This window comes from Neomonachus schauinslandi, chromosome X (assembly GCF_002201575.2).
Source record: "Neomonachus schauinslandi chromosome X, ASM220157v2, whole genome shotgun sequence".
NCBI lineage: Eukaryota > Metazoa > Chordata > Mammalia > Carnivora > Phocidae > Neomonachus > Neomonachus schauinslandi.
The window spans coordinates 62,925,497-62,997,585 of record NC_058419.1 but is presented as its reverse complement, the minus strand read 5'-3'; positions in this window follow the sequence as shown (position 1 = coordinate 62,997,585).

Here is a 72,089-nt window from a genome sequence, read left to right as displayed (position 1 = left end):
ATCAACAAAACATGGCAAACTATTGAATGGGAGAATATATTTGTAAATGACATATTGGATAAGGGGTTAATATCCAAAATACATAAATAACTGATACAATTCAATGCCCAAAACAACTAATAATCATCTGAAAATTTGGGCAGAGGATCTACACATTTTCCCAAAGAAGACCACAAACAGCCAACAGACACTTGAAAAGATGCACAACATCCCTAATCATCAGGGCAATGCAAATCAAAATCACAATGAGATATCACTTCACACCTGTCAGAAGAGCTTAGTCAAAAGCTCAAGAAACAACAAGTGTTGACAAGGATGTGGAGAAAAAGGAACCCTCATGCACTGTTGGTGGGAATGCAAAGTAGTGCAGAGTATAGTATAGAAAGCAGTGTGGAGGTTTCCCAAAAAAATTAAAAGCAGAATGACCATATGGTCCATTAATTCGACTACTGGGTATTTACCTAAAGTAAATGAAAGCACTAATTCAAAAAGAAATATGCTTCCTGATGTTTATTGCAGCATTATTTACAGAAGCTAATATATGGAAGCAACCCAAATGTCCATCCATATATAAATGGATTAAGAAAATGTGGCCTGTATATATCTATATCTATATCTATATCTATCTATCTATCTATCTATCTATCTATCTATCTATCTATCTATCTATCTATCTACAATACACACACAGTGGAATATTACTCAGCCATAAAAAATGAAATCTTGCCATTTGCAACAACAGAGATGACAGGGATGAACCTAGAAGGTATAATGCTAAACTAAATAAGTTAGCGAAAGACAAATACCATATGATTGCATTCATATGTGGAATTTAAAAACAAAACAAAGAAATAAAAAAAAAGACAAACAAAAACCAGACTCATATACAGAGAACAAACTGGTTGTTGCCAGAGAGGAGGTGGTTGGAGAGAATGGGTGAAATAAATAAAGAAGAGTACACTGATCTAGATGAGTGCTGAGTAATATAAAGAATTATTGAATTATTATATTGTGTACCTGAAACTAACATAACACCATATGTAATTATACTTCTATTTAAAAATAAAATAAAATAACTTTTCTTATGATGAGAACTTTAAAGATTTACTCCCTTAGCAATTTTATTTATTTATTTATTTATTTATTTATTATTGTGTTCAGCTAGCCACCATATAGTACATTATTAGTTTTTGATGTAGTGTTCAGTGATTCATTAGTTTCGTATAACACCCAGTGCTCATCACATGTGCCCTCCTTAATACCCAGCACCTGGCTACCCTATCTCCCCATCCCCCTCCCCTCTGAAACCCTCAGTTTGTTTCCTGGAGTCCAGAGTCTTTCATGGTTTCTCTCCCTCTCTGATTTCCCCTCCTTCAGTTTTCCCTCCCTTCCTCTATGGTCCTCCATGCTATTCTTTATGTTCCACATTTGACCATATGATAATTGTCTTTCTCCATTTGACTTATTTCACTTAGCACAATCCCCTCAAGTTCCATCCATGTCAATGCAAATGATGGATATTCAGCCTTTTTGATGGCTGAGTAATATTCCATTGTATATATGTACCACTTCTTTTTTATCCATTCATCTGTTGAAAAGCATTTCAGCTCCTTCCACAGTTTGGCTATTGTGGATATTGCTGCTATGAACATTGGGTGCATGTGCCCCTTCTTTCTGTATCTTTGGGGTAAATTCCCAGTAGTGCAATTGCTGGGTCATAGGATAAATCTATTTTTAATGTCTTGAGGAACCTCCATAGTGTTTTCCGAAGTGGCTGTTCTATTTTTAATTTTTTGAGGAAACTCCCTCATGTTTCTGTAATGGTTTAACCAATATACATTCACACCAACAGTGCACTGAAGTTCTAATTTCTCTACACCCTTGCCAACAACTGTTACTTCTTATCTTTTTGATAATACCCATTCTAACATTTGTGAGGCAAAATACAAATGATTTGTATTTTCTTGATGATTAGTCAATTTGAACCCCTGTTTTGTACCTGTTGTTCATCTTTATGTCTTCTTTGGAAAAATGTGTAATCAGAACCACTATCATTTTTAAAGTGATTTTATTTTGATGCTGAATCTTATATGTTCTTTATATATTTTGGATATGAACCCCTTATCAGATGTATGATTTGCAAATACTTTGTCTCATTCACTAGATTGCTTTTTTGTTTTGTTGATGATTTCCTTTGCTATACAGAAACTTGTTTTATTTTTATGTAGTCCCACTTATTATTTTTTTACTTTTCTTTCTTTTGCAGTTGGCATCAAACACAAAAAAAATCATTGCCAAGACTGATGACAAAGTGCTTACTGCTTATGTCTTCTTCTATGAATGTTATGGTATCAAGTCTTGCATTCTTCCATCCATTGTGAATAATCTTTTGTGTATATAGTGGTCCAGTTTCATTCTTTTGCGTGTGTTTATCCAGTTTTCACAACACCAATTATTGAAGAGACAGTCTTGTCCCCATGGTATATTCTAGGCTCCTTTGTGTAAATTAATTGACCTTATATGTGTGGGTTTATTTCCGGGTCATCTATTCTGTTGCATTGTACTCTGTCTGTTTTTATGCCAATACCATACTGTTTTAATTACCATAACTCTGTAATATTGTTTGAAATCAGGAAATGTAATTCATCCAGTTTTGTTCTTTCTCAAGATTGCTTTGGATGTTCCTGGTATTTTTTTAGCTTTATAGAAATTTTAAGATTGTTTTATTTCTGTGAAAAATGCCATTAGAATTTGTTAGGAATTGCATTGAATCTGGAGATTGCTTTAAGTAGCATGCACATTTTAACAATATTAATTCTTCCAATCCATCAGCACAGAATATCTGTCTATTTATTTTTGCCTTCTTCAATTTCCCTTATCCATGTTATATAATTTCCAGTGTACAGATTTTTTTGCAGTGTACAGACCTTTTACCTCAATTAAATTTATTCTTATGTATTTTATTTTTTAAGCAATTGTAAATGGGAATGTTTTCTTAATTTCTTTTTATGAAAGTTTATAATTAATGTATAGAAACACAAGGGTTTTGGGTTATGATTTTGTATACTTCAACTTAACTGAAGTCATTGATTAGTTCTAATATTTTTTTTGGTAGTGTATGAGTTTCTATGTATATTTTCATAGCATCTGCAAATAGTCATGGTTTTACATTTTTTTCTAATTGAGATAACTTTTATTTATTTTTTGTGCCTAATTACTCTTAAAAGACCTTCCAATAATATGTTTAATAAAAATGGCAAAAGTGGGAATTATTTTCTAATTCTTTATCTTAGAGGAAAACTTTTCAGTTTTTCACCAAATGTGGTCTTATTATATATTGCCTTTATTCTGTTGAGGTATGTACCCTCTATACTTACTTTGTTGAAAGTTTTTCTTATGAATGAATGTTGAATTTTGTCAGATTGTTCTGCAGATATTTAACTATACTTGCATCTGTGGAATAAATCCCATTTTAACATGGTGTATGATTCTTTTAACATATTGTTGTATTTGGTTAGCTAATATTTTGTTGAGGACTTTTGTATCTATGTACATTGAGGATATGGCCTATAATTTTCTTTTTCTAGTTCCTTGAGATGTAATGGTAGGTTCTTTATTTGACATTTTTCTTGTTTTTTGATGTAAGCATGCATTTTTATGAACTTCCCTGTTAGAACTACTTTTTCTGCATCTTAAAAGTGTGGTACATTGTATTTCTATTTTTATCGATATCAATGTACTTTTTGATTTTTTTTATTTGATCTCAACACATAGGTTGCTCAATAGCATATTGCTTAATCTCCACATATTTGTGATTTTCCACTCTTCCTCTTACTATTGATTTCTAGTTTCATACCATTGGGGTCATAAAAGAAGCTTGATATAATTTCAAACTTCTTAAATTTATTAAGACATGTTTCATAGCTAACATATGCTCTATTCTGAAGAATGTTCCATGTGATCTTGAGTAGAATGTGTATTCTGCTGCTTTTGGATGGAATGTTCTGTATGTATTGGTTAAGTCCATCTGGTCTTAGGTATCATTTAAAGCTGTTGTTTTCTATTGATTTTCTGTCTCAGTGATTTATCCATTGATATAAGTGAAGTATTGAAGATCCCTATTATTGTTTACTGTTTATTTCTCCTCTTAAGTTTGTTAATATTTACTTTATATATTTAGGTTCTCATATGTTTGTTGTATCTAACAATAAGTATTTGTAAATGCTATATCCTCTTGCTCAATTGATGTATTTATTATAATGTAATGCCATTATTTGTGTCTTATTACAGTCTTTGTTTTAAAGTCTATTATGACTGATATAAGTATAGCTACCCCAGGTTTCTTTTTGTTTTCACTTACACAGGATATCTTTTTCTATCCCTTCACTTTCAGTCTATCTGTGCCCTTACATTAAATGAGTCTTTTGAAGGCATCTTATACATTATATACATAGTAATTATTTGTAAGTATTTACCTACTGCCATTTAATTGTTCTCTAGATATTTTGTAGTCCCTCTCTGCTCCTTTCTTTTCTTAGTCTCTTCTATTGTGGTTTAAAGAGTTTCTTAGTGGTTTGCTTAGATTTCTCTATCTTTCTCTCTTGTGTTTGTACAATAAGTGTTTGCTTTGTGGTTACCATCAGACTTATATATGACAACGGATATTTATAACAGTCTATTTTAAGTTGATAATAAGTAGTTTGGATGGCACTGTAGAGCTCTACATTTTACTCCTTCCACATTTTATATTTTTGATGACACATTTTGCATATTTTTATCTTGTGTATCTCTTCACTAATTATCATGGTTATAGTTACTTTTACTACTATTGTCTTTTAACCTTCATAATAGCTATATAAGTTATTCATACACTATCTTTATTATATATTTATCTTTACCAGTGAGACTTATATTTTCATGTTTCCTTATTACTAATTAGTGATCTTTCTTTTCAGCTTAAAGAAGTCCATTTAACTTTCATTACAAGGCTAGTCTAGGGGTAGTTAATTCTTTAGGTTTTGTTTGTATGGAAAAGTTTATCTCTTTTTCTTTTTTTTTTTTAGATTTTATTTATTTATTTGACAGAGAGAGACACAGCGAGAGAGGGAACACAAGCAAGGGGAGTGGGAGAGAGAGAAGCAGGCTTCCCACAGAGCAGGGAGCCCGATGTGGGGCTCGATCCCAGGACCCTGGGATCATGACCTGAGCTGAAGGCAGACGTTTAATGACTGAGCCACCCAGGCACCCAGTTTATCTCTTTTTCAAGTCTAAATGATGACTTTGACTGATAGAGTATTATTGGTTGGCCTTTTTTTTTTTTTTTTTAATTTCAGCACTTTGAATGTATAGTGCCACTTTCTTCTGGCTTCCCAAGTTTCTCCTGAAAAATCAGCTGACAGTATAATGGGAATGCCTTTGTACATAACTGTTTTTCTCTTATTGCTTCTCAGATTCCCTCCTTTTCTTTACCTTTTGACATTTTAATTATGTTTCTTGGTGTGTGTCTGTTTCGATTGAACTTATTTGGAACTCTCTGGGACTCCTAGAACTAGGTGTCTGTTTCTTTCCCCAGCTAAAGAAAGTTTTCAGTTATTATTTCTTCAAGTAATTTTTCTACCCATTTTTCTCTCTTCTCCTGGGATCCATATAATGCAAAAGTTAGTCTGCTTGTTCTTGTCCCATAAGTTCCTTAAACTATCTTCATTTTTTAAATTATTTTTTTTCCTTTTTCCTATTCAGATTGAATGAGTTCCACTATCCTGTCTTCATGTTCACTGATCCTTTGTTCTGTTTCATTTATTCTGCAGTTGACTTTTTTTTTTTTAAGATTTTTTATTTATTTGACAGAGAGAGAGAACACAAGCAGCTGGAGTAACAGATAGAGGGAGACAGAGAAACAGGCTCCCTGCCAAGCAAAGAGCATGATGCGGGGCTCAATTCCAGGAACCTGGGATCATGACCTGAGCCAAAGGCAGTTGCTTAACCAACTGAGCCACCCAGGCACCCCCTGTTGACACTTTCTAAAACTGTACTTTTCAGTTCAGTTGTATTCTTCAGGTCTATAACTTCTGTTTGGTAATTTTTTTTAAACATTTTTTATCTTTGTTGAATTTCTCACTGTTTTCATCCATTCTTGTTCCAAGTTTGGTGAGCATCTTTATGACTTTTACTTTGATCTCTTTATCAGGTAAATTATTTATTTCTGTTTCATTTTTTTCCTGAAGTTTTATATTGCTCTTATATCAGGAATACATTCCTCTTATAGTGTATTTTACTTGACTCTGTTGGTTTCCATGCATTAGATGAAACAGACACCTCTTCCAGTCTTGAAGGAGTGGCTTTGTATAGCAGATAAACTTTATAGTTCAACCTTGCCCTAGCCTTGGATATCTCTCAAACTTGTGATTGTCCAGGCAGCCTATTTTATTTTTAATAACTCCCAATAGTGCAGAGTATGCCAAGAGTTGCCAGCATTGGAAATTTAGGATCTCAGTCAGAAACCAAGTCCTCAGCCAGTGGATTTTATTTTATTTTTTAAAAGATTTCATTTATTCATTTGCTAGAGAGAGAGAGTATAAACAGGGGAGGCAGCAGGCAGAGGGAGAAGCAGGCTCCCTGCTGAGCAAGGAGCCTGATGCGGGGCTCAATCCCAGGACCCTGGGATCATGACCTGAGCTGAAGGCAAATGCTTAACCAACTGAGCCACACAGGCATCCCAACCAGTGGATTTTAAAGGATCCAAATACATACATTATTGTGGGACCACAAAGGTGAGTCTCACTGGCCACCAAAACCAGGCAATCTACAGGTGTTCCTTGGTGGAAATCACAAAAATTGGGTCTCTAGACAAGTGTGAAAGTTTATTTCTGGGAGATTTTGGTGAGCTCTATAGAGGCAAACAGCACAAAGATGGCATCCAACTGGCCTACATTCCCATGGAACTGCTCCACAGGACCCTAGATGTATGCCAAACCTGAAGTCCATCCCTCAGGCTGAAGCTCCTGGACTAGCAAATAGGCTTCTTTCACAAAAACATGAAGTATGCTTTAGTTTACTGTTTATTCAGTGCCCCAGGTGATAATCTGCCCAAAACTGTCTCTCCAATTGTTACAGTCCCATGGGACCCAGTACCACAAACTCCCTTGGTCACCAGCATTGGACAATCAAAGAGTTTACCTGGGGGTTCAGCCACATAAACCAGAGCACCAGATGTGCATAAAAGTTCCCTTATGAATGATGCTAACATTCTGGAATTTGACAGAAGGAGAACACAAAACAGTGATCATCCCTTAGGATCTCTGGAAAGAATTATAGTCAGCCCTAGGATGTGTGTTTAATTAGAAACCTGCTCTGCAGCCTGCAGCTATTAGTATGAGCTACAGGCCCTTCCCCCAGAAGATCAGCAAGAATAGCCAGCCAAGACCAAGTTTACCAATCAATGAGAATGGGAGAACTCCAGCGCTAGGGGAATACAGCACATAGAATTCATGGGCTTTTTTCCCCATGATTCTTTAGTCTTTCAAAGTTAATTTTTTTTAATTTCTTTTTTTCTTTTTCTTTTGAATTTTTCTTTTTCCTTTTTCAACCAACATCTTATCTATCCTTTTTTTTTTAAATTCTTTTTTATTTTTCATTTTTAGAATCATATTCTATCCCTTCATAGTAGTTAACCTTATTTTTGGTATATACGTTGTTCTCTCTTTAAAATTTTGGGATACAGTTTCTTCTAACAGACCAAAATAAACCCTAAATCTCTAGTGTATGGCTTTGTTCTAGTGTACTGCCTGATCACATTCTCTCCTTTCTTTTTTTAAACCCTCTTCTTTCTTTTTTCAACCAACTTCTTATCTTATCAATTCCTTTTATAAAATCTTTTATAATTTTCCTCTTTACAGTCATATTCCATCCCTTCATCATATTTACACTTATTTTTGTACAAATATGAACTTTCCTTTCTTTAAAATTTTGGGAGTTACTTTCTTCTAACAGATCAAATTACACCCAAAATCTAGGGTGTGGCACGGATCTATGCACATGACTGATCATATTTGATCATATTCAGTTTTTTGTTTGTTTATTTGTTTTATATCTTTTTCTTTTTTGTTCTTTTTTCTTTCTTTCCCTTTCTTTTCCCCCAGGTTCAGATCTCTTCTGATTTATTTAGTGTATACTTTTGGGGGGTTGTTGCTACTCTGCTGACATTTTGTTCTCTCATTCATCTATTCTCCTCTGGACAAAATGACAAGATGGAAAAAATCACCTCAGGAAAAAAAAAAAAAAGAACAAGAGGCAGTACTGACTGCCAGGGACCTAATCAATACAGACACTAGTAAGATGTCAGAACCAGAGTTCAGAATGACGATTTTAAGATACTAGCTGGGCTTGAAAAAAGCATGGAAGATAGTAGAGAAACCCTTTCTGGAGAAATAAAAGAATTAAAATCTAACCAAGTCGAAATAAAAAAGGCTATTAATGAGGTGCAATCAAAAATGGAGGCTCTAACTGCTAGGATAAATGAGGCAGAAGAGAGAATTAGTGATCGAGAAGACAAAATAATGGAAAATGAAGAAGCTGAGAAAAAGAGAGATAAACAACTACTGGATCAGGAGGGCAGAATGCGAGAGATAAATGATACCATAAGATGAAACAATATTAGAATAATTGGGACCCCAAAAGAAGAAGAAAGAGAGAGAGGGGCAAAAGGTGTATTGGAGCAAATTATAGCAGAGAACTTCCCTAATTTGGGGAAGGTAACAGGTATCAAAATCCAGGAGGCACAGAGAACCCCCCTCAAAATCATTAAAAATAGATCAACACCCTGACATTTAATAGTAAAACTTACGAGTCTCAGAGACAAAGAGAAAATACTGAAATCAGGACAGGATAAGAGATCTATAAACTACAATGGTAGAAACATTATATTGGCAACGGACTTATCCACAGAGACCTGGCAGGCCAGAAAGGACTGGCAGGATATATTCAGAGCATTAAATGAGAAAAATATGGAGCCAAGAATACTATATCCAGCTAGGCTGTCATTGAAAATAGAAGGAGAGATAAAAAGCTTCCAGGACAAACAAAAACTAAAGGAATTTGCACACACGAAACCAGCCCTACAAGAAATATTGAAAGGGGTCCTCTAAGGAAAGAAAGAGCTTAAAAGTAACATAGACCAGAAAGGAACACAGACAATATACACTAACAATAACCTTACAGGCAATACAATGGCACTAAATTCCTATCTTTCAATAGTTACCCTGAATGTAAATGGGGTAAATGCCCCAATCAAAAGACACAGGGTATAACCAGATAAAACAAACAAACAAACAGACAAACAAACAAACAAAACAAAACCCATCGATATACTGTCTGCAAGAGACTCATTTTAGACACAAAGACACCCCCAGATTGAAAGTGAAGGGGTGGAAAATTATCAACAATGCTAATGGACACCAAAGAAAGCTGGGGTGGCAATCCTTCTATCGGACATATTAGAGTTTAAACCAAAGACTATAATAAGAGTTGAGGAAGGACACTATATCCTACTTAAAGGGTCTATCCAACAAGAAGATCTAACAACTGTAAATATCTATGCCTCTAACATGGGAACAGCCAATTACATAAGCCAATTAATAACAAAAGAAAAGAAACACACCAAAAACAATACAATAATAGTGGGGATTTTAACACCCCACTCACTGAAATGGACAGATCATCTAAGCAAAAGATCAACAAGGGAATAAAGACTTTAAATGACACACTGGACCAAATGGACTTCACAGGTATATTCAGAGCATTCCATCTCAAAGCAACAGAATACACATTTTTCTCTAGTGCCCATGGAACATTCTCCAGAATAGATTACATCCTAGGTCACAAATCAGGTCTCAACCAGTACCAAAAGATTAGGATCATTCCCTGCATATTTTCAGACTACAATGATTTGAAACTAAAACTCAACCACAAGAGGAAAGTCAGAAAGAACTCAAATACATGGAAGCTAAAGAGCATCCTACTAAAGAATGAATGAGTCAACCAGGATATTAAAGAATTAAAAGAATTCATGGAAACAAATGAAAATGAAAACACAACTCTTCAAAATCTTTGGGATGCAGCAAATGCGGTCCTAAGAGGAAAGTATATAGCAATACAAGCCTTTCTCAAGAAACAAAAAAGGTCTCAAATACACAACCTAACCCTACACCTAAAGGAACTGGAGAAAGAACAGCAAATAAAGCCTAAATCCAGCAGGAGAAGAGAAATAATAAAGATCAGAGCAGAAATCAATGAAATAGAAACCAAAAGAACAGTAGAACAGATCAATGAAACTAGGAACTTGTTCTTTGAAAGAATTAATAAGATTGATAAACCCCTGGCCAGACTTATCAAAAAGAAAAGAGAAATGACCCAAATAAATAAAATCATGAGTGAAAGAGGAGAGATAACAACCAACACCAAAGAAATGCAAACAATTATAAGAACATATTATGAGCAACTATATGCCAGCAAATTAGATAATCTGGAAGAAATGGATGCATTCCTAGAGATGTACCAACTACCAAAACTGAACCAGGAAGAAATAGAAAACCTGAACAGACCTATAACCACTAAGGAAACGGAAGCAGTAATAAAAATCTCCCAACAAACAAAAGCCCAGGGCCAGATGGCTTCCCAGGGGAATTCTACCAAAAATTTCAAGAAGAATTAATACCTATTCTTCTGAAACTGTTCCAAAAAATAGAAATGGAAGGAAAACTTCCAAACTTGTTTTATGAGGCCACCATTACCTTGATCTCAAAACCAGACAAAGACCCCATCCAAAAGGAGAATTACAGACCAATATCCTTGATGAACATGGATGCAAAAATTCTCACCAAAATACTAGCCAATAGGATCCAACAGTACATTAAAAAGATTATTCACCACGACCAAGTGGGATTTATCCCTGGGCTGCAAGTTTGGTTCAACATCCACAAATCAATCCGTGTGATAAAATACATTAATAAAAGAAAGAACAAGAACCATATGATCCTCTCACTAGATGCAGAAAAATAATTTGACAAAGTACAGTATTCTTTCTTTATCAAAACCCTTCAGAGTATAGGCATAGAGGGTACATACCTCAATATCATAAAAGCCATGTATGAAAAACCCACAGTGAATATCATTCTCAATGGGGAAAAACTGAGAGCTTTCCCCCTAAGGTCAGGAACATGGCAGGGATGGCCACTCTGACCACTGCTATTCAACATAGTATTAGAAGTCCTAGCCACAGCTATCAGACAACAAAAAGAAATGAAAGGCATCCGAATTGGGAAAGAAGCCAAACTCTCACTCTTTGCAGATGATATGATACTTTACGTGGATAACCCAAAAGACTTCACCCCAAAACTGCTAGAACTCATACAGGAATTCAGTAAAGTGGCAGGATATAAAATCAATGCACAGAAATCAGTGGCCTTCCTATACACCAACAACAAGACAGAAGAAAGAGAAATTAAGGAGTCAATCCCATTTACAATTGCACCCCAAACCATAAGATACCTAGGAATAAATCTAACCAAAGAGGCAAAGAATCTGTACTCAGAAAACTATAAAATACTCATGAAAGAAATTGAGGAAGACACAAAGAAATGGAAAAACGTTCCATGTTCATGAATTGGAAGAACAAATGTTATGAAGATGTCAATGCTACCTAGAGCAATCAACACATTTAATGCAATCCCTATCAAAATACCATCCACTTTTTTCAAAGAAATGGAACAAATAATCTTAAAATTTGTATGGAACCAGAAAAGACCCTGAGTAGCCAGAGGAATGTTGAAAAAGAAAAGCAAAGCTAGTAGCATCCCAATTCCAGACTTCAAGCTCTATTACAAAGCTGTCATCATCAAGACAGTATGGTACTGGCACAAAAACAGACACATAGATCAATGGAACAGAATAGAGAGCCCAGAAATGGACCCTCAACTCTATGGTCAACTAATCTTTGACAAAGCAGGAAAGAATGTCCAATGGAACAAAGACAGTCTCTTCAACAAATGGTGTTGGGAAAATTGGACAGCCTCATGCAGAAGAATGAAACTGGACCATTTCCTTACACCACACACAAAAATAGACTCAAAATAGATGAAAGATCTAAATGTGAGACAGGAATCCATCAAAATCCTAAGGGAGAACACAGGCAGCACCCTCTTCGACCTCAGCCACAGCAACTTCTTCCTAGAAACATCGCCAAGGCAAGGGAAGCAAGGGCAAAAATGAACAATTGGGACTTCATCAAGAGAAAAAGCTTTTGCACAGCAAAGGATACAGTCAACAAAACCAAAAGACAACCGACAGAATGGGAGAAGATATTTGCAAATGATATACCAGAGACAGGGCTAGTATCCAAAATTTGTAAAGAACTTATCAAACTCAACACCCAAAGAACAAATGATCCAATCAAGAAATAGGCAGAAGACATGAATAGACATTTCTGCAAAGAAGACATCCAAATGGCCAACAGACCATGAAAAAGTGCTCAACATTGCTTGGCAACAGGGAAACCCAAATCAAAACCTCAATGAGATACCACCTCACACCAGTCAGAATGGCTAAAATTAACAAGTCAGGAAATGACAGATGTTGGTGGGGATGTGGAGAAAGGGGAACCCTCCTACACTGTTGGTGGGAATGCAAGCTGGTGCAGCGACTCTGGAAAACAGTATGGAGGTTCCTCAAAAAGTTGAAAATAGAGCTACCATATGGCCCAGCAATTGCACTACTGGGTATTTACCCAAAAGATTCAAATGTAGGGATCTGAAGGGTTACATGCACCTTGATGTTTATAGCATCAACTTCCACAATAGCTGAACTATGGAAAGAGCCATGATGTCTATCCACAGATGAATGGATAAAGAAGATGTGGTAATATATATATACACCATGGAATATTATGCAGCCATCAAAACGAATGAAATCTTGCCATTTACAACGACATGGTTGGAACTGGAGGGTGTTATGCTGAGCGAAATAAGTCAATCAGAGATAGACGTATCATATGATCTCACTGATATGAGGAATTCTTTATCTTAGGAAACAAACTGAGGGTTGCTGGAGTGGTGGGGGGTGGGCGGGATGGGGTGGCTGTGTGATAGACATTGGGGAGTGTATGTGCTATGGTGAGCGCTGTGAATTGTGTAAGACTGATAAATCAAAGACCTGTACCTCTGAAACAAATAATACATTATATGTTAAAAAAAAAAAAAAGAAGAAGAAGAAGATAGCAGGAAGGGAAAAATGAAGAGGGGGAAATCAGAGGGATAGATGAACCATGAGAGACTATGGACTCTGAGAAACAAACTGAGGGTTCTAGAGGGGAGGAGGGTGGGGTGATGGGTTAGCCTGGTGATGGGTATTAAAGAGAGCACATACTGAATGTAGCACTGGGTGTTATATGCAAACAATGAATCATGGAACACTACATCAAAAACTAATGATGTATGGTGATTAACATAACATAATAAAAATAAATTAATAAAGGATATATGCACCTCAATGCTTATTTCAGCATTATTTCCAATAGCCAAATTATGAGACAATCTAAGTGTCCATTGATAAATAAATGGATAAAGATGTGATATATATATATAGTTTATCCATGTATATATATATATATAGTTTAGCCATATATATATATGTGTGTATATATATATATATATATATATGTATACATAGTTTATCCATAAAAAATAATGGAAATGTTACCATTTGCAATGACATCGATGGAGCCACAGAGTATCATGGTAAGCGAAAGAGTCAGTTAGAGAAAGACAAATATCATATGTTTTCATTCATATGTGGAACTTAAGAAACAAAACAACAATGAAGAAAAGAAAAGAGAAAGAGAAACCAGAAACAGACACCTAACTATAGATAAGAACTGATGATTACCAGAGGGGAGGTGGGTGGAGGGATAGGTGAAATAAGTGAATGGAATTAAGAGTACATTTATCCTGATGAGCACAGAGGAATGTATAGAAATCACTATATTGCACACCTGAAATCAATATGACACTGTATATTAACTATACTGGAATTAAAATTTATTTAAATAAATAAATAAATAAAAAGTGTTCCTGCTCTTTTCTATTTTTCTGCTCCCACAATGCAAGTATAGTTTTGGGCTTTATTGTCCTAATTATCTCTTACGCGTTCTTCACTATTTTTCTTTTTTCTTTTTCCTCTTTCTCTAATTTCATTTTTTAATCTTTTCCTTAAATTTCCAGTTGGTAACATATAGTGTAATATTAGTTTCAGGTCTACAATTTAGTGATTCAACACTTACATACAACACCTAGTGCTCATAACAAGTGCATTCCTTAATCAGCATCACCTATTTAACATCCCCCCACCTCCTCTTTGATACTCATTGCTTTGTTCTCTATAGTTAAGTCTGTTTCTTGGTTTGCTTCTATCTTTTTCCCCCTATTATCACTCATTTTGTTTCTTAAATTCCACATACAAGTGAAATTATATGATATTTGTATTTCTCTGACTGACTTGTTTTGCTTACCATAATACTCACTAGCTCCATCCATATTGTTGCAAATGGTGAAATTTCACTCTTATATGGCTGAGTAATATTCCTGTGTGTGTGTGTGTGTTTCTGTGTGTGTCTATACCGTATCTTCTTTTCTATTCATCAGTTGATGGACATTTGGGCTCTTTTTATGATTTGGCTATAGTTGATAAAGCTGCTGTAAACATTAAGGTGCATGTATCTCTTCAAATTAGTATTTTTGTATACTTTGGGTAAATACCTAGTGGTGCAATTGATGGGCTGTAGGATAGTTCTATTTTTAATTTTTTCTAAAGATTTTATTTAGTTATTTGAAAGAGAGGAGCAAGCAAGAGAGAGCCTGACTAGGGGGGAAGGAGTAGAGAGAGAGAGAGAAGCAGACTCCCTGCTGAACCTGGAGCCCGTCATGGTGCACAACCCCAGGACCCTGGGACCATGACCTGAGCCAAAGGCAGATGCTTAACTGACTGAGCCACCCAGGTGCCCTGTATTTTTAAATTTTTGAGGAACCTCCATTCGGTTTTCAAGAGTGGGTGCACCAGTTTGCATTCCCACCAACAGTGTAAGAGGGTTTCCCTTTCTCCACTTCCTTGCCAACATTTGTTGTTTCCTGTGTTGTTTGTTTTAGCCATGCTGAAAGATGCGAAATGATATCTCATTGTAGTTTTGATTTGTTTTTCCCTGATGATGAGTGATGTTCAGCAACTTTTCATGTGTCTATTAGCCATCTGTATGCCTTTTTTGGGAAAATGTTTATTCATGTTTTCTGCCCATTTTACACTGGATTATTTGTTTGGGGGGATTTGAGTTTTGTAAGTTCTTTATATATTTTGGATACTAACCCTTTATCAGGGATGTAATTTGCAAATATTCTCTCCCATTTTGTATATTACCTTTTAGTTTTTTTGATTGTTTCCTAAGCTGTGCAAAAGCTTTTCATTTTGATGAAGTCCTAATAGTTTACTTTTGCTTATTTTTCCCCCCTTGCCTCAGGAGACACATCTAGTAAGAAGTTGCTAAAGCCAACGTCAAAGAAGTTAATGCCTGTGTTCTCCTCTAGGATTTTAAGGGTTTCCTGTCTCACATTTGGGTCTTTAATGTATTGGAATTTGTTTGGTGTATGGTGTAAAAATGTGGTCCAATTTCATTCTTCTGCATGTTGCTGTCCAGTTTTCTCAACACCATTGTTGAAGAGACTGTCATTATTCCATTAGATATTTTTTCCTGCTTTGTCAAAAATTAATTGACCATATATTTGTAGGTGATTTTTTAGGTTTTCTATTATGTTACATTGATCTATGAGTCTATTTTTTGCTAGTAACATACTGTTTTGATCACTATAGCTTTGTAATCTAATGTGAAGTCCAGAATTGTGATTCCTCCAGCATTACTTTTCTCTTTCAATGTTGTTTTGGCTATTCTGGGTCTATTATGGTTCCAATCAAAATTTAGGATTGTTTGTTCTAACTCTGTGAAAAATTCTGTCTGTATTTTGATAGATATTGCATTAAATAAGTAGGTTGGTTTGGGTAATATAGACATTTTAACAGTATTCCATGAGCATGGAATATTTTTCCATATCTTCGTGTCATCTTCAGTTTCTTTCATCAATACTTTTCAGAGTTCATATCTTCCACTTCTTTGGTTAGGTTTATTCATAAGTATCTTATGGTTTTTGATGTAGTTTTTAGGGGGATTGATTCCTTAATTTCTCTTTTTACAGCTTCATTATTGGTGTATAGAAATGGAAGATTTGTGTACATTGATTTTGCATCCTGGGACTTTACTGAATTCATTTATCAGTTCTAACAGTTTTTGGTGGAGTCTTTCAGGTTTTCTATATAGAGAACTATGTCATCTGCAAATAGTGAAAGTTTGAATTCTTCCTTGCCAATTTCAATGCCTTCTTTTTCTTTTTGCTGTCTGATTGCTGTGGCTAGGACTACCACCACTATGTTAAATAACAGTGGTGAGAGTCAACATTCCTGTCTTCTTTCTGACCATAGAGGATAAGTTCTCAGTTTTTCCCCATTGAGGATATATTAGCTGTGGGTTTTTCATATATGACCTTTATTATGTTGAGGTATGTTCTTTCTAACCCTACTTTGTTGAGGGTTTTTATCATGAATGGATGTTGTACTCTATCAAATGCTCTTTCTGCATCTATTGAAAGGATCATATGATTCTTATCCTTTCCTTTATTAATGTGGTGTATCACATTGATTGATTTGCAAATATTGAACTACCCTTGCAGTCCATGAATAAATCTCACTTTGTCATGGTGAATGATTCTTTTGATATACTGCTAGATTCAATTTGCTAGTATTTTATTGAGAATTTTTACATCCATATTCATCAGGGATATTGGTCTGTGGTTCTCTTTTTTAGTGAAGTCTTTATCTGGTTTTGGTATTAGGATAATACTGGCCTCATTGAATGTATTTGAAAGTTTTCCTTTCATTTACATTTCCTTAATATTTTGAGCAGAATAATTATTAACTCTTCTCTAAATGTTTCATAGAATTCACCTGTGAAGCCATCTTGCCCTGGACTTTTGTTTTTTGGGAGATTTTGGGAGATGTTAAAAAGGTTTATTTATTTATTTTATATATAGGGAGAGAATGTTTCTGAGCGCATAGTGGGGTGGGGAGAGGCAGAGGGAGAGGGAGAGAAAGTTTAAGCAGACTCCATACTGATCCAGAGTCTGATGCAGGGCTCGAGCTCTGAACCCTGAGCTCACAACCTGAGTAAAACCAAGAGTTGGACGCTTAATGGACTACACCACCCAGGCACCATTTTTAAATACTGATTCAATTTCTTTGCTGGTTATCAGTTTGTTCAAGTTTTCTTTTCTCCTTGCTTCAGTTTTGGTAGGTTATATGTGTCTAGAAATGTATCCGCTTCTTCCAGGTTATCTAATATGCTGGTATATGTTTTTTTCATAATATTTTCTTATAATTATTTATTTTGTGTGGTTTTGGTTATTATATCTCCTCTCTCACTTGTGATTTTACTTATTTGGGTCCTTTCTCTTTTCTTTTTGATAAGATTGTCTAGGGGTTTATCAATTTCATTAATTTTATTAAAGAACCAGCTCCTGGTTTCATTGATGTGTTCTGTTGTTTTTGTTTGTTTGTTTTTTGTTTGTTTGTTTTAGTTTCTATATCATTTATTTCTGCTCTCAACTTTATTATTTCCCTCCTTATGCTGCTTTTAGACTTTGTTGTTCTTTTTCTAGCTCCTTTAAGAGTAAGGTTAGGCTGTGTGTTAGATTTTTCTTTTTTTTTGAGGTAGTCCTCTATTGCTATGTACTTCCATTTTAGGACCCCTTCTGCTGCATCCCAAAGGTTTTGGACCATTGTATATTCATTTTCATTTGTTTCCCTCTATTTTGTTTTTCTTTGATTTCCAGGGGATCCATTCATTGTTTAGTAGCATGTTGTTTAACTTCCATGCATTTGTGGTTTTTCAAATTTTTTCTTATGGTTGACTTGAAGTTTCAGAGCATTGTGGTCAGAAGAGATGCATGGTATGATCTCAATATTTTTATACTTATTGAGGCCTTATTTGTGACTTAATAAGTGACTTATTCTGGAGAGTGTCCCATGTGCACTTGAAAGAATGTGTATTTTGCTTTTTTAGGATGGAATGTTTGGAATGTATCTGTTAAGTCTGTCTAGTCCAGTGTGTCATTCAAGTCTATTTTTCCCTTATTGGTTTTCTGTTTATATCATCTGTCCATTGATGTAAATAGATGGTTAAAGTCCCGTACTATTATTGTTTTATTATCGATGAGTTCCTTTATGTTTGTAATTAATTGTTTTATATGTTTGGGTGCTCCCATGTTTGGTGCATAAATATTTACGATTGTTATATCTTCTTCTTGAATTGTCCCTTTATTATGATATAGTGAGTGCCTTTCATCTCTTGTTATACTCTTTGGTTTAAAATATAGTTTATCTAATGCAAATGCTGCTATTCCAGGTTTCTTTTCATGTCTATTTGCATAATAAATGGTTTTCTATCCCCTCACTTCCAATCTGCAGGTGTCTTTATGTCTAAAGTGAGCGTCTCTTGGGGCACCTGTGTGGCTCACTTTGTTAAGGGTGTGCCTTCAGCTCAGGTCATGATCCCAGGGTCCTGGGATTGAGACCCACATTGGGCTCCCTGACCAGTGGGGAGCCTGCTTCTCCCTCTGCCTCTGCCCCTCCCCCCATTCATGCTCTCTTGTTTTCTCTCACATACTCTCTCTCTCTCTCTCTCAAATAAATAAAGAAAAGAAAAGAAAAGAAGAGTCCCTTGTGGGCAGCATATTGATGTCCCTTGTTTGTTTGTTTGTTTGTTTGTTTAATCCATCCTGACACCTTATGTTTTTTGATTGGAGCATTTAGTCCATTTACATTCATAGTAATTGTTGATGGATATGTATTTTGTGCCACTTTATTACTTGTTTTGTCATTGTTTCTGGAGATTTTCTCTGTTCTTTTCTTGTTCTTACTTTCAGTCTTTCCTTTCCCCTCAAAGAATGCCCTTTAATATTTCTTATAGGCCTGGTTTAGTGGTCATGAACTCCTTTAGTTTTTGTTTGTTTGGGAAATTATTTCTCTCTCCTATTCTGAATGGTAGCTTTGCTGGATACGCTATTCTTGGCTGCATATTTTTCCCATTCAGCACTTTGAATACATCATGCCAGTCCATTCTGGCTTGCCAAGTCTCTGTTGAGAAATCTCCAGCTAGCCTTATGGATCTTTCTTTGTAAGTTAGGGACTTCTTTTACCTCGATGTTCTTTTTTTTTAAATTTTTTAGGTCACCTGGGTGGCTCAGTTGGTTGGGCAACTGCCTTTGGCTCTGGTCATGATCCCAGAGTCCTGGGATCGAGTCCTGCATCAGGCTCCCTGCTCAGCAGGGAGTCTGCTTCTCCCTCTGACCCTACGCCTTCTTGTGCTCTCTCTCTCACTCTCTCTGTCAAATTAATAAAATAAAATCTTAAAAATTTTTTTAAAAAATTAAAGATTTTATTTATTTATTTATTTATTTATTTATTTATTTATTTATTTATTTATTTGACAGAGAGAGAGAGAGAACATGTGAGCAGGGAGAGTAGCAGAGAGAAAGAGAGACAAGTAGAATCTGCACTGAGTGCAGAGCCTGATGTGGGGCTCGATCTCATGACCCTGAGATCATGACCTGAGCCAAAATCAAGAGTCAGACGTTCATCTGACTCAGCCACCCAGGCACCCCTACCTTGATGTTTTAAAGATTTTTTTCTTTATTACTATATTTTGCAAATTAAATTACAATATGTCTTGGTGTTGGCCTGCTTTTGTTGATTTTGATGGGAATTCTATGTGCCTCTTAAATCTGGATGTTTTTTTCCTTCCCCAGATTAGGGAAATTTTCAGCTATTATTTCCTCAAATAAATTTTCTGCCCCCCTTTCTCTCTCTTCTTCTTCTGAGACTCTGATAATACAAATGTAATTATGTTTGATGGAGTCACTGAATTTGTAGTCTGTCTCATGTTCCCTAATTCTTCTTTCTTTTGTTCAGCTTCATTATTTTCCATTATTTTGTTTCCTATATCACTTATTCATTCCCCTGCTTCTTCCACCATTGTGTTTACTACATCATATTTGTTTTGATTCTGTTACTGTATTTTTTTCATTTCTGACTGATCCTTTTTAACTCTTATCTCTGTGGTAAGGACTTCCTGGAAGTCTTTCATTCTTTTCTCAAGCCCAGTGAGTATACTTATGACTGTTGCTTCAAATTCTCCATCAGGCATGTCACTTTTATCTGTTTTGCTTAAATCTGTGGCTATGACCTTATCTTTTTCTTTCATTTGGAATGAATTCCTCCATCTTGGCATTTTTGTCTAAGTCTCTGCCTTCTTCTCTGTGTTAGAAAAGCCCATTTTGTTTCCTGCTCCTGAAAGTAATGTATTTATGAAGAAGAGATCATATAGTTTCCAGGGCCTGGTGCTTCAGGGAGTGTCCTTGGTGTGTGCTGTGTTCACTCTGCTATTGTGTTTTGGCTTCTCTCTCCCTTAGGCCAGTCACCTGCAGAGGCTCTCCTTGCTTGCAATGGGCAGTATCTGGTCTCTCCTAGAATGTGGTGAGACTTAACTAGGTGTGCTCTGGTCTGCTTGTGAAATGACACCTGATACTACTTCCACTAGAACTAAAGCCCTGAGGAACTCTCTGGTCAGTGTAGCAAGGGTTTCTGCTGATACTCTGGGTAAGGGGCACACTGCACAGGGACTGAAGCAAGCTTGTCCTAGAAGGGCAGTGCCAGCAGAGTTCAGGGGTGTGGGACCGGGTATATGCAGGCTAAGTAGCCATTTTTGTGGCTGTGATGCTTACTGCAGGTGACTCTGTGTTAATGTTGAGGGGTGGGGGAGAGAAATGTCTCCAACCAGTTCCCTTTTCCCCAGGGAGACACCTCTGTGCATGCTGCCTGTCAGGGAAGCACTCTAAGAAGAACAAATAATTCTCTCTGCTTTGTGTCTCAGAGGTTTTTCAGATCACTCTTCCCACACTGTCTGCTTTTGGGTTGTTTGTCTGCCTTCTCTCTAGAAGCAGCACAGTGCCCTCCAGGATCTATCCCAGCCAAGCATATTGATTTTTAAAACTCCAGTATAGGGACATTGTGTGGGCAGGGGTCTGTGCTGGTCTTCTGGGAGAGGGTCCTGCTGCCCTGGGACTGATGTATTCTTGACCAAGAAGGATAGTTGTGCCAGAGTGCAGGGGTGTGGGACTTGGCATAATTCAGGTAGCCTGTGTTGGGGAGGTGGGTCTGAGTTTATCCTGAGGGGTGAGGGAGGAGAATGACACTGGCTGTCTCCTTTGTCCCTGGAGAAGCATATCCCTGAACTCTCCCGCTCAGGGACATACTCCAAAAAGAGGGAATAATTTATCTCTCTGTGCCCCAGACGTTCTTCAGAACACTGTTTCCACATCATCTGCTTCTGGGTTGTTTTCTTGTCTTCTCTCCAGGAGTAGGGCAGCACTCTCTTGACTCTAGTCCAGCCAAGTTTACCAATCTTTAAAACTCAAGTCTTTAAACTTAGCTGTTTGCAAGAACTCACAAAAATCAGCCCTTCTTGGGCGCCTGGGTGGCTCAGTCGGTTAAGCGACTGCCTTCGGCTCAGGTCATGATCCTGGAGTCCTGGGATCGAGTCCCGCATCGGGCTCCCTGCTCAGCGGGGAGTCTGCTTCTCCCTCTGACCCTCCTCCCTCTCGTGCTCTCTGTCTCTCATTCTCTCTTGCAAATAAATAAATAAAATCTTAAAAAAAAATCAGCCCTTCTTGTTTCTCCAGCCAGTAATTTTGGGGAAATGTTTTTATGCATTCTCCTGTGTGCTCCTCTTTGGCCATTCAGTGCTACCACAACTCCCTCCCCTCCACAGCACCCATGATCCATTTCTCCCTTAAACCTTGTCTCTGCACTTCCTACCTCCTTTCTTGTGGTTTCTCTCTCTTTAGTTGTGGAGTTTGTTGCGTCAGTCTTCAGTTAACTTATGGGATATTTAGAATGACTTGATAATTATCAAACTGTGTTTGAGGGAAAAGAGGAGACTGGAGTCCACCTACTCCACTGCCATCTTAGTTCCCCCCCTCCTCTTTTTCTCTACTTTCAAGTGACCTGCTTTTGAGCTCACTAATTCTTTCTTCTACTTGATCAAGTCTACTTTTGAAGGTCTGTGAAATTTTTCAGTACAGTCATCATGTTATTCATCTCCAGAATTACTCTGTTCATGTTATTTTACTGATTTTGTTTAGTTATCTGTGTTCGCTAGTGGTTCACTGAGCTTCTTTAAAATGTTTGTTTTGAGTTCTTTGTGATGCAATTTGTAGATTCCCTTTTCTTTAGAGTCTGTTATTTTGATTAATTTTGTTCTTTTGGCAGTGTCATGTTTCCCTGATTATTTTTGATCATTAGGCCTTGTGCTTGTGTCTGCACATTTGAAGTTATAGGCACCACTTCTGATTTTTATAGAATGGTTTTGACAGGAAAAGACTTTAACCAGTGAGCCAATCCAGAGATTCTGGGTGGGCTGTCTGTGGGGTATTATGAACCATCTTTTTTCTGGAGTCCTCACATATGCAGACCTTGTGCTTTTGTCAATACTTTAATGGGCCAGCCATCTGGGTCCAGGGGAACTTGCCTGGTGTTTGAATTCATGAGTGTGTGCCTGGAGCTTTGGTCCACAGGGATTGGTCTGGAACCTAGGTCCATGGAGTCTTCCTATCACCAGGGTCTGCTGGGGTGAATCTAGTGGCCACGTCTATAGTTTCAGGCCTGGAACCTGTGTCTGTGGGGTACAGCCTGAGGTCTGGGTGCAATGACACTGGGGAAGGCCTTGAGCCTGAGTCTGTAGGTGCTGGCCTGGCACTAGGATCTGTTAGGATGTGCCTGGAACCTGTATCCACAGAGGTGGGCTAAATGGAAATTTGGGAGCAGGCCTGGATCCTCGGTCCACAAGCACTGGCCCAGGCCATAGTTCACTGAAATCTATGATAATAGAAGCTAACCTTGAGCCTGTCAGGCTGCTCTTAAACCTGGGACTAGTGTGGAATTGAGTTAGGCATGGAGTCTGGCTCTATAGGGATTTTCCTGGAATTTGGCTTTATAAGGATTGGTTTGTTGCATGGAACTATGTGTGCCAACCTAAAGCCTGAAGCTATCAGGGCTGGCCTGGAACTTCACACCACAGTGGCCAACCTGGTGCTGGGGTGTACTAGGGCAGGCCACATGCTGGGATCAATAGTGAAATCAGGAAATCACTTCATTCTCCTTGCCTTACACAGAGAGTATCTCCATGCTTCACTGCCCAGGCATAAGGAAGAGGTGAGGTGGGAAATGTAAAAATGTCCTTCCTACCCTCTTCAAAAAATCCTTTCTTATTTCTGTGTTTTGCCTATGTGCTTAATATCTCATTTTATTTCATTAACTCTCATGAAGGTATTTTTGTGCAAGGATATTTGTTCAAATGTATGTTTCTGTAAGGATTTGAGCACTGGAAACTCCTGTCATCTTGCTGATATCACTCTCTAATATACAGTAATTTGACTGTACACCCTTAGTGGAAAAGATTAAAAGATAAAACAAAGGGTAAAATAAATACAGAAATGGATGACTGAATGAATGAATAACTAAATGTTTAGTAGATCCATTAATATTAGTAGTATTCATGTTGTTACTGTTATTATGAGACTATTGTATGGGTATTGTTTCTTAAAGAGAAAGAGTAATTATGTTTATATTGTGGATAACCACAGATTTTGGTATAGAAGAAAAGGGATACACCTTTAATATTGATTAGATAAAATAAAAACCCAAGTTGTCTTGAACTTGAGTTGATATCAATATGATCACATGAGGTAATTCATCTTTACAAAAACATGTATTTCCAAAGGAATTTAGTTCAGTAAATATGGAATAGTCCCATTCTTCCTTCGTCCTCCTCATTACAATTAAAAAAACCTGGATATAATGCAACAAATGAGCACTTTCCCTGTGAGACAAAGCAAACTGTAGACACTCATCTCTGTTTTCTTTTTGCTTCTCTTATATCCCAGTCAAGGAACTGAAGAAGTCTACACCTGGAATCACCAACAAGTAAAGACTTAAAAAGTTGTAAAAAGGGACTTTTCCCCTAGCAAAATGATCAAGGAGAAAAAATAAAACTTTTTTTGGTAATACTTGCCCTGCTGTAGCCAAACACAAACGGAACAAAATATGTTCCACCTTTTCCCCAGGGTGTCAGTAAGGCCAAAAAGAAATTATTTATTCCAACCAAACTCACCCAACCCAGTGCTTATCAAGGTGAGTATACAATTATTCCCTTCACCTATTTCACCCATCCCCCATCCAAGTCTTTTCTGGTAGCCCTCTGTTCTCTATAGTTAAGAGGTTTTTTGTTTGTTTGTTTTTTTGTTTTTTTGTTTGTTTGTCTCTCTTTTTTTTTTCTTTCCTTCATTTGTTTTGTTTTGTAAATTGAACATATGGGTGAAATCATAAGGTATTCGGATATCTCAAACTGAATTATTTCACTTAGCATTATACTCTCTAGATGGATCCATGATGTCACAAATGGCAAGATTTCACTTTTTTATGGATGAATAAAATTTCATTGTATATATATATATCATATCATGTTTATCCATTCATCTACTGATGGACACTTGGGCTACTTCCACAGATTTAGGGTGTTTTTTTTTAAAGTTTTTATTTAGATTGCAGTTACTTAACATACAGTGTAATATTAGTTTCAGATGTACAATATAGTGATTCAACACATCCATATAACATGTGGTGCTCATCACAAGTGCACTCCTTAATCCCCATCACCTATTTAACCCATCCCCTGACCTGCCTCCCCTCTGGTAATCATCAGGTTGTTCTCTATATTTAAGGGTCTGTTTCTAGGCTTGCCCCTATCTCTCTCCTTTTTTTTTACCCTTTGCTCATTTGTTTTGTTTCTTAAATTCCACATATGAGTGACTTTATATGGTATTGGTCTTTCTCTGACTTATTTCACATAGCATAATATTCTCTAGGTCCATCCATGTCCTTGCAAATGGCAAGATTTCATTCTTTTTATAGCTGAGTAATATTCTGTATATATATATATATGTGTGTGTGTGTGTGTGTGTGTGTGTGTGTGTGTATACACACACACATATGTATATATATATGTGTATACACACACACACACACACACACACACCCTACATCTTTTTTTTTTAAGATTTTATTTATTTATTTGACAGAGAGAGAGATAGTGAGAGCAGGAACACAAGCAGGGGGAGTGGGAGAGGGAGAAGCAGGCTTCCTGCTGAGCAGGGAGCCTGATGTGGGACTCGATCCCAGGACTCTGGGATCATGACCTGAGTCAAAGGCAGACACTTAATGACTGAGCCACCCAGGCACCCCACACCACATCTTCTTTATCCATTCATCAGTTGATGGACATTTGGGCTGTTTCCATAATTTGGATATTGTAGATAATGTTGCTATAAAGATCAAGGTGCATGTACTCCATTGAATTAGTGTTTTTGTACTTGACAAAGTACAACACACATTCATGATAAAAACCCTCTAAAGTAGGTTTAGAGGGAACATACTTCAACATAAAGGGCATAGATGAAAATGCACAGCAATATCATGCTCAATGGGAAACAACTGAGAGATTTTCCTCTATGGTCAGGAATAAAACAGAGATATCCCTTCTCACCATGGTTATTTAACATAGTACTGGAAGTCCTACACACAGCAAGCAGACAACAACAACAATAAAATGCATCTAAATCTGTAAGAAGTAAAAGTTTCACTATTTGAAGATGAAATGATACTCTATATAGAAAACCTGAAAGACTCCACAAAAAAACCTGCTAGAACTGATAAACGAATTTAGTAAAGTCACAGGATATAAAATTCACCTACAGAAATCTGTGGCATTTCTGTACACCAATAATGAAGTTGAATAAAGAGAAATTAATGAATCAATCCCATTTACTATTGCACAAAAATAATAAGATACCTAGGAATAAACCTAATCAAAGACCTGTACTTTGAAAACTATAAAACACTGAAAAGAGAAATTAAAGATGACAAAAAGAAATGTTTCTGGATTGGAAGAGCAAATATTGTTAACATATCTATACTACCCAAAGCAAAATGCATATTTAGTGCATTCCCTATCAAAATACCAACAGCATTTTTCACACAGCTAGAACAATAGTCCTAAAATTTGTATGGAACTACAAAAGACCTTGAATAGCCAAAGCAACCTTGAAAAAGAAAAGCACAGCTGGAAGCATCAAAATTCCAGACTTGAAGTTAAACTACAAACCTGTAGTAATCAAGACAGTATGGTACTGGCACAAAAACAGACACATAAATAAATGGAACAGAACAGAGAACCCAGGTATGAACCCACAACTATGTGGCCAGTTAATTTTTAACAAAGCGGGAAAAAATATCCAATGGGAAAAAGAGAGTCTCTTCAACAAATAGTGTTGGGAAAGTTGGACAGCAACATGCAAAAGAATGAAACTGGACCATTTGTTATATCATACACAAAAATAAATTCAAAATGGATGAAAGGCTTAAATGAGACAAGAAACCATAAAAATCCTAGAGAAAAATACAGACAGTAATCTCTTTGACATCTGTTTTAGGAATATCTTACTAGATATGTCTCCTGACAAAAGGAAAACAAAAGCAAAAATAAACTATTGGGACTTTATCAAAATAAAATACTTCTGCACAGTGAAGGAAACAATCAACAAAACTAAAAAGCAACCTACAGAATGGGAAAAGATATTTGCAAAAGACATATCTGATAAAGAGTTAGTATCCAAAATATATAAAGAACTTATACAACTCAACACATAAAAAATGAACAATCCAATTAAAAAATGGGCAAAGGATATGAATAGACATTTTTCCAAAGAAGACCTAGAAATGGCCAACAGACACATGCTTCCATAGTTTTGCTATTGTAAATAATGCTGCAATAAATATAAGGGTGAATATAGCCCTTCAAATTAGTATTTTTTGTATTATTTGGGTAAATAACTAGTAGTGCAATTCCTGGATCATTGGATCATTGGGAAGTTCTATTTTAAATTTTTTGAGGAACCTCCATACTGTCTTCCACAATGTCTGCACCAGTTTTTATTCCTACAAACAGTGAAGGAGGGTTCCTTTTTCACCACATCCTCCCCAACACTTGGTGTTTCTTTAGGTTTTTATTTTAGCCATTCTGACAGGTGTATCGTGATATCTCAATGTGGTTTTGATTTGCATTTCCCTGGGGGTTGGTGATGTTGAACATCTTTTCATGTGCGTGTTGGCCATCTGGATGTATTCTTTGGAGAAATGTTTGTTCTCATGCCTTCAGGCCATTTTTATATTGACTTTTTTTTTTGGATGTTAGATTGTTTCAGTTATACACATATTTTGGGTTCTAACCCTTTATTGGACATGTCATTTACAAATAACTTCTCTCATTCAGCAGGTTGTATTTTTGTTTTGCTGGTGGCTTCCTTCGTTGCACAGAAGTTTTTATTTTGATATGGTCCCAATAATTTATTTTTTATAATTTCCCTTGCCTCAGGGGACATAAGTAGAAAAATGTTGCTACTGCTGATGTCAGAGAAATTACTGCCTCTGGTCTCTTCTGGGAATATTATGGTTTCATGTCTCACATTAGGTCGTTAATCCATTTTGAGTTTATTTTTGTGTATGTTATAAGAGAGTGGTCCATTTTCATTCTTTTCCATGTAGCTGTCCAGTTTTTCCAACACCATTTGTTGAAGGTACTGTCTTTTCCATTGGACATTCTTTTCTGCTTTGTCAAATATTAATTGACCATATAATTATGGGTCTATTTCTGGACTTTCTATTCTGCTTATTGATCTATGTGACTATTTTTGTGCCTGTATCATATTGTTGTTTTTTTTTTAAAGATTTTATTTTTATTTATTTATTAGAGAGCGAGCGAGAGAGAAACAGCATGAGAGAGGAGAGGGTCAGAGGGAGAAGCAGGCTTCCCGCTGAGCCAGGAGCCCGATGTGGGACTCGATCCCAGGACCCTGGGATCATGACCTGAGCTGAAGGCAGTCGCTTAACCAACTGAGCCACCCAGGCGCCCCATATTGTTTTGATTACTACAGCATCCTAACATGACTTGAAGTCTGGAATTGTGATACATAGAGTTTTTTTTTTTTCTTTTTTAGGTTTGTTTTGGTTGATTGGTGTCCTTTGTGGTTCCATATAAAATTTAGTAATGGTTCTAGTTCTATGAAAAATGCTATTGGTATTTTGGTAAGCATTGCATTAAATATGTAGATTGCTTTGTGTAGTATAGACATTTGAACAATATTTGTTCTTTCAATCCATGAACATGGAATGTCTTTTCTTTACTCTGCGTTGTCTTCGATTTCTTTCATCAGTGTGTTACAGTTTTCAGAGTACAAGTCCTCCACTATTTGGTTGCGTATATCCTTAGGTATTTTGGTGCAATTGTAAACTGGATTATTTTCTTAATTTTTCTTTCTCCTGTTTCATTGTTAGTGTATAGAAGGGCAACAAATTGGGGCGTCTGGGTGGCTCAGTCATTAAGCATCTGCCTTTGGCTCAGGTCATGATCCCAGGGTCCTGGGATTGAGCCCTGCATCGGGCTCCCTGTTTGGCGGGAAGCCTGATTCTCCCTCTCCCACTCCCCCTGCTTGTGTTCCCTCTCTCACTGTGTCTCTCTCTCTGTCAAAATAAATAAATAAAATCTTTAAAAAAAAATGTGTTATGTGAGGTAATTGAGGGGTTAATAACCATATTGTGGTGATCATTTTTATAATGTATAGTTTATCAAAACAACATGTTGTGCACCTTAAATACATACAATTTCTATTTTCACTCATACTTCAATAAAACATAGTGACAATATCAATTGCTGGTGAGAATGCAAAGGAATGGTCACACAGTAATTGTGGGTGGGAATATAAATTTACACCTACTCCAGAACTTATTTTATCAGTTTCTCTTAAAACTAAACTTGCAATTGTCATATGAATAAGAAATGGCACTACTTGGGAATTTATCCCAGAGTAATAAATATGTATGTTCCCACAAAACTTGTGCATAAATGATTACAACGACTTTGTTCACAAAAATCAGAAATTGGAAATGACACAGGTACCTTTCAAAGGGTAAATGATTAAAACATACATGGCATATCTATATCATATAATGTTATTCTGCAATACAAAGGAACAATCTATTAATAAATGCTACAATTTGAATAAATATTCATGAAATTATGTTAAGTGAAAAAGTCAATCCCCAAAGGTTGCTGTATTAGTACACTTGGACTATCATAACAAAATACCACAACTTTGGTGGCTTAAACAGCAGACATTTGTCTTCTCACAGTTCTGTACCTTTTTTTATTTTTTAAAGATTTATTTATTTGAGAGAGTGTGCGAGCAGGGGGAGGGGCAGAGGGAGAGGGAGAGAAGCAGACTTCCTGCTGAGTGTAGAACCAGATATGGGGCTAGATTCCAGGACCCTGAGATCATGACTTGAGCCGAAATCAAGAGTCAGGCGCTTAACCCACTGAGCCACACACATGCCCCAGTTCTGGAGATTTTAAGTACAAGATCAGTGTGTCAGTTGGGTTGGTTGCTAGCAAGAACTCTTTTCCTCACTAGTAGTGTCATTTTCTTCCTGTGTCTTTTTTTTTTATTATTATTATGTTATGTTAATCAACATACATTACATCATTAGATTTTTTTTTTTTTAGATTTTAATCATTTATTTGACAGAAAGAGAGACAGCAAGAGAAGGAACACAAACAGGGGGAGTGGGAGAGGGAGAAGCAGGCTTCCCATGGAGCAGGGAGCCTGATGCAGGGCTCGATCCCAGGGCTCTAGGATCATGACCTGAGCCGAAGGCAGTCACTTAATGGACTGAGCCACCCAGGCACCCGACATCATTAGTTTTTGATGTAGTGTTCCATGATTCATTGTTTGCGTATAACAGCCAGTGCTCCATTCAGTACGTGCCCTCTTTAATACCTCACCAGGCTAAACCATCCCCCCACACCCCTCCCCTCTAGAACCCAAACCCTCAGTTTGTTCCTCAGAGTTGTAGTCTCTCATGGTTTTTCTCCTCCTCTGATTTCCACCCCTTCATTTTTCCCATCCTGCTATCTTCTTTTTTTTTTTTTTTAACATATAATGTATGATTTGTTTCAGAGGTACAGGTCTGTGATTCAACAGTCTTACACAATTCACAGCACTCACTATAGCACATAACCTCCCCAATGTCTATCACCCAGCCACCCCATCCCTCCCACCCACCACCACTCCAGCAATTCTCAGATTGTTTCCTGAGATGAAGAATTCCTCATATCAGTGAGGTCATATGTTACGTCTTTCTCTGATTGACTTATTTTACTCAGCATAACACCCTCCAGTTCCATCCATGTCTTTGTAAATGGCAAGGTTTCATTCCTTTTGATGGCTGCATAATATTCCATTGTACATATATACCACTTCTTCTTTATCCATTCATCTGTGGGTGGACATCATGGCTCTTTCCATAGTTTGGCTATTATGGACATTGCTGCTATAAACATCGGGGTGCACATACCCCTTTGGATCCCTACATTTGAAACTTTGGGATAAATACCCAGTAGTGCAATTGCTGGGTCATGTGGTAGCTCTATTTTCAACTTTTTGAGGAACCTCCATACTGTTTTCCAGAGTCGCTGCACCAGCTTGCATTCCCACCAAGAGTGTAGGAGGGTTCCCCTTTCTCCACATCCCCACCAACATCTGTCGTTTCCTGACTTGTTAATTTTAGCCATTCTGACTGGTGTGAGGTGGTATCTCATTGAGGTTTTGATTTGGATTTCCCTGTTGCTGAGCGATGTTGAGCACTTTTTCATGGGTCTGTTGGCCATTTGGATGTCTTCTTTGCAGAAATGTCTGTTCACGTCTTCTGCCTATTTCTTGATTGGATCATTTGTTCTTTGGGTGTTGAGTTTGATAAGTTCTTTATAGATTTTGGATACAAGCCCTTTATCTGATATATCATTTGCAAATATCTTCTCCCATTCTGTCGGTTGTCTTTTGGTTTTGTTGACTGTTTCCTTTGCTTTGCAAAAGCTTTTTCTCTTGATGAAGTCCCAATAGTTCATTTTTGCCCTTGCTTCCCTTGCCTTGGCGATGTTTCTAGGAAGAAGTTGCTGTGGCTGAGGTCGAAGAGGTTGCTGCCTGGGTTCTCCCTTAGGATTTTGATGGATTCCTGTCTTGCATTGAGGTCTTTCAATTATTATGAGTCTATTTTTGTGTGTGGTGTAAGGAAATGGTCCAGTTTCATTCTTCTGCATGTGGCTGTCCAATTTTCCCAACACCATTTGTTGAAGAGACTTTTTTCCATTGGACATTCTTTCCTGCTTTGTCGAAGATTGGTTGACCATAGAGTTGAGGGTCCATTTCTGGGCTCTCTATTCTGTTCCATTGATCTATGTGTCTGTTTTTGTGCCAGTACCATACTGTCTTGATGATTACAGCTTTGTAATAGAGCTTGAAGTCCGGAATTGGGATGCCACCAGTTTTGCTTTTCTTTTTCAACATTCCTCTGGCTACTCAGGGTCTTTTCTGGTTCCATACAAATTTTAGGATTATTTGTTCCATTTCTTTGAAAAAAGTTGATGGTATTTTGATAGGGATTGCATTGAATGTGTAGATTGGCCTAGGTAGCATTGACATCTTCACAATATTTGTTCTTCCAATCCATGAGCATGGAAAGTTTTTCCATTTCTTTGTGTCTTCCTCAATTTCTTTCATGAGTATTTTATAGTTTTCTGAGTACAGATCCTTTGCCTCTTTGGTTAGATTTATTCCTAGGTATCTTATGGTTTTGGGTGCAATTGTAAATGGGATCGACTCCTTAATTTCTCTTATTTATGTCTTCTGAATCATGGAATACTACATCAAAAACTAATGATGTAATGTATGGTGATTAACATAACATAATAAAATAAAAAAATAAAATATATAAAGAATTAAAAAAAAGAATACAAATTTTTATTCCAAAAGGAAGAAATTAGAAACCAGTAGGGATGATGGATCCCAAACAAGTCTAAAACTTAGCAAGGCCAATTCCATTAGATCTTACGACTCAAGAATAATCTGTGTCTAAACGGCCTGCTTTCCAAGCCCACTGGGGCAATGACCTCACCTTCTCAGCACTGTGTGGTGATGATTGCCCCTTGGTCATGGGTGATAACTTTGCCCTTGAAGTCCAGCCTGGAAGCTGTCTAACACACCAAACCTAAGGAGATAACCCCACACTCTGAAACCTAAGGAGAGATAGCTCTAACCCTCATGCCTATGCATCATGAACCTGTGGTGGCATTTATAGCCTAAGTAGTCTCTGGTTCACCTCGGGGTCATTTTTCCCTTTTGTTAAAGGATAAGGCATGTTTTAAACAAAATATTTGTATTGTCCCATCCTGGCTTCCACTGCTATGGCCAATTAAAATTGGTAATCATTTTATGGGGTGACTGTCCAGCCACAACTTTGGAGCTCTCTTCAGAACACACATTCTCTTTTTCTTTTGTATATTGATAAGCTGAGAATTTTCCAAATGTTTAAGCTCTGGATTATTTTTTTGCTAGATAATTTCTTTATTGATGTATCTCTTTCCTCTCAAATTATACTATAAGTAGTAAGGAAAACCCAGGCTGCAATTTCAGCACTTTGCTTAGAAATCTTGTCAGCTAAATATCTAAGGACATCACATACAAATATACTTCCCCATGACACTAGAACATAATTTGGTCAAATCCTTTCCAAGCTTAAAACAAGGATCGACTTTTTTTAGTTTCCAATAACATGTTCCTCATTTTCTTTTCAGAACTTATTAGAAGTACCTTTATCTGCAGTGTCATTTGCAAATTATCTTCTCCCATTCTGTGGGTTGCCTCTTTGTTTTGTTGACTATTTCCTTTGCTGTGCAGAAACTTTTTATCTTGATGAAGTCCCAAAAGTTCATTTTTACTTTTGTTTCACTAGCCTTTGGAGATGTATCTTGAAAGAAGTTGCTGTGGCCGATGTTGAAGAGGTTACTGCCTATGTTCTCCAGGATTTTGATGGATTTCTGTCTCAGGATTTGATCCATTTTAGTTTATATTTGTGTATGGTGTTAGAGAATGGTCGAGTTTCATTCTGCATGTGGCTGTCCAATTTTCCCAGCACCATTTATTGAAGAGACTGTCTTTTTTTCCATTGAATATTTTTCCTGCTTTGTCGAAGATTAGTTGACCATAGAGTTGAGGGTCCATTTCTGGGCTCTCTATTCTGTTCCATTGATCTATGTGTCTGTTTTTGTGCCAGTACCATACTGTCTTGATGATTACAGCTTTGTAATAGAGCTTGAAGTCCGGAATTGGGATGCCACCAGTTTTGTTTTTCTTTTTCAACATTCCTCTGGCTATTCAGGGTCTTTTCTGGTTCCATACAAATTTTAGGATTATTTGTTCCATTTCTTTGAAAAAAGTGAATGGTATTTTGATAGGGATTGCATTGAATGTGTAGATTGGCCTAGGTAGCATTGACATCTTCACAATATTTGTTCTTCCAGTCCATGAGTATGGAACATTTGTCCATTTCTTTGTGTCTTCCTCAATTTTTTTCATGAGTATTTTATACTTTTCTGAGTACAGATTCTTTTTTTTTTGTATTCTCATGTTAATCCCCATACATTACATCATTAGTTTTAGATGAAGTGTTCCATGATTCATTGTTTGTGCATAACACCCAGTGCTCCATGCAGAATGTGCCCTCCTCAATACCCACCACCAGGCTAACCCATCCTCCCACCCCCCTCCCCTCTAGAACCCTGTTTGTTTTTCAGAGTCCATCGTCTCTCATGGTTTGTCTACCCCTCCGATTTCCCCCGCTTCATTCTTCCCCTCCCGCTACCTTCTTCTTCTTCTTTTTTTTTTTTCTTAACCTCTGTGGTTAGATTTATTCCTAGGTATTTTATGGTTTTAGGTGCAACTGTAAATGAGATCGACTCCTTAAAGTAATGAAGCGTGGAACACTACATCAAGAACTAATGATGTAATGTATGGTGATTAACATAACACGATTAAATAAATAAATAAATAAATAATCAATAAATTTACATTAAAAAACCACATTGAGATACCACCTTACACCAGTTAGAATGACTAAAATTGACAAGGCAAGAAACAACAGATGTTGGAGAGGTTGTGGAGAAAGGGGAAACTCTTACACTGTTGGTGGGAATACAAGTTGGTACAGCCACTTTGAAAAACAGTGTGGAGGTGCCCCCCAAAATTAAAAATCGAGTTACCTTATGACCCAACAATTGCACTACTGGGTATTTACCCCAAAGACACAGATGTAGTGAAAAGAAGGGCCATATGCACCCCAATGTTCATAGCAACAATGTCCACAATAGTCAAACTGTGGAAAGATCTGAGATGCCCTTCAACAGATGAATGGATAAAGAAGATGTGGTCCATATATACAATGGGATATTACTTAGCCACCAGAAAGGTTGAATACTCAACTTTTACATCAACATGGATGGGACTGGAGGAGATTATGTTAAGTGAAATAAGTCAAGCAGAGAAAGTCAATTGTCATATGATTTCACTTATTTGTGCAACACAGAGAATAGCATGGAGGACATTAGGAGAAGGAAGGGAAAAAACGAAGAGGGGGAAATCAGAGGGGGAGACGAACCATGAGAGACTATGGACTCCGAGAAACAAACAGAGGGTTTTAGAGGGGAGGGGTGGGGGATGGGTTAGCCCAGTGATGGGTATTAAGGAGGGCATGTATTGCATGGAGCACTGGGTGTTATACAAAAACTGTGAATCATGGATCACTACATCAAAAACTAATGATGTATTGTATGGTGACTAATGTAACATAATAAAATAATAAAAAAAGAAGTATCTTTAATGTTCACATTTTAAATAACATTCTGTTTATTATGATATATGCATTCTCTGATTCAAAAAAAAGCTTTTTCTACAGTTTTCCTCTTTTCTTTCTGAGCACTCACCAGAATCACCTTCAATGTCAATATTTCTAGCAACAGTCACTGCAAGTCAACCTAGCCTTTTTCTAATGTGCACCTTCTTCATCATCCAGTTCCAAAGCCATTTCTACATTTTTATGTATTTGTTACAGCAGCACACCTCATTTAGTGCCAAAATCTTCTTTAGCCCTATTAGTTTGCTTGGGCTGCCATATCAAAATACCATGATTATGGTGGCTCAAACAACAGATGCTTGTTTTCTTATAGTTCTAAAGATTTAAAATCCAAGAAAAATGGGTTGATATAACAGGGGTGGTTTTTGGTGAGACCTCTTTTCTTGGATTGCATACAGCTGTCTTCTCACTCTGTCTTTATCATAGCCTTTCCTTCATGCATGTACTGGGACAGAGAGAGTTCCTGGTCTCTTTTCCTTTTCTTATAAGGACACAAGTCCTATCAGATTAAGACCCTACACTTATAACCTTTCTTAACCATAACTGTCTCCTTAAACTGTATGGTTTTATGTCCATATAGAATCACATTGTGGATCAGGGCTTTAACATATGAATCCGGGGGGAGAGCAGAATTCAGTCAGTATTAATTTACCACATAATTTCAGTTTTATAGTGCCATTTAAATGACAAAGTTATAGAACTAGAGAGAAAACTAATAGTGTTGGTATATCAAGGATAACTGGGAGGTGGGGATAGGGAGATGAGTATCTATAAATGTGCAACAAGAAGAATTGTTATGGGTTTAAAACCATTTTAAATCTTGATTACTCAATACCATATCCTGATTGTGTTATTTTACTATAATTTTTCAAGTTGTTACCTTTAGTAGAAACTGGGTAAAGGATGCATATAATTTATCCATACTATTTTTTATGACACATGTGAAAATATAATTTTCTCAAAAAACTGTTTAATTTCAAAATACATATTTCTTAATTCTGTCCATAGCCGAAAACTAAAAATAACTATATGCCCATCATCAGTAAATTCCCTTAGCACTGAGCTCATAGTCTCAATGTACCATTTACCACTAAAGGTAATAGAATTCTTTAAAGAAATAGCTGATTCCATGTAGGCAAAACAAGTAGAAGATGATCCAGGAAAGTCTTCTTATATTTGAAAACAATGAATTAAGCAAAAACTATCAGGTAAGTATCAAGAATATTCCAAATCCAATAGGAAGAGACTGCACTGGCCAATGATTGGACAGTTTGAGCAATAATAAGGATAATAATGCCAATAGATTGAAATGCATCGGCTATATTTAAATCAGTGAGTTAAAAACTACACTAAAAATGGAAATCCTTGGTCACCTTTAGAGGATGATAACTCAATTTATTATTTTTAAAATTGGTAAGTAATGGGAAAGAATAAAACACTTATTCTATGTTTTCTAACTATACCTCTCAACTACCGACTGATAAAAGGAAATGTATTTTATGGATATATTTCAATTAATATAGGAAATATATTATAAACACATCAATCAATAAGTGCAAAAAATTAATATATCAACATCTTGCAAATTTTAATCAATTAATCAAATGATCATCACGTGTTTCCAACGTTACAAAGAAGAGACAAAGAAATATGGTATGCTTTCTGATGGAATCATAAACCATCACATATGAAGTGCTATTGCCCAAAACTCGCACTTGAAATTGAGAAGGCATTGTATCTATTTTTTTTAAGATTTTATTTCTTTATTTGACAGAGAGAGACACAGCGAGAGAGGGAACACAAGCAGGGGGAGTGGGAGAGGGAGAAGCAGGCTTCCCGCAGAGCAGGGAGCCCAACGCGGGGCTTGATCCTGGCACCCAGGGATCATAACCTGAGCTGAAGGCAGACGCTTAATGACTGAGCCACCCAGGCGCCCCAAGAAGGCATTTTATCTAAATTACAATGTTGAGTGAATACAGGGGAAGGAAGAACATATTAAATGGAAAGAGCAAAATCCAGGCTGGGGGAAATGCTTCAAGATAAATGACATCATCTCTTCAAATAATAATTTGCAATGCTAAAAGAGAGAAGGAAATAGAGGAAGAAGAGAAACAGCAAATCCAAAAAGACTTTGGGAAATATCAACCAATCACAACGCATAGACATCATTCTGATTCTGATTCAAACTGCAAAAAAAAAGTGGATAATTAAGAAATCTCATTACTGATATATTATTAATTATTTTAAGTGTTACAATGGCATTGTTTTTAAGTTTAAAAAGAGCCCTCAGGTTAGGAAGCAAGTGTTTTGAAAAGATGGCAGTAGAATGGGAGAACCTAGGTTCAATTATCCCATGAAAACTAAATAACTATCAAATCATCTTAAATACTCCATAAATAGATTTGAAGACTAGCAGAACAAACTCCACAACTAAAGATAAAGTAGAGGCCACATCAAATAAGGTAGGAAGTGCAGAGACGTATTGGGAGAGAAACCAGTGGTGGTGGTTTTGATGTGGTGGGAACCCTGGTCATGGAGAGGGCTAGAGAAAGAATAATACAGAGGGCAGTGCGTGGGATAAATGAATCCTCATTGCAATTGGCTTGGAAAGCAAGAGGGTCTGAAATTTGTGAGTTCTGGCAGTCAGCATGGCTTAAAGCCTGGAGTTCTTTAGAAACTTCAGGTCAGTGACTTGGATCCAATAGAGCCCAGAGAGCATTGCACTACACTTGGAGACAAAACAGTAAAACAGCCCATGGACACACACCATGGGACAGCAATCTGAAGAGAGCTTGGGGCACGCAGGGGCGATATTTATTCACTCATTTTGGAGCATGTCCAAAAGAGGCATCATTCATGGACAGATCCATCTGTGAACAAAGGAACTGGCAGGCTGCATTTTCCTTCATTGCTCTTTAGCAAAAGTACAGGGCCACCAGCAGGAACAAACTCAGTGCTGACTCTCACTACCTAACTTGCTTACAACAAGCCCTGCCCCACCCCCAGTCCTGCTTGCCTCAGTCTCAGCAAAACAAGGAACTCCCACAGAAGACTAGTCCAAACCCCAGCTAATACCATGTCTCCAACATATGAGTTCTTCCAGACCTCGGTTCTGATGGCAGTGGTGGCAGGTCTCATTTCACAAGCATACAAGACACACCTATTTAAAAATCACCACATTCTGGCCAGGGACTAAACACTTCCTAAAATAGGTGAGATGCTCTGCAGATGACTTGCCTAAAAGATAATATTGCCAGAACACAACAGGAAAAAACAACAACAACATGCAGCACACATTGGAGATACTCCCTGAAACACTAGGTCCAAGGAACAGGAAGCAGGTCACAACAGGAAACTACAGTACCTCTTCTTCATAAGGCTATTACCCTCAAGGATAAGAGATGTAGATGACTTTCCTAACACACAGAAACTGGCACAGAGACAGACAAAATGAGAAGACAGAAGAATTTGTCCCAAACAAAAGAAGAGGACAAAGTCACAGCCAGAGATTTAATTGAAACAGATATAAACAAAATACCTGATGGAATATTTAAAGCAAAGATTATAAGGATTCTCACTGCTCATGAGAAAACACTGGAAGATATCAGTGAGACACTTAACACAGATATAAATATGAAACAATCAGAGTTGAAGAGTGCAATAAATGAAATTAGAAACATACTTGGTGAAATGAACAGCAGCCTGCAAGAAGCAGAGGAATGAATTACTGACCTTGGATAGTAAAGATTAGGCTTAGGGAACTCTGTCAAAAGTAATAACAAAAAGAAAAGGGGGCATAAAATTTATTTGAAGAAATAATAGATAAAAACTTCCCTAATCTGGGTAAGGAAACAGATGTCCATATCCAGAAGGCACAAAGAGCTCCCAACAAAATCAACAAAGCATATCCACACCAGGACATATTGTAATTAAATTGGCAAAATACAGAAATAAAGAAAACATTTTAAAATCAGCAAAACAAAAGAAGACAGTAACATAAAAGGGAAACTACATAAAGCTATCAGTGGATTTTTCAGAGGATACCTTTCAAGAAATAAAAGAGTTGCATGATACAAAGGAAAAATCTGCAGTCAAAAATACTCTATCCAGCAAGGCTGTCAATGAAAATAGAAGTAAAGACATTTCCTAGACAAACAAAAAATAAACCAGTCCTGCAAGAAACAGTAAAGGAGACTCTTTGAGTGGAAAGGAGAGATCAAAAGTGACAGTATGAAGGTAGGAAACACAAAATCAGTAAAAATGAATATTTCTGTAAAAAAAATCCTTCAAGGAACTTACAAAATATAAGAATATAAAATTTCATATAAAAATATAAAAACTGCATGGGTGTTATATGCAAACAATGAATCATGGAACACTACATCAAAAACTAATGATGTACTGTATGGTGACTAACATAATATAATAATAAAAAAAACAGAAAGTAAATGAAAAAAATTCTAGAGTTTGCAAAGCTATAAGAAAAAAATATGAAAATATGTACTTAAAATGTAGGTGGGAGAAGAGTGAAGAACAAGTTCAAACTTAAATTACCATCAACTTAACATAGACAGCTATGTATAAAAAATATCATAAACCAACATGTAACCATATATCAAAACCACTAATAAATATACAAAGAATAGAGGGAAAAGTCCAAATATGTCACTAATTAAAACTACCAAAAAATAAGAGAGAAAGATAAGAAAGGATCAAAGAAAATCTTCAGAAACAACCACAAAACAAGAAATAAAATGACAATGAATACATATCTATCAATAATTAGTTTGAATGTAAATGGACTAAACACTACAATCAAAAGACATAGGGTGACAGAATGGATAAAAAGACAAGACCCATCTATGTGCTGTCTACAAGAGACTAATTTTAAACCTAAAGTCACCTGCAGATTGAAAGTGAGGAGATGGAGAACATCTACCATGCAAATGGATGTTAAAACAAAGCAAGAGTAGCAATAGTTATTTCAAACAAACTAAACTTCAAAACAATTGTAACAAGAGACAAAGAAGGATCCTATATACTAACAATGAGGGCAATCAAAAAAGAAGATCTAACAATTGTAAATATTTATGCACCCAACATGGAAGCACCCAAATACATAAAACTGTTAATAAACATAAAGGGACAAATTGGCAATAATATAATAATAGGAGACTTTACTACCCAACTTACATCAATAGGCAAATCATCTAAACAGAAAATAAGCAAGGAAACAATATCTTTGAATGACACACTGGACCAGATGGACTTAATATATATTCAGAACAGTAAATCCTAAAACAGTAGAATACACATTCAAGTAAACATGGAACATTCTCCAGAATAGATCACATATTAGGCTACAAAACAAGTCTCAACAAATTCACTAAGATAGAAATCATACCATGAATCTTTTCTGACCACTACCCTGTGAAAATAGAAGTCAAACACGAAGGTTAAACAATCTGCTACTAAACAATGAATGGGTCAACCAGAAAATCAAGGAAGAAAAAAAAGATACATGGAAACAAATGAAAATGAAAACACAACAGTCCAAAATATCTGGGATGCAGCAAAACCCATCTGAAGAGGAAGATTATAGCAATACAGGACTACAACAAGAATCAAGAAAAATCTTGAGATGCCTGGGTGGCTCAGTCATTAAGCGTCCAACTCTTGATCTCAGCTCAGGTCTTGATCTCAGAGTTGTGAGTTCAGGCCCCACATGTGGCTCTACACTGGGCATGAAGCCTACTTAAAAAAAATGAATCAAGAAAAATCTCAAATAAACAACCTAACTTTACATCTACAGGAGTTAAAAAAAAAAAAACAATAAACTGAACCTAAACCAGCAGGATAAAGGAAATAATAAAGATTAGAGCAGAAACAAATGATATAGAAACAAACAAACAAACAAAAAATGATAGATGAATGAAACCAGGGGCTGGTTCTTCAAAAAAAAAAAAAATTACTAAAATTGATCATTCTCTGCCAGATTTCTCAAGAACAAACAAGAAATGACCTAAATAAACAAAATAACAAAAGACAGAGGAGAAATAACAATCAACACCACAGAAATACAAACAATTATAAGAGAATATTATGAAAAATTACATGCCAACAAATGGGACAACTGGAAGAAATGGATAAATTTCTAGATACATATAAACTACCAAAACTGAAACAGGAAGATATAGATAATCCAAAATAGACCAATAACCTCAAAGAAATTGAATCAGAAATCAATAAACTCTCAACAAGCAAAAGTCCTGGACCAGACGGCTTTACTGGAGAATTCTACCAAACATTTAAAGAAGCGTTAATACCTATTATTCTCAAACTATTCTCAAAATAGAACAATATATATTCTCAAAAAATATAGAAGGAAGGAAAACTTCCAAATACATTCTGTGAGCCCAGCATTACCCTGATATGAAAAACAGATAAAGACTTGACAAAAAAAAAGAATTACAGTTCAATATCCCTGATAAACATAATGAAAAATCCTCAACAACATACTACCAAACCAAATCCAATAATACATTAAAAAAATTAATTCACCACAGTCAAGTGGGACTTATTCCTGGGCTCCAAGAGTGGTTCAATATTCACAAATCAATCAGTGTGATATATCACATCAATAAGAGGAAGTATAAGAACCATATAATCTTTTCAATAGATGCAGAAAAAGCATTTGACAAAATACAGCATTCATTCATGATAAAAATCCTCAACAAAGTAGGTTTAAAAGGATGATACCTCAAGATATTAAAAGTCATAGATGAAAAACCCACAGATAACATCATCCTCAATCAATAAAAACAGAGATTTTCCTGTAAGGTCAGGAACGAGATATGGATGTTCAGTCTCACCATGTTTATTCAACATAATAATGGAAGTCCTAGCCACAGTAATCAAGAAACAAAAAGAAATAAAAGGTATCCAAATCAGCAGGGAAGAAGTGAAAGTTTCACTCTTTGCAGATTACATGATACTGTATATACAAAACCTTAAAGACTCCACACAACAAAACTCTGCTAGAACTGATAAACATATTAAAGTCACAGGATACAAAATCAATGTGCAAAAATCTGTTGCATTTCTGTACACCAACAATGAAGAAGCAGAAATAAAAAACAATCCCATTTACAACTGCACACAAAATAAGATATCTCAGGAGAAATCTAACCAATGAGGTTAAAGACCTCTATTCTAAAAACTGTAAAACATTAATGAAAGATATGGAAGACAACACAAAGAAATGGAAATACAATCCATGCTTATAAATTGGAAGAATAAATATTGTTAAAATGTGTTTATTATCCAAAGCAATCTACACATTTAATTAAATCCTTATGTAAATACAAACAGTTGGGGTGCCTATGTGGCTCAGTCAGTTAAGCGTCTTCCTTCGGCTCAGGTCAAGCCGGGGATCAAGCCCTGCATTGGGCTCCCAGCTCAGCAGGGAATCTTCTTCTCCCTCTCCCCCTGCTCATTCTCTCTCTCTTTCTCTCTCTCATAATAAAAAATAAAATCTTAAAAAAAAGAAAATACAAACAGCATTTTTCACATAAATAGGTCAAACAATCCTAAAATTTGTATGGAACTAGAGAAGACCCCAAATAGCCAAAGCAATCTTGAAAAAGATAAACAAAGCTGGAGACATCACAATTCCATACATCAAGTTACTTTACATGGTTGTAGCAATCAAAACAGAATGGTACTGACACAAAGATAACCATATAGATCAATGGAACAAAATAGTAAACCCAAAAATATACCCAAAATTATATGGCAATTAATCTTTGACAAAGCAGGAAAGAATTTCCAAAGGGAAAAAGACAGTCTTTTCAACAAATGGTGTTGGGAAAATGTAACAGCGGCATGCAAAAAATGAAACTGGACCATGTCCTTACAACTTATATAAAAATAAACTAAAAATGGATTTAAGACCTAAATGTGAGACCTGAAACCATAAATATACTAGAAGAGAACATAGGTAATAACCGCTTTGACATCAATGGTCACAACTTCTTTCAAGATATGTCATGTGAAGCAAGGAAAACAAAAGCAAAAATAAAGTATTGGGACGATATCAGAATAAAAACTTCTGCACAGCAAAGTAAACAATCAGTAAAACTAAAAGAAAACCTATGGAATGGGAGAAGATATTTGCAAATGACATATCTGATATAGGATTAGTATCAAAAAACATAAAGAACTTCTAAAACTCTGGGACACCTGGGTGGCTCAGGCAGTTAATTGTCTGCCTTTGGCTCAGGTCATGATCCTGGTCCTGGGATTGGGACCCTCATTGGGCTCTCCACTCAGGGGGGAGTCTGCTTCTCCTTCTGCTCCTCACCCCTCTCATACTCTCTCTCTCTCAAATAAGTATAAAAATAAAATAAAATAAAAAGATCTTCTAAAACTCAACACCCAAAAAATGAATAATCCAATAAAAAAGGGGGGGACAGAAGACATAAACAGACATTTCTTTAAAGAAGACATCAAGATCCCAACAAACACATGAAAAGATGCTCAACATCACTCATCACCAGGGAAATTCAAATCAAAACTACAATGAGATGTCACCTCACACCTGGCAAAATGGCTAAAACTAACAACACAAAAACAACAGGTATTGGTGAGGATGTGGAGAAAGGGATATTCTCTTGCACTGTTGGAGGGGATGCAAACTGGTGCAGCTGCTCTGGAAAACACTATCGAGATTCCTCAAAAAGTTAAATATAGAACTACCATACAATCAAGCAATAGCCCTTCTTGGTATGTACCCCCCCAAAAGAACACTAATTCAAAGGTATACATGCACCCTACGTTTATAGCAGCATTTTTACAATAGCCAAGTTATAGTCCAAGTGTCCATCGATTCATGAATTGATAAAGAAGATATACATATATATATATATATGTATTATTCTGCCACAAAAATAATGAAATCTTGCCATTTGCAATGATATGGATGAAGCTAGAGAGTATTATGCTATGTAAAAATGTCATTCAGAGAAAGACAAATAACTTATGATTTCACTCATATGTGGAATTTAAAAAACACAACAAAACAAGCCAAGGAAAAAATAAGAGTGAGTGAGAGACAAATGAAGAAACACACTCTTTTTTTTTTAAATTTTTTAATTGTTATGTTAATCACCATACATTACATCATTAGTTTTAGATGTAGTGTTCCATGATTCATTGTTTGTGCATAACACCCAGTGCTCCATGCAGAATGTGCCCTCTTTAATTCCCATCACCAGGCTAACCCATCCTCCCACCCCCCTCCCCTCTAGAACCCTCAGTTTGTTTTTCAGAGTCCATCGTCTCTCATGGTTTGTCTCCCCGTCCGATTTCCCCCCCTTCATTCTTCCCCTCCTGCTATCTTCTTTTTTTTTTTCTTAACATATATTACATTATTTGTTGAAGAAACACACTCTTAATTACTTTACACCAACTTATGGTTTCCAGAAGGAGGTGGATGGGGGATGGGTTAAATAGGTGAGGAGTTAAAGGAGTGCCCTTGTGGTGATGAGCACATGGTGGTGTATGGAATTGTTGAATTACTATATTTTATGCCTGAAAAATAAAATGCTGTGTGTTACCTAACTAGAGGTAAAATAATTACTTAATAAATAAAAAAGAAAAAAAAAAACCACATGATATTTAAATACTTGCAGAAAAAATCATTTCACAAAGTATAACATTCATTCATGATAAAAATCCTCAACACAGTATGTTTAGAGGGACCATACTTCAACATAATAAAGGCCATGTATGAAAAATCCACAGCTGTGGCGCCTGGGTGGTTCAGTTGTTAAGCATCCAGCTCTTGATTTTAGCTCAGGTCATGATCTCAGGGTCTTGAGATTGAGCAGCACATAGGCTCTGCACTCAGTGGGGGAGTCTGCTTCTCTCACTCTCTCTCTGTCCCTCCCCCAGCTTGTGCATACTCTCTCTCTCAAAAAGATGAATAAATCTTTTCTAAAAAACAAACAAACAAACAAACAAAAAACACAGGTAAGACATCCTCAATGGGAAAAAAACTGAGATATTTCCCTTTAATGTGAGGAATAAGACAAGGTTGTTCACTCTCATGACATTTATTCAACACAATACTGGAATTCTGAGCCACAGCAATCAGACAATAAAAATGAATAAAAACCATCCAAATTGGTAAGTAGGAAGTAAATTTTCACTATTTGTAGATGATATGATACTCTATATAGAAAACACCAAAGACTTCACAAAATACTATTGGAACTGGAAAATGAGTTCAGTAATGTCAGATGATACAAAATCAATGTGCAGAAATCTGTTGCATTTTTATACACTAATAATGAAGCAGCAGAATGAGAAATCAAGAAATCAATACTATTTACAATTGCACCAAAAATAATAAGATACCTAGAAAGAAACCTAACCAAAGAGGTGAAAGACCTTTTCTCTGAAAACTATAAAATATTGATAAAGGACATTGAAGATAATGCAATAAATGGAAAGGTATACTGTGCTCAAGGATTGGAAGAACAAATATTGTTAAAATATCTGTACTACCTAAAGCAATGTACACATTTATAGCAATCCTTATCAAAATATCAACAGCATTTTTCACAGACCTAGAACATTCAATTCTAAAACTTCTATGGAACCACAAAGGACCCCGAATAGCCTAAATAATCCTGCAAATGAAAAGCAAACCTGGAAGTATCACAATTCTGGACTTCAAGTTATACTACAAAGCTGTAGTAATCAAAAGAGTATGGCACAAAAAGAGACATATCGATCAACAAAACAGAATAGAAAATCCAGATATTTACCAACAACTATAGATCAATTAATCTTCGACAAAGCAGGAAAGAATATCCAAAGGGAAAAAGAATGTCTTCAACAATTGGTATTGGGTAAACAACAGCAACATGCAAAAGAATGAAACTTGACGTTTTTACACCATACACCAAAATAAATTAAAGATAGATTAAAGACCTAAATGTGAGACAGGAAACCATCAAAATCCTGGAAGAGAACACAGGCTATAAGTTCTTTGAAATCAACCATATCAACTTGTTTTCTAGATATGTTTCCTGAGGCAAGGGAAACAAAAGCAAAAATAAACTATCGGGATTACATCAAAATAAAAAGCTTCAGCACAGCAAAGGAAACAATCAAGTAAACTAAAGGCAACCTATGGAATGGGAGAAGATATTTGCAAATGACATATCTGATATAGTGTTAGTGTACAAAATATATAAAGAACATATTTGGGGCACCTGGGTGGCTCAGTTGGTTAAGCATCTGCCTTTGTCTCAGGTCATGATCCCAGGGTCCTGGGATCGAGCCCTGCATCAGGTTCCCTGCTCAGCAGGGAGACTGTTTCTCCCTCTATCTCTGCTGCTTTGCTTGTACTCTCTCTCTCTCTTAAATAAATAAATAAATAAATAAATAAATAAATAAATAAATATTTTTTTAAAATATGCAAAACACAAATAATTCAATTATAAAGTGGGCTGAAGACATGAACAGACATTTTCTTAAAGAAGACATTCAGATGGCCAGCAGATTCATGAAAACATGCTCATCATCACTATCAGGGAAATAAATGCAAGTCAAAACGACACTGAGATATCACCTCACACCTGTTAGAATGGCTAAAATCAACAACACAAAAATAGTGGGTCTTGGCGAGGATGTGTGGAGAATAAGGAACAATTATGTACTGTTGATAGGAATGCAAACTGGTGCAGTCACTGGGGAAAAAAGTATGGAAGTTCTTCACGAAGTTAAAAATACTACTACCCTATGATCGAAAAATCCCACTACTGGGAATTTATCCAAAGTATATGAAAACATTAATTCAAGGGGATAACTTCATTGCTATGTTTATAGCAGCTTTATTATTATTATTAATTATTATTATTTTATTTAAAATCAGTACATCATTAGTTTCAGTTGTAGAGTTCAGTAATTCATCAGTTACATATAACAGCCAGTGCTCATCACATCACATGCCCTCCTTAGTGCCCATCACCCAGTTACCCCATCACCTCAACCACCTTCTATCCAGCAACCCTGTTTGTCTCCTATAGTTAAGAGTCTCTCATGCTTTGTCTCCCTCTCTGATTTCTTCCTATTCATTTTTCCTCCTTCCCCTATGATCCTCTGTGCTGTTTCTTAGTCTGTATATGAGTGAAACCATATAATTGTCTTTTTCTAATTGATTTATTTCACTAAGCATAATACCTTCCAGTTCCATCCATGTCAATGTAAGTGGTAAGATTTCATCCTTTCTAATGGCTGAGTAATAGTCCATTGTATATATATACTGCATCTTCTTTATCCATTCCTCTGTTGATGGACATCTCAGCTCTTTCCATAGTTTGGTTATTGTGGACCTTGTTGCTCCAAACATTAGGGTTCAGGTGCCCTTTTGGATCACTACATTTGTATCTTTGGGGTAAATAACTAGTGTGCAATTGCTGGGTCATAGGATAGCTTTATTTTTAGCAGCAGTATTTAAAATAGCCAAGATATGGAAGCATCCCAAGTGCCCATCAATTGATGACTATATATATATATATATATATTTTTTTTTGTTTTCCAGTGGAATATTACTCCACCATTCAGTGGAATATTATTCAGCTATTCAAAAAAAGAATGAAATCTTACCAGTTGTAAAGACATGCATGGAGCTTGAGAGTATAATGTTAAGTGAAATAAGTCAGTCAGGAATGTAAAATACCATATGATTTCACTCATATGTAGAATTTAAAAAACAAAACAAATGAGCAAATTCAAAACAAGAGTGAAGATGGGAGAGACAGACCAAGAAACAGACTCTTAACTGTAGAGAACAAACTAATGGCTATCAGAAGGAGGTGAGTTGTAGGATGGGCTAAATATTTTATGGGGATTGAGGAATGCACTTGTCATGATGAGGACCTGGTAATATATGAAATTGTTCCATCACTATATTGTATACCTGTAACTAATATAACACTGTATTTTAAATAACTGAAATTTAAGTAAAGACTTTTTAAAAAGAAGGAATGAATGAATTAGAAAATAAATTTAGAACAGATAAATAAAAACAGCATCTGTCTTTTGAAGAACATCCACAAAATTGATGAATCCTTTTCCAGATTCATGAAGAAAAAAAGAGAGAGAAGATGGAAATACATAATATCAGAAATGAAGGAAAAGAAATATCATTTGACACCACAGAAATACATAGGATTTTAAGAGAATATTAGGAAAAATTATGTGCCTACAAATTGGACACCTAGAAGAAATAGATAAATTCCCAGAATAGATGAGCTTACAAAACTGAATCAGGTAGCAATAGGAAATTTGAACAGATTGATTACTAGTAATGAAATTGAATCAGTAATCAAAAAACTCCCAACAATCAAAAGTCCAGTACCAGATGATTTCACAGCTGACAACAGCAAAACACTGAAAGAAGAGTTAACACTTATATTTTTCAAGTTATTGCACAAAATAAATCAGAAAGGAAAACTTCCAAATTCATTCTGCAAGGCCAGCATTACCAAAACAAACAAAAATTCCAAAAACTACTGGCTAATTTATCTGATGAACATAGATGCAAAAATCCTCAAGAAAAAACTAGGAAATCTAATTCAACAATACATTAAAGAAATAACTCACCATGATCAAGTGGGATTTATCCCAGGGATTCAGGGTAAGTTCAAAATTCACAAATCATTCACAAATCAATCAATGTGATAGAACACATTAATAAGAGGAGGGAGATGAACCATATGGTCTTCTCAGTTGATGCAGAAAAGGCATTTGACAAAATACATCATCCTTTCCTGATTAAAGCTCTTCAGAGTATAGGGATAGAGGGAACATTCCTCAAGTTCATAAAATCCATCTATGAAAAACCCACAGTGAATATCATCCTCAATGGGGAAAAGCTGAGAGACTTTCCCTTAAGATCAGGAGCACGTCAAGGATGCCCACTCTTGCCACTATTGTTCAACATAGTACTAGGAGTCCTAGCAACAGCAGTCAGACAACAAAAAGAAATAAAAGGTATTCAGATTGGCAAAGAAGAAGTCAAACTCTCTCTTTTCGCATATGACATGATACTTTCTGTGGAAAACCCAAAAGACTCCACCCCCAAATTACTAGAACTCATCCAGCAATTCAGTAATGTGGCAGGATACAAAATCAATGCACAGAAATCAGTTGCTTTCTTATACAATAACAACACAACTGTAGAAAGAGAAATTAGAGAAACAATTCCATTTACAATAGCACCAAAAACTATAAGATACCTCAGAATAAACCTAACCAAAGAGGTAAAGGATCTACACTCTAGGAACTACAGAACACTCATGAAAGAAATAGAAGACACAAAAAGATGGAAAAATATTCCATGCTCATGGATCGGAAGAATAAACATTGTTAAAATGTCTATGCTACCCAGAGCAATCTATACCTTCAATGTCATCCCAATCAAAATTCCAATGACATTTTTCAAAGTGCTGGAACAAACAATCCTAAAATTTGTATGGAATCAGGAAAGACCCCAAATTGCCAAGGAAATGTTGAAAAAGAAAAACAAAGCTGGGGGCATCACGTTGCCTGATTTCAAACTATATTACAATGCCATGATCACCAAGAAAGCATGGTACTGGCACAAAAACAGACATATAGATCAATGGAACAGAATAGAGAACCCAGATATGGGCCCTCAACTCTATGGTCAAATAATCTTTGACAAAGCAGGAAAAAATATGCGATGGAAAAAAGAGTCTCTTCAACAAATGGTGCTGGGAAAATTGAACAACAACATGCAGAAGAATGAAACTCGACCATTCCCTAACACCATACACAAAGATAAACTCAAAATCAATAAAAGACCTCAATGTGAGACAGGAATCCATCAAAATCCTAGAGGAGAACATAGGCAGTAACCTCTATGACATTGGCCACAGCAACTTCTTTCAAGATACATCTCCAAAAGCTAGTGAAAAAAAGCAAAAATGAACTTCTGGGACTTCATCAAGATAAAAAGCTTCTGCACAGCAAAGGAAACAGACAACAAAACAAAGAGGCAACCCACAGAATGGGAGAAGATATTTGCAAATGACACTACAGATAAAGGGCTGGTATCCAAGATCTATAAAGAACTTCTCAAACCCAACACCCAAAAAACAAATAAGTCAAAAAATGGGCAGAAGACATGAAAAGACACTTCTCTGAAGATCACATACAAATAGCTAACAGACACATGAAAAAATGTTCATCATCATTAGCCATCAGGAAAATTCAAATCAAAACCACATTGAGATACCACCTTATACCAGTTAGCATGGCCAAAATGGACAGGGAAAGAAACAACAAATGTTGGAGAGGTTGTGGAGAAAGGGGAACCCTCTTACACTGTTGGTGGGAATGCAAGTTGGTACAGCCACTTTGGAAAACAGTGTGGAGGTTCCTCAAAAAATTAAAAATAGAGCTACCCTATGACCCAGCAATTGCACTACTGGGTATTTACCCCAAAGACACAGATGTAGTGAATAGAAGGGCCATATGCACCCCAATGTTCATAGCAGCAATGTCCACAATAGCCAAACTGTGGAAAGAGCCGAGATGCCCTTCAACAGATGAATGGAGAAAGATGTGGTCCATATATACAATGGAATATTACTCAGCCATCAGAAAGGATGAATACCCAACTTTTACATCAACATGGGTGGGACTAGAGGAGATTATGCTAAGTGAAATAAGTCAAGCAGAGAAAGTCAATTATCATATGGTTTCACTTATTTGTGGAACATAAGGAATAGCATGGAGGACATTAGGAGAAGGAAGGGAAAAATGAAGGGGGGGGAATTCAGAGGGAGAGATGAGCCATGAGAGACTATGGACTCTGAGAAACAAACAGGGTTTTAGAGTGGAGTGGGGAGGGGGAATGGGTTAGCCCAGTGATGGGTATTAAGGAGGGTACGTACTGCATGGAGCACTGGGTTTTATAGGAAAACAATGGATCGTGGATCTGCACATCAAAAATTAATGATGTATTGTATGGTGACTAACATAACATAATAAAATTAAATAAATAAATAAATAAATAAATAAATAAATAATAAATAAAATAAAATGTAAACAAAAAAATTCACAAATCAATCAGTATGATACATCACATTAATAAGAGAAGGATAAAAACCATGTGATCATCTCAATGGATGCAGAAAAATACATTGAAGAGACAACATCCATTCAATCAAAACTATCAACAAAGTTTGTTTAAAAGTAACATCCTCAAAAAAAAAAAAGTAACATACCTCAACATAATAATAGGCATATATGAGAAACACACAGGTAAGAACATACTCAATGGTGTCAGAGAGCTTTTTTCCTAAGATCAGGAATAAGACAAAAATGTCCACTCTCACCAGTATTATTCAATACAATAATGGAAGTCTTAGCTGTAGCAATCAGACAAGAAATAGAAATAAAATATACCCACATTGGTAAGGAAGAAGTGAAACTGTCACTATTTGCAGATGACTTGATGCCATATACAGAAAACCCTAAAGACCACACACACGCACACACACACACACACACAAATAGAACTGATAAATAAATTTAGTAAAGTCGCAGGGTACAAATTTAATATAAAAATATGTTGCATTTCTATACACTATTAATGAAGTAGCAAAAAGAAGAATTAAGAAACAATCCCAACCACCCCCACTGCTGCTGCCACCACAGCCATTGATTGCACAATGGGCTCTCCAGCCTGGCAGGGCCAAGCCACCACTGAGTGCCAAGAGAGAGAGAGAGAGTGAGACAGACAGAGAGACAGAGAGAGAGCAAGAGAGTGGGGGAAGGGCCAGAGGGAGAGGGAGATAGAGTCACAAGCAGACTCCATGCTGAGCTTGGAGCCCAAAGCAGGGCTCAATCCCATGACCCTGAGATGATGACCTGAGCTGAAACCAAGATGCTCAACCAACTACACCACCCAGGTACACCATAAAGAAGATCTGGGCCAGCCATGCTGTGTCTATGGACAGTTCCACAGTAATGAATCAGTGTGTATTCAGAGGGATGGAAAAAAACAAGGAAAGGCTTAGGTGGCAGTGAAAAAACAACTTCCGCATGTTCTCCTCCCCTAAAGCCTGGAATTTCAGAGGGTGCCTGGTCTTTACACTTGCCTAGGCCATTTGGGAAGAAATTTCTAGACTCTGCGGCATTGGAAGAACCTTTGGATATTGGAACCTCAACCTTTTAAATATTGGATGTAGAAAATAAGGCCTAGTGTATTAGGACTCTTGATTGCAAGTGATAGAAATTCAATTAAAACTAGCTGAAGTGGGATTGAGGAAGATGGCAGAAGAGTAAGTGACCCTTTTTTCATCTGGTCCCTTGAATTCAGCTAGATATCGATCAAATCATTCTGAACATCTGTGAATTCAACCTGAGATCTAAGAAAAGAATTGCTGCAATTCTACAAATAGAAAAGCGACCACTTTTTGCAAAGTAGGAGGTACAGAGAAATGAACCTGAGGGGGTATATGGGAAGATAAACTGCAGGGGGAAGGAGCCTCTGGAAGGCTGCTACCAGAAAGTGATATAGCAGTGGAGTGCAAAATTGGAACCTTTAGAAATCTGCTCCTGTGATAGACATCCTTGCCTGAAAGGTGCTCAGGTGGTGAGGTGGGGCAGAATCCTAGGTGGGACAGTGTAGTCTCAGGATCCCTGGGGTCACAGAAAGAACAGGGATGCCAGGGTGCAGCAGAGTTCCCAAGCTTTGGAGTGGGGAAGCAGGCTAGAGTCAGCGAGCCCAGGAGTGGGATCTTAGGTCGGTCTTGCCATAAACCAGGAACCGTGGAATGATCAGGTGACTGCTCTACAAGCAGGGGCCCAGCAAGCAGCAGAACTTCTGTGAGACCCTCCTCCTTCCCTGGGAGGAGTGGTGAGGGTTCATGCACAATCTGGCAATCACTCCAAGAGCAGGAGGCCAGAAAGTGGCAGAACCACTGTGAGAACACCCCCCACATTCCTCCAGGGAGATTGGCACAGGTGCACACCACAGGAGTCTGCAGAGTTTGGTACACACAAAAGTGATTGACTGCTTTTTCCTGAGGGTACACTGAGGAGTGGGGGCTGGATTGTTCAGCTCCAGAGCTGGAGGTCAGGGCGCTGCCATTTTTGTTTATTTATTTATTTTTCCTTCCGCTAAAGTGGGGCAGAAATCCTTCAGGGAACAAAAGCCACATAGAGAAACCCTAAGCAGCTTACAGTGAGCCCAGCCTCCTGGCAAGGGGTGCTGTAACTCAGCCCAGGAAATAATACTGTTTAATAATATTAATTTAATTAATACATTAATTAATATTAATTAATCAATAATTAATCAATTAATATTAATATTAATATTGCACTGAGACTCAGTGCAACAGGCCCTTCCCCCAGAAGGCCAACAGGAACATCGGGCTAATACCAAGTTTATGGCTCACAAAGAACTGAAAAACTCCAGGGGTGCCTGGGTGGCTCAGTCATCAAGCATCTGCCTTTGGCTCAGGTCATGATCCCAGGGTCCTGGGATTGAGACCCGCATGGTGCTCCCCACTCTGCGGGAAGCCTGCTTTTCCCTCTCCCACTCCCCCTGCTTGTGTTCCCTCTCTTGCTGTGTCTCTCTCTGTCAAATAAATAAATAAATTCTTTTTAAAAAAAAGAACTGAAAAACTTCTGCACTAGGGGAAAATAGTATATAGAACTCGAGGTTTTTTTCTCATGAATCTTTAGTCTTTCAGTTTAAAATTTTCCTTTTCTTTTTTTCTTTTTTCACTTTTCAAGTATTTTCTTATTTTATAACTCTTTTTTAAGTATTTTTTCAATCTTCATTTTTGCATTTACTTTTATAGATACAGTCTATAAATTTTATAGATACATTCTTCATTTTTGGCTTCCTTTCACTGTACTCAATTTTCTTGTTATATATATATATATATATATTATTAATTTTATTATGTTATGTTATATATATATGTATATATATATATATATATATATATAAATTTTGAGATTTAGTGTCTTTTAACAAATAGACCAAACTACACCCAGAACCAAGTGTATGACCCTGTTTTGTCCATCTGTGAGATTATATTCTCTCTTCCCCCCTCTTTTTTTCTTTTCTTTTTTCGTTTCTAATCTCTTCAGATTTGTCTAGTGTATATTTTGCTGGGGTCATGGTTGATATTTTGTATTTTGTTCTCTTTTTCATCTGCTCTTCTCTGGACAAAATGATTAGAAAGATAAATTCACAACAAAAGAAAGAACCAGAGGTACTACTCTGCCATAGATTTAATTGATATGGATATAAGTAAGATACTGGACCTAGAATTTAGAATAATGATTTTAAAGATACTACCTGGGCTTGAAAAAAGCATAAAAGACACTAGAGAATCTCTTAGTGAAGAAATAAAAGAACAAAAATCTAATCAGGCCAAAATTTAAAATGCTTTAACTGAGATACAGTCTAAAATGGATGTTCTAATGGCTAGGGTAAATGAGGCAGAAGAGAGAGTCAGTGACATAAAAGACAAAATGATGGAAAATAAAGAAGCTGAGGAAAAGAGATAAAAACAAATAATAGATCATGAGGGGAGGCTTCAAGAAATTAGCAATAACATAAAGAGAAACAATATTAGAATAATTGGGGTCCCAGAGGAAGAGGAAAGAGAGAGAGGGACAGAGGGTATATGTAAGCAAATCATAGCTGAGAACTTCCCTAATCTGGGGAAGGAAACAGGCATTCAAACCCAGGAGGCACAGAGAACCCCTCTCAAAATCAATAAAAATAGATCAATGCCCCAACATATAATAGTGAAGCTTGCAAATTTCAGAGATAAAGAGAAAATCTTGGAAGCTGCTCAAGACAAGAGGTCCATAGTCTACAAGAGTAGAAACATTAGACTGGCAGCAGACCTATCCACAGAGACCTGGCAGGCAAGAAAGGACTGGCATGATATACTCACAGTACTAAATGAGAAAAACATGCAGCCAAGAATACTTTATCCAGCAAGGCTGTCATTCAGAATGGAAGGAAAGATAAAGAGCTTCCAGGATAAACAGAAACTAAAAGAATTTTTGATCACTAAACCAGCCCTGCAAGAAATATTAAAGGGGATTTTGTAAGCTAAGAGAGAGCCCAAAAGTAACATAGACTAGAAAGGAACAGAGACCATATACAGAAACAGTGACATTACAGGCAATACAATGGTACTAAATTCATATCATTCAATAGTTACTCTGAATGTTAATGGGGTAAATGCTCCAATCAAAAGACACAGGGTATCAGATTGGATAGAAAAGGAAGACCCATTCATATGCTGTCCAAAAGAGACTCATTTTAGACCCAAAGACACCTCCAAATTAAAAGTGAGGGGGTGGAGAACCATTTATCATCCTAAAGGAACTCTAAAGAAAAGTGGAGTAGCAATCCTCATATCAGAAAATATAGATTTTAAACCAAAGACTGTAGTAACAGACCAAGAGGGACACTATAACATACATAAAGGGTCAATCCAACAAGGAGATCTAACAATTTTAAATATTTAAGCTCCTAAATTGGGATCAGACAATTATATAAACAAATTAATAGTAAAATTAAAGAAACACATTGGTAATAATACAATAATAGTAGGGGAGTTTAACACCCCATTCACAGCAATGCAAAGATCATCTAAGCAGAAGATCAACAAGGAAACAAAGCCTTTGAATGACACATTGGACTAGATGGACTTCATGGATATATACAGAGCATTCCATCCTAAAGCATAAGAATACACATTCTTCCTGAAGTGCACATGGAACATTCTCCAGACTAGATCACATAATGGGTAACATATCAGGTCTCAAATGGTACCAAAACATTGGGATTATTCCCTGCATATTTTCAAGCCACAATGCTTTGAAACTTGAACTCAATCACAGGAGGAAATTTGGAAGGAACTCAAATACTTGGAGGTTAAAGGGCATCCTGCCAAAGAATGAGTGGGTCAACTAAGAAATTAAAGAAGAATTTTAAAAAATCATGGAAACAACTGAAAATAAGAACACAACTGTTCAAAACCTTTGGGATGCAGTGAAGGCGGTCGTAACAGGGAAGTACATAGCAATACAAGCCTTCCTCAAGAAACAAGAAAATTCTCAAATACACAACCTAACCAAAAACCTAAAGGGGCTGGAGAGAGAACAGCAAATAAAGCCTAAACCCAAGAGGAGACAATAAATAATAAAGATTGGAGCAGAAATCAATGAAATAGAAACCAAAAAATGGAAAAACAGATCAATGAAGCTAGGAGCTGGTTATTTAAAAGAATTAATAAGATTGATAAACCCCTAGCCAGACTTATCAAAAAGAAAAGAGAAATGACCCAAATAAGTTAAATAATGAATGAAAGAGGAGAGATCCCAACCAACACTGAAGAAATACAAAGAATTTTAAGGACATATTATGAGCAAATACATGCCAACAAATTAAGCAATCTGGAAGAAATGGATGCATTCCCAGAAACATATAAACTACCAAAACTGAAACAAGAAGAAATAGGAAACCTGAGCAGATTCATAACCAGCAAGGAAATTGAAGCAGGAATTTAAAAATCTCCCAATAAACAAGAGTGCAGGGTCGGATGGCTCCCCAGATGAATTCTGTCAAACATTTAGGAAGAACTAATACCTATTCTTCTGAAGCTGTTTCAATAAATAGAAATGAAAGGAAAGCTTCCAAATTCATCTACGAGGCCAGCATTACCTTGATCCCAAAACCAGACAAAGACCCCATTAAAAAGGAGAATTACATGGGGCACCTGGGTGGCTCAGTTGGTTAAGCAACTGCCTTCGGCTCAGGTCATGATCCTGGAGTCCCGGGATCGAGTCCCGCATCGGGCTCCCTGCTCAGCAGAGAGTCTGCTTCTCCCTCTGACCCTCCCCTCTCTCATGCTCTCTCTCTCTCAAATAAATAAATAAATAAAATCTTTAAAAAAAAAAGGAGAATTACAGAAAAATATCTCTGATGAACTGTGGGAATACAATCATGGGTTAATAAGTTATAGGTCCACATAGCAGAGCAGGAAACTGCTCTCTGTCTTGCTGAAAACCACAGGATATGCTTCAATTATCCAGTACAAGTTCTACCAGATTTGTGGGATTCTTATGCTTGCCTGTTTTTGCCTAACCTATAGAAAACTCATATCCGGAAATATTAAAGCCTACCCTTTGAATTGTTTAAGGTAATTACCTTGTTTGCTTCAAGAACCTTGTAACCCCCTGCTCTACACTTACGGAGCAGCAGAGGGAGAGGGAGAAGCAGACTCCCCACTGAGCAGAGAGCCCCATGTGGGGCTCAATCCCAGGACCCTGAGATCATGACCTGAGCCAAAAGCAGACCCTTAACCAACTGAGCCACCCAGGTGCCCCTATTACAACTTTTAAAGGTGGCCCATTGCACGGTTTTTGAGGATCAACTTGTTAAGCCTCTGCGGACCAGGCAGGGAGTTTGCCATTGTTTTCCAAACCAAGGGACTATAGATTTAGACTTGTGGGAACAAGTAGGGAGAAGCCTAAAATGAAAACATGAGCAGGGAGAAAAGATCCCCACCTCTATATTAGTAACCTGGAGTTTAATACATATGGCCTTATGTTCCCTATATGTCTCCCCTTCTCAAGAGCACAAAAGGAGGATGAGGGCCCTTCTCCTGCTCCTCCTCTTCCCCCTATTAGGTGTATGTCATTCAAGACATTGAGCAAACCTCCATAAAGGAATTAAAAGATTCCTCTCTCCTTTCTCTGTTTCTTACTTTACAATCTCTTATAGACAAACGTCAACACCCTCTTTTTATTACTCATATTAGATCTCATGCAGATTTGCCTGGCCCCTTAACCTCTGGCAATGCCCTCGCTGACTGCTTTGTAGGTTATAACCTTGCCTTGAAAACAACTACACAATCTTATTAATGTTTTCATAGAAATTATAAATCCCTTATCAAATAATTTCAGTTAACCATCTTTCAGGCTAAACAAATTATTTCTGCCTGCCCAGACTGTCAACAAAAGTCTGGCAGACAAAAACAATGGGGATCAACCCTCACAGCCCAGGACCTAACCAAATTTGGCAAACTGGCATAACTCACTCTACTCTCTTTGGTTTTCAAAAATATATTCATGTGTCAGTGGACACATCTTCTAAGTTTGTGTCAGCTTCCATTCATACTGGAGAGAAAGTGAAATGTGTTATTAGCCATTTCCTACATACTTTTGCATGTATAGGAAAACCACAACAAATTAAAAATGACAATGGGTCTAACTATCTATCCTCCACATTTAAAAATTTCTGTCAAAATTGAGATGTTCGACACACCACCAGTATCCCCTACAATCCTACCAGACAGGCCATCATAGAATGCACCCACGCCATACAAAACCATGTTAAAAAACAAACAAACAAAAAAACATAGAAAGAGGGGAATACCTATAATACATCACCACAGGATGCACTTCAGGAAGCATTATACACTTTAAATTTTTTGAATTGCAGTTCATATGGCCTCATGTCTGTGGAATGACATTTTAAATCTTCCCCTGAAAATCCTATATGAGCAAAGGACCTGATTAAGGACATCGCCCAAGAGGATAATTCCTGGAAGGGAACCTATGAATTGATTACCTGGGGGGCGAGGATATGCTTGTGTTTTTCTCTCCACAGGACCACATAAGATGCCAGCCCATTTTGTTAAACCTTACCATGAGCTGGAAGGATCATCCCTTCAACCCTCTCCCCCAGATGGCCAATCTTCCTCTTCAAGGACATCAACAAAGACCCTGCCCAAAAACAACCAAAGCAGCTGATATGACCTGGGGACAACTAAAAAAAAAAAAAAAAACTTGAACAACAGGCCACTAAAGTCATGCAGCAGGTCGGAGCTCTACCCACCCCGAAAAACAGGTTTTTAGCATAGTTAGCTGTGGTATCACAGAATTCAGCCAAGGTAATAATGTTCCTGTTCCTTTCCCTTGTTTGTGTCACCTCAGCTCAGCTTCATCTATACTGGGCACAGATCACTGACCCCCGCCCCTTTTTAGACCTGTCTCATGGTGGGATGCTGACCCTCCTTTGAGCAGCAATGACACTAAATGGACTGGGTGCACTTGGATCCCACCCAAAGGACTCCTCTCAAAACAATGTGATTGGCTGGCTTTAAATAATTCTATTTCCTTTGTTTCCCCTTTTTTACTAGTCTGTTTCACTACTGATGACATGTCAGGTTGTTTAAAAATTAAGTATTGAAATTATTTGCATTACCTGCCCAAATTTAGAAACCAAAATGCTAATCTTACACTTATTTTAATTGTGGCCATAGACTCTGGGACCCCTTCCAACCATTCTCTGCCCCCCCCAATAGACCATTGTCAAATGACTAAGGTCTGATCTCCTAATAGCCAATTTGTCTCCTGGCAACCCTGTAGATCTTCTCACACCCATGAGAAGCTCCTCTTTCATAATTGTATTCTTTTTGATTGGGGCCCACAAGGATATTTGTCCTCTTCAGGAAAGAAAATAAAATTTTTAGAACCCAGCAATACTGCCATTCATTGGACTGATGGGGGACTTTCTGGTCTCATCTTAAGGGTCACCACTGGCTCTATACATAGCCTTTGGCACTTCACTCTATGGCATATTGCCCTCCCTTTTCTTCCCTGAAATGTTTTCCATGGCCAGTATAATAACAAAAGTGGGAAGTTTACAGTTAACCTCACCTCCAATATTTCTTTTTTTTTAAAGATTTTATTTATTTATTTATTTATTTGAGAGAGAGAATGAGAGACAGCATGAGAGGGAAGAGGGTCAGAGAGAGAAGCAGACTCCCTGCCAAGCAGGGACCCTGATGCGGGACTCGATCCCGGGACTCCAGGATCATGACCTGAGCCGAAGGCAGTTGCTTAACCAACTGAGCCACCCAGGCGCCCTCACCTCCAATATTTCTGATCACATTTTGTCTTGCATGCCACACCCTTATGTTTTTCTTATGTCTTTCCATGAGATAAGAATCACCTCTGATGGCAATTTTTAAAAAGATTTTATTTATTTATTTGTCAGAGAGAGAGAGAGAACAAGCAGGGGAAGTGGCAGGCAGAGGGAGAAGCCGGCTCCCTGCTGAGCAAGGAGACTGATGGGGGACTTGATCCCAGGACCCTGGGATCATAACTTGAACTGGAAGCAGACGCTTAACCAACTGAGCCACCCAGGCATCCCTGATGGCAAATTTTATATGCTCAATATTCAAACTCCTTCATGGTATACTTCCTGTATCAGCCACTTGAATATTACAAATCTAAATATCTCTCATATCATCATGCTAAATCATCAACTTCAAGTATGGTTACCTGTGAATTTGACATGCCCTTGGGAAGGATCTAATGGCCTTGCCAGGCTAACTCAAACCATTTCTAAATGGAGATCCAAATGATTTTATTGGATGACTTACCACTTTCCTCATCTCAGCAGTAATTATTTTAGCTACTGCTTCAGTTGCCACTGTTTCCCTTACAGAATCTATACACACAGCAAATGCCATTAATCATGTTATGACTAATATAATACATGCCCAGACCCAAATAGATAATGGCATCATACAAAGATTACAATCAGTCAAAGTGGCCCTTGAGTGGTTGGGAGATAGACAACAGGGTCTTATTGACAGACAACTTATTCAATGTGATTGGCAACATGAAAAAACATGTGTCACCCCCTTGTTTTATAATCAATCTCAACATTCTTGGGAGTTGGTAAAAAGATACTTGCAAGGAGCCTTCTCCTCCAACCTGCAGTCCAATATCGACACCGTCTCTGCCCAGTTACATCAACAATTGCTCAGTATACAAAAAGAAACTGAAACAAGTAAAATGATTAAATCCCACTAACTGGCTCCATGGCATCAATCTACATATATGGATTATGAGGGCATTATGTCTGATAATCATTCTCATTTTCTCCATAGCCTTCAAGCTATTTTTTCTGCCCTGAAAGCCTCAAGATGCCAAAATCAACAGATGATAACACTGCTTCAATCAAGGGCTCCAGATGAATCAATAAACAAAAAAGGGGGATATGTGGGAATACAATCATGGGTTAATAAGTTATAGGTCCACATAGCAGAACAGAAAATTGCTTTCTGTCTTGCTGAAAACAACAGGATATGCTTCACTTATCCAATACAAGCTCTACCAGATTTGTGGGATTCTTATGCTTGCCTGCTATTGCTTTACCTATAGAAAACTCACATCCAGAAATAGTAAAGCTTACCCTTTGAATTGTTTAAGATTAATTGCCTTGTTTGCCTCAAGAACTTCATAACCCCCTGCTCTACACTTACATCGCTGCTCTACACGAATTCCTATGATGTCTGTTACTTTGTTGCCTAAAGTCTTTAAATTAATAAATAAGATTGTCAGTTAGCAGTTTGGGGAGTCTATCCTCAGCTTCTTTCTCACCTCTCTTGACTGGTCCATAGTCTTGAATAATTATTTCTGCCGCCATGGGTTTTGCTGGTTGAAACCCACAAAATAGTGGTCGGAGCCCACAATGAACACGGATGCCGAAATCCTCACCAAGACACTAGCCAATAGGATCCAACAGTACATTTAAAGGATTATTCAACATGACCAGGATTTATTTCTGGGCTTCAGGGGTGGTCAACATCTGCAAATCAATCAATGTGATACATCACATTAACAAAGAAAGGATAAGAACCATATGATCCTCTCAATTGATGCAGAAAAAGCATATGACAAAAGACAGAATCCTTTCTTGATTAAAACTCTCCACAGTGTAATGATGGAACATACCTCAATATCATGACAGCCATCTACAAAAAGCCCACAGCGAATATCATTCTCAATGGGAAAAAACTGAGAGCCTTTCCCCTAAGGTCAGGAACATGACAGGGATGCCCACTCTCATCATTGTTGTTCAACATAGTACTAGAAGTCCTAACCTCAACAATCAGAGAACAAAAAGAAACAAAAGGCATTCAAATTGGCAAAGAAGAAGTCAAACTCTCACTCTTCATAAATGACATGATACTTTATGTGGAAAACCCAAAAGACTCCAACCCCAAATTGCTAGAAGACATATAGATGGCCAACAGACAAATGAAAAACTGTTCAACATCACTTGGCTTCATGGAAATACAGATCAAAACCACAATGGGATACCACCTCACACCAGTCAGAATGCCTAAATTAACAAGTCAGGAAACAACAGATGTTGGTGAGGATGTGGAGAAGAGGAACCCTCTTACACTGTTGGTGGGAATGCAAGCCAGTACAGCAACTCTGGAAAACAGTATGAAGATTCCTCAAGAAGCTAAAAATAGAGCTACCCTGTAACCTATAACCTATAATTATAACCTAGCAATTTCACTACTAGGTATTTACCCCAAAGATACAAAGATAGTAATCCAAAGGGGCACCCCCACCCTAATATTTATAGCAGCAATGTCCACAATAGCCAAATTGTGGAGGGAATCCAGATATCCATTGACAGATGAATGGATAAAGAAGATGTGGTATATATGTACAATGGAATGTTACTCAGCCATCAGAAAGATGAAATCTTACCATTGACATTGATGTGGATGGAACTGGAGGGTGTTATGCTGAGTGAAATAAGTCAATCAGAGAAAGACAATTATCATATGGTTTCACTCATTTGAGGGACATAAGAAACATCACAGAGGATCATAGGGGAAGGAAGGAAAAACAGAATGGGAAGAAATCAGAGAGTAAGACAAACCATGATATACTCTTAACTATGGGAAAGAAATTGAGGGTTGCTGGGGGGGAAGTGGGGGGGAATGGTGTAAGGAGGGCATGTGATGTGATGAGCACTGGCTGTTATATGCAACTTATGAATTACTGAAATATACATCTGAAACTAATTATGTTCTGTATGTTGGCTAATTGAATTTAAATAATAAAAAAAAACAACACTAGGGGAAAAAAGAGAAAACAATCTCAGTTAAAATTGCACCAAAACATAAAATAACTAGGAATGTGTTTATGTAAATAAGTGAAAGACCTGTACTCTGAAAACTGTAAAAACATTGATGAAAAACAATTGATGATGACACAAAGAAATGGAAAGATATTACATGCTCATGAATTGGAAAAAACAATATTGTTAAAATATCCACAATACCCAAAGCAATCTACACATTTAATGCAATTCTTATCCAAATAAAAACATTTTTCACAAAACTAGAACAAGTAATACTGAAATTTGTGTGAAAGCCAAAAGACTCTAAATAGGCAAAGTAATATTGAAAAATACAAAGCTGGAGGTATCACAATCCCAGCTTTCAAGATACACTACAAAGCTATAGTAATCAAGGCAGTATGGTAGTAGCGCAATATTAGACACATAGATCAATTAAACAGGATAGAGAACCCAGAAATATACTCACAGTTATAGCAAAAGAAGCATGAATATACAATGAGGAAAATAGTATTTTCAATAAATGGTGTTGGGAAAACTGGACAGCTACATGCAAAAGAGGGAAATTGGACCACTTTCTTACACCATACACAAAAATTAACTCAAAATGGAACAAAGGCTTAAATGTGAGACCTGAAAGCATAAAAATCCTAGAAGTAAACATAGGTATTAATTACTTTGACATTGGTTGTAGAATTTTTTTTCTAGTTATGTCTCTTCAGGCAAGGAAATTGAAAGCAAAAATGAACTATTGGGATTATATCAAAATAAAAAGCTTTTGCACAATGACAGAAACTATCAACAAAATGAAAATGCAGGGGCACCTGGGTGGCTCAGTTGGTTAAGTGTCTGCCTTCGGCTCAGGTCATGATCCCAGGGTCCTGAGATCAAGCCCTGTATCAGGTTCCTTGCCCCACAGGGAACCTGCTTCTCCCTCTCCCTCTGCCTGCTGTTCCCCCTGCTTGTGCTCTCTGTCTCTGTCTCTCCATCTCTCTATCAAATAAATAAATAAAATCTTTTAAAAAAATGAAAATGCAACCTACTGAATAGGAGAAGATATTTCCAAATGATATATCCAATAAGGGGTTAATATCCAAAATATATAAAGAACTTATACAACTCAACACCAAAGCAAACAAATAACCCATCTTAAAATGGGCAAAGCCCCAAATAGACATTTATCCAAAGAAGACATACCAGTCACCAAGAATCACATGAAAAAAAGCTCAACATCACTAATCATCAAGAAAATGCAAATCGGGCGCCTGGGTGGCTCAGTCGTTAAGCGTCTGCCTGTGGCTCAGGTCATGATCCCGGGGTCCTGGGATCAAGGCCCGCATCGGGCTCCCTGCTCCACGGGAAGCCTGCTTCTCCCTCTCCCACTCCCCCGGCTTGTGTTCCCTCTCTCGCTATCTCTCTCTCTGTCAAATAAATTAATTAAAAAAAGTTTTTAAAAAATAAATTAAAAAAAATGAAAAAAAAAGAAAATGCAAATCAAAACCACAATGAGATATTACATTTCTCCTGTCAGAATGGCTAAAATAAAAAGACAAAAAATAACAGAGTTGTCAAGGTTGTGGAGAAAAGGGAGCCCTTGTGCAATGTTGGTATGAATACAAATAGGTGAAACCACTTGAAAAACAGTAAAGTGTTTTCTCAAAAAAATTGAAAATAAAAATGCCATATGATACAGTAATTCCACTATTGTATATTTATCAAAAGAAAATAAAAACACTAATTCAAAAAAAATATGCAACATCTTTATCCACTCATCTGTCAATGGACATCTGGGCTCTTTCCGTAGTTTGGCTATTGTGGACATAGCTGCTATAAACATTGTAGTGCAGGTGCCCTTTGGATCTCTTGCCATTTGCAATGATGTGAATGGAACTAGAGGGTATTATACTAAGGGAAATAAGTCAACAGACAAAGCTAATTATCATGTGATCTCACTCATATGTGGAATTTAAGAAATAAAACAGAGGATCAAAAGAGAAGAGAGGAAAAAATAAAACAAGAGGAAATTAGAGAGGGAGACTAACCATAAAAGACTCTTAATCATAGAAAACAAACAGGGTTACTGGAGGGGAAAGGGAGGGAATGGGGTAACTGGGTGAAGGACATTAAGGAGGGCATGTGATGTAATGAGCACTGGGTATTATATAAGATGGATGTACCACTTGGGGCACCTGGGTAGCTCAGATAGTTAAGCGTCTGCCTTCAGCTCAGGATGTGATCCCAGGGTCCTGGGATCAACCCCCACGTTGGGCTCCCAGCTCAGCAGAGGGTCTGCTTCTCCCTCTGCCTCTGCCTCTCTCCCCTACTCATGCTTTCTCTGTCTCTGTCTCTGTCTCTCTCTCTCAAATGAATAAATAAAAGAAAGAAAGAAAGAAAAATCTAAAAAAAAAAGACAGATGAATCACAGACTGCTACCTCTGAAACTAATAATACATTATATGTTAATTAATTGAATTTAAACTAAAAAAACTTAAAAATCACCCTTATGTTTATTGCAGCATTATTTGCAATAGACAAGATAGAGATGAATGGTAAAAAAAAAAATATGATGTGTGTGTATACATTATATGTTAGATATATAATGGAATATTACTCAGGCATAAAAAGAATGATATCTTGCATGTGAAAAAATATGGGTAGATCTAGAGGGTATATGCTCAGTAAAATAAGTCAGAGAGAGAAAGACAAATATATGATTTTACTCATATGTGGAATTTAAGAAACAAAACAAAGAAAAAAAATCAAACCAAAAACAGACTTAAATACAGAGAACAATCTGGTGGTTGCCAGAGGGGGTATGGGTGGGCAGATGGGTGAAATAAATCAAAAGGGATTAAAGATACAAACATCCAGTTGTAAAAAAGAAACAAAAAATACAACATTTGGAATATAGTCAATAAGATGCTAATAACACTTTATGGTGATAGATGCTGACTACACTTATCATGGTGAGCACTGAATATTGTATAGAATTGTTGAATCAATATGTTGTACACCTGAAACTAATGTAATATTGTATGTTAATTATACTCAATAATAAAAATAAATGTAGTTGAAAGTTTAAAAAACATTTCACTAATAAATGCAAATATATAGTAAAAGCAATGGATTAACCACTTATAAAGCTAATATAAAGATTAAAAACAAAAATTATAAATTAACTAAAACTATAATTGTTAATTAAAAGTTGCATGAAATGAAAAGATGTAAAATAGTGCACCAAAAATAACACACATGGGTGATAAAAATGCAAAGATTTTAGAATATGCTCAAAATTAAGTTGCCATCAACTTAAAATACACTGTAAGTATATTGTTATATAAGAATATATATATGATGAATATATATGCTGTATATATTTATATGAAGTTATATGAGAATCTCATGGCAACCACAAAGCAAAAATCTATGGTAGATACACAAAAGACAATGAGAAAGGAGTGCCACCTGGGTGAGTTAAGCATCTGACTCTTGATTTTGACTCAGGTCATGATCTCAGGGGTCCTGGGATTGAGCCCCACATCGGGGTCCCTGCTCCGTGGGGAGCCCGCTTCTCCCTCTCCCACTCCCCCTGCTTGTGTTCCCTCTCACGCTGTCTCTCTCTCTGTCAAATAAATAAATAAATAAAGTCTTTATAAAAAAAAAGAAAAAAGAAAAACAGTTTTATTAGGAATATTTTTAGCCATACAGGCCTACCCCAAGAAACAAGTAAAATTTGAAATAAACAATCTAATTCTATACCTAAAGAATATAGAAAAATAGGAGCAGAGCCCAAAGTTAGTAAAAGGAAGGAAATAATAAAAGTGAAAACAGAAATAAACTAAATAGAAACTAAAAAGACAATAGAAAATTAAACTAGGAGCTGGTTTATTGAAAAGATAAAATTCACAAACCTTTAGCTAGATCACAAAAAAGGAGGGCTCAAAATCAGAAATGAAAGAGGAGAAATTACAACTGATATCACAAAAATACAAAAGGTCATTAGAAACTACTATGAACAATTACAGGCAAGCAAATTGGATGACCTAGAAGAAATGGGTAAATTCCTAGAAACACAGTCTTCCAAGATTGAATCAGGAAGAAACAGAAAATCCCAATAGACAAATTACTACTAAGGAGATAGAATCAGTAATCAAAAACTTCCCAACAAACCAAAATCCAGAAGCAGATACTTCCCTGGTGAATTCTCTCAATGATTCAAAGAAGATTTCATACCAATCCTTCTCAAACTCTTCTAAAAAATTGAAAAAGATGAAATGCTTCCAAACTCATTTTATGAGGCCAGGTTTACAGGTCAATATCTTTGATAAACATAGATGCAAAAATCCTAAACAAAATATTAGCAAACCAAATTCAACAATGCATTAAAAAGATCATACACCATGACCAAGTGGGATTTATTGCAATCGATGTGATACACTACATTAACAAAATGGAGGATAAAGTAATATAATTATCTCAATAAATGGAGCAAGAGCATTTAACAAAATTCAACATCCATTTATGATAAAAACTCTCGATGAAATGGGTATTGATGGAATGTACTTCAATATAATAAAGGCCATATATGACAAACCCACAAGTAACATAATACTCAATGGCAAAAAACTGATAGTTTTTTTCCCTTAAAATCAGAATAAAGATAAAAATGTCCACTCTCACCACTTTAATTCCACATAGTAATGGAAGTTCTGGCCACAGCAATTAGTCAAAAAAAGAAATAAATAAAAGAAATAAAGAAAGAAAAAAAGAAATGTCATCTAAATCAGAAAGGAAAAATTAAAACTGTCATTATTTGCAGATGGCATGACACTGTCTATAGAAAATTTTAAAGACTCCAACAAAATAACTGTTAGAACTAATAAATAAATTCAGTAAAGTTTCAGAATGCAAAATCAATATACAGATCCATTGGGTTTCAATACAATAATAGTGAACTATCAGAAAGGTAAATTAAGAAAATAATCCCATTAACAGTTGCATCAAAATGAATAAAATATCTAGGAATAAATTTAACCAAGGGGGGTGAAAGACCTGTACACTGAAATTTGAAAAAAAAAAAAAAAACCTGATAAAATAAATTAAAGAAAAAAATAAATTGAAAATTATTCTGTGCTTAAGGACTGGAAGAACTCACATTGTTAAAAGGTCCAAAGCAATATACAGACTCAGTGAAATCCCTGTCAAAACCCCAATGGCATTTTTCACAGCACTAGAACAAATACTTCTAATTTGCCAGAGAGATCTTGAGAAAGAACAAAGCTGGAGTTATCATGCCCCTGATATCAAACTATATTACAAAGCTGCACTAACCCAAACAGTATGATATTGGCATAAAAGACATAGAGGTCAGTGGAACAAACTAGAGTATTCAGAAATAAACCCACATATATGTGGTCAATTAATTTACGACAAGGGAGCCAAAAATATATAACGGGGATAGAACAGTATCTTCAATAAATAGTGCTAACAAAACCCAGAACATCTATGCAAAACAATAAAACTAGTTCACTAATTTATATTATACACAAAAACTAAAAATGTATTAAAGATCTGAATGTCAAACCTAAAACCATAACGTTCTATAGAAGAAAACATAAGCTATGAGCTTCTTCACATTTGTCTTAGTGATGCCTTTTTGGATCTCACACCAAAGACAAAAGAAACAAAAGCAAAAATAAACAAGTGGGACTATATTAAACTAAAAGATTTTGCACAGTGAAAGAAACCAAAAACAAAATGAAAAGCCATCCAACTAAATGTGAGGATATATTTGCAAATAATGTATCTGATACAGGTTTAAAATCTAAAATATACAAAGAACACATACAACTCAACAACAATAAAAAAACAAACAACTCGATTAAAAAAATGGGCAGAAAATCTAAATAGATATTTTTTTTTCAAAAACATATATATGGGGAACAGCCACATGGAAAGATGTTAAGTATTACTGATTATCAAGGAAATACAAATGAAAACCACAATGAGATATCATTTCATACCTATTATAATGGCTATTACCAAACGACAAGAAATAACAAGTGTTTGAGAGGGATGCAGAGAAAGGGGACTCTGTGTACACTTTCAGTGGAAATAAAATTTGATGTAGCATCTATAGAAAAAAGTATAGAGATTCCTCAAAGAATTAAAAATAGAACTACCTTATGATCCATCTATTTCACTTCTGGGTATTTATATGAAGAATACAAAAATATCAATTTGAAAAGATACATGCACCCCATATTCATTTCAGTATTATTTATAATAGCCAATATATGGAAACAAACTAAGTTTCCATCAATGGATGAATGGATAAAGAAGATTTGGTATGTATATTCAATGGAACACTACTTGGCCATAGAAAAGAAGTAATTCTTACAATTGAGTGGAACTTGAAGGACATTATGGTAAGTGAAATGAGTCATACGGAGAAAAATACTGTATGATTTAATTTATATGTGGAATCTAAAAACAAAAAAAATAAATAAACAAAACAAAACCAATCCATAGATACAGTGAACTGACTGGTGGTTACCAGAGGAGAAGTGGATTTAGGGATGGATAAAATGGATATGTGGCTCAATTTCGTGGTGATGGATTGTAACTAGCCTTATGATGGTGATCACTTTGTAGTGTATACAAATATAGAATTATAATGTTGTACACTCAAAACATACAATGTATACCAATTTTACCTCAAAAAGAAGTATGTCTTACTATTTTTTCCTTCTTGTTCCATTTTAGTCATTTCTACTCTATTATTCCCCTATCCCACCTTGTTTTAATCATTAGTAATGTAAACTATTGTAGCAAAAGGTGACAAAACAGGTAAACTCAGCATACAGTGATGATACCTAATATAGCAGATCCATAAAAGGGAGAATGTTTAGAATTCACGGAAAAGTCTTACTTCTCCACCCTCCCTCCTAAAAATAAAAAGGAATTTGCAGGATTGTAGAATTTGCCTTGTTTATGTTACTTTTTCAGCTTCTGTCATCCTTTGCATCTTCTGTCACCCCCAATCATCTACAGAACAATGAAAGAAAGAGAAAAGAAATCCCATCTTATATAAGGGGGAAACAAAGTGGGGAAACAAGTCTGGATAACCCTGTAACATGAAAAGCAATATGTGCACCATATGAAAAATCCCCAAATGACACAAATTGTATATTCTTTCTATTGTCTTTTGAAAAAGCCAGGTATCTCAATAGTGCTCTGAGACTGCTAAAAGAAACATGATAAAATTTTTGCAGTCAATGAGAAGAGGAAACAAAAGTGTTTATGCTTTTTAACTTTCTCCCTTAAAGCCTATCTGTTTTGGCCTTTTAAATTGTGTGTTTGGCCTTTTAAGTGGTGCTCATAACCCAGTGAGTACATATGTTGGCTGTATATTTGGGCCAATGTTGCAAGAAGTGCCTGAAGTTATGCTTCTATTTTCCTTCCTGGCTCTAATTCAGACCAGAAGCTGTTAATATCTACAGAAAAGAATGACTTCTATTTTAATGTGGCCTGAAGGAACTATACTCTCCCACTCCAGTTGTTCTTGAGAAAAACTGCACAGAACCTACCCACAACAGTCAGATGACTATAAACAAAACAAAGCAAAACGCTGAAGGAATTTGAGGGTTTTATAAGACTGTATAAGGAATTTGAGGGGTTTATAAGACTGTATAATGAGTATACCATGAATAATCCTGGTACTTATTTCCTTTTGTGCTTCACTTTGGCCCAACTTCAATTTATTAATTAGGTTACTCTTGTTCACCACAGTCCTAGTAAGTTATTTCTAATTTGGGGAATGCTACTAAAACTCCATAAAAATTACTGTCTTTCTCATAGCAGCTGATTCACCATGTATTAATCAGCATCTTTATTTTATTATACTTCAAAAATATTTCAAATTCAACAACTTCTAATTGCCACTTCCACACCCCTAGTTCAGGCTCACATGTAACCTACTACAGCAGTCTCTTCTCTTCTACAATCCATTCTATAGGGACACCTGGGTGGCTCAGTCAGTTAAGCATCTCCCTTCAGCTTGGGTCATGATCCCAGGGTCCTGGGATTGAGTCCTACATTGGGATCCTTGCTCAGTGGGGAGCCTGCTTCTCCCTCTGTCTGCCATGCCTACCACTCCCCCTGCTTGTGCTCTCTCTCTCTCTGACAAATAAATAAATAAAATCTTTAAAAAAACAAAAACAAACAAAAAAGAATCCATTCTATACACATCAGCCAGAGTAATTGTCTCAAAAAAAAAAATCAACAATGTAACTACCTTGTTTAAAATTATGTGGTTCCAATTTGCAATTTTGTTCTACTCTTTATAGCTTCTTATTGTACCCCTTCCCTCCACACTCACTATTATACTGCCACAATGGCCTTTTAATTTTGTGAACAAGCCAAGATATTTCCTACTTCAAAATCCAAGAAATTATTTCTTTGAACCTGAGACATTCATTGCCCCTTTTTTAAAAATTAATTTTATGTGAGGAACATATTTTTATTTTAATTTCATTATAGTTAACATACAGTGTTATATTAGTTTCAGGTTTACAATATAGTGATTCAACAATTCTACACATTGCTTAGTGCTCACCACAAGTGCACTCCTTAATTCCCATCTCCCATTGCCTTGTTATTTATTTATTTGTTTGTTTGTTTGTTTATTTATTTATTGTTTATTTTACAGAAAGAGAGAGAGAGCATGAGCAGGGGGAGAGGGAGAGAGAATCTCAAGCAGACTGCCTGCTGAACGCAGAGCCCCATGCCAGGCTTGAACTCACGACCCTGAGATCATGACATGAGCTGAAATCAAGAGGCAGACACTCAACTAACTGAGCCACCCAGGTGCCACTACCTTATTTGTTTAAATGACTAGCTTAATCTCATTCTTTGGACCTCAATTTTA